The sequence below is a fragment of the Chenopodium quinoa genome, unplaced genomic scaffold (assembly GCF_001683475.1).
Source record: "Chenopodium quinoa cultivar QQ74 unplaced genomic scaffold, ASM168347v1, whole genome shotgun sequence".
Taxonomy (NCBI): domain Eukaryota; kingdom Viridiplantae; phylum Streptophyta; class Magnoliopsida; order Caryophyllales; family Amaranthaceae; genus Chenopodium; species Chenopodium quinoa.
Window position 1 is genome coordinate 1,283,226 of NW_018744469.1, and position 72,089 is coordinate 1,355,314.

At 40.3% G+C, this 72,089-nt stretch overlaps 1 protein-coding gene across 1 annotated transcript; it reads right to left on the minus strand.

Moving 5' to 3' along the window:
• Positions 1-15,818: 15,818 nt before the first annotated feature.
• LOC110697561 (auxin response factor 18-like) lies at positions 15,819-20,380 on the minus strand. The gene is made up of 4 exons (XM_021874932.1): positions 19,673-20,380; positions 18,332-19,525; positions 16,297-17,204; positions 15,819-16,169 (listed from the first exon to the last, which is right to left on the minus strand). The coding sequence occupies exons 2-4, from the start codon at positions 19,439-19,441 to the stop codon at positions 16,100-16,102; spliced, it is 2,088 nt and encodes a 695-aa protein (XP_021730624.1). The 5' UTR covers positions 19,442-19,525; positions 19,673-20,380; the 3' UTR covers positions 15,819-16,099.
• Positions 20,381-72,089: the final 51,709 nt, after the last annotated feature.

Consider the following 72,089-nt stretch of genomic DNA (forward strand, 5'->3'; position numbering starts at 1 on the left):
TTTTTTTCAATTCTGACCTCAAATTGGAGGCAAAGGGACAAAGTGACCCCTTAAAACTCCGGAAAATGTGTTTTTGGCACGAAAATTGAAGTTTTTTAAAAATTCCGTCAGATTTAATAGTTTTTTACCGTAGGTGGTAAAAGCCCATTTTAGATAATTTTTTGGGTGGTAAAATAAAATTTTGAGAAGTTTCGGTAGTAAAAAAACAATTTCGTGATATTTTTTGTGGTAAAAGTCAAAATTTTCTAATAATAATAATAATAATAATAATAATAATAATACTCCCCCGTCCCTTAAAGATTGCCCCTTATTGATAGCTTGCTATTTTATGCGGTTTTAGGGCGTATTTGAACCTAGTTTACCTGAACAAATTTGTGTTTTGGTTCACTTTTACCCTATTATTATGCAATTTTTGTGTATCCTATGCTTCACGGGTTGTTAGTGTTTTTGTTGAGATTTTAGGTCCAAAGACGACCAAATGAAGCCCATGGTTACCAAACCGAGGTTAGAAGCAAGGAAATGATGGAAAGAATCCAAGTACAAGAGCATCGTAGAAGAAAACACAAAGAAAAGGGCCCAGAAGACCCTGCACGGCCGTGCAAGATGTTGCACGTCCGTGCAGGAGTGCAGACCTGAAGCCATCTTTCTGCCAAGGCCTGCACGGACGTGCCAAATATTGCACGTCCGTGCAGATGATGCAGCACGGACGTGTCAAAGGTGCACGCCCGTGCTGCAGCAGGTCGTCTTAAACTGAGTTTCTGCCTTGGTCTGCACGGACGTGCCAACTTCAGCACGTCCGTGCAGACCTACAGTTTACCCGTTTCTTGTTTTCACCGTCCTCTTATTTTAGGGGGTAATATAAATAGCCCCTTTGGACCATTTTAGAGGGGTTCCCAATTTTTCCAGATTTTCATACTCCTCTTAGTTTGAAACACAAAAATCCTCAAATTAGCATAGATTTTAGTTCTTGTTTTGAAGGTTTTTCAATCCAATCATTGTAGAAGACAAGTTCCACCATTGTTAGTCAATTATTGAAGCTTCTAGTAATTTTTTCTTACTCTTTCTTTCTCTCTTCTATCTTTAATTCTTGCTTTTTATTAATTGTTTGGTTGTTCTTTGCATGTTTAATTGTTAGATTCTACTTAATTCTTAGTTTTAATTTGTTCATGAATTCCTTGAAATCTTTAATTGCTTTAACCTCCATGGATTGTGAGTAGTCTAATTTCTAGGGTTTGGGTGAACCCTCAATGTAATCACCAACACTTGTTGCATGAACTAATTTGTTAATTGTGGGGTGTTAATTAGTTGAGTTTAAGAGGTTTCATTGTTAATTCTTGTAATTGGCCATTGCTTGAATTATTTATCTAGCTTCCTCAACGAAGGATCGAGAGATGAACTTGAGGAAGCTCCCTTATGCTTGATTGACTTGATTTGCCATGAGAATAGGAATTTCTAGTCAAGGGAATTTGCATGTTATCGTGAGGATGTTTTAACACTTGTTTCTTGCCCATAATCACGAGAGTAGGTTATGGTTTTGATGTCAAGTAATCCCTCTAGCTTGAGAGAGTAGTTGGGTGCATTTGATAACTTCCCCTAATTTATCCCCTAAATCACCATTTCTATGCATGCTACTTGTGGTCCGTGATGAAGTTTAGTGGTGTAACCCATGCCCTAGGCCTTCTTAATATTGTTAATCACCTCTTAGAATTAGTTGATTTGAATTAGAATAGTGTGACGTAATACCAACTTAAAACCCCCGACTTAATCTAGCTTGTTTAAACAATAACATTTGGTGGTTGATTCAACGCCTCTCATGGGTTCGACCCTTTCTTGCCCTTGCTACTAGTTGAGTAGGATCGAGTTAGGTCTTATTTCTTGATAGGTTGACGACGTCCTATCAAGTTTTGGCGCCGTTGCCGGGGAGGCAAAGTCACATTGAATAAGTTATTGTTGAATGAGTCTAGATTTGTGTATATGTATATAATCTTCTTATTTTGTTTTTGTTTAAGCGTGTTTACTTTGTGATAGTCATTGCTAACGTTTTCCTTAGCTTTGTTTGACTGTGCATGACACGGAGGAGTAAGCAATCACCGCTTATCCCCGTAGATCCGGAGTTAAATAGAACTTTGAGGAACGTAAGAAGGCTCCTACAAGGCACGCCGGAATTTTCTCTAGCTTATACGGATTCCGAGTCGGAGGATAATCTTGACAACGAGTAAGAGATGGCCAACCCACCGCCTCCTCCACTTCTACAAGACTATGACCACCCCGATGCATTCCAACTTCGGAGTGGCATACTTCTTCCCACCACCAATGCAAACAACTATGAGTTCTCTCCTCAACTCATAAGGAAGATCCAAAGTGAACAGTTCGGGGGGAGTGCAAATGAGTGCCCTCTAGCTCATTTAGACAACTTCCTTGAGTTGTGCACTACCATCAAGCAAAACAACCTCACGGAGGAATTCATTTGGATGCATATGTTTCGGTTCTCTCTTAGGGACAAGGCTAAGTGTTGGTTGAGGTCCGTGAAAGAAGGATCCTTAACAACATGGGAAGAGGTTACCAAAGCATTTCTTGGGAAGTTTTGTCCGCCCGAAAAGACCGCGGAATTGAGAAGGAAGATTACAAGCTTCACTCAAGAGGATGATGAAACCTTAGGTGAAGCATGGGAAAGATTCAAGGATCTAAAGAGGAAGTGTCCACACCATGGGTTGCCTTTATGGATGATTATTCAAAGCTTCTACGACGGTCTCACTCCTACCTCAAGGGCCAATCTTGACAACGGAGCCGGTGGTAGTCTTAAAAAGCTACCGGTGCAAGAAGCCGAGAATATGATTGAAGAAGTTGCAAGGCATTACGCCTATAGATATGATAGAAGAGAAAGTCAACCGAAGAAGAAAGGTATGCATGAGTTGAGTGCAATAGATCTCATTGCCTCAAAGTTTGATATGCTAGCTCACAAGCTAGACCAAGCAACCTCCTCAAGCGGTACCTCCTCTTCACAACCACAACCACAAGTCATGTCTTGTGAGACTTGTGGGGGTAATGATCACATGGCTTCATATTGCAATGCTACTAATGAGCAAGTTGCGGCCATGAACCAAAGAAATGAGCAACCTTTCAATCAAGGTTGGAGGCAACAAAACCAAGGGTGGAGACAACCCAATCAAAACCAACAATCCAACTACAACAACCCTCCTCAAAACATCTACAACCAAAATCAACAAAATCACCAAGCCCCATACCGCCATCCAAACCAACAAAGACAGCAATTCAACCAACAACCTCCTCCACCCCAAAAGACTTCCCTTGAGGCCGCTCTTGAGTCTTTCATAAATCAACAAGGGAAGAGCAATGCAGAAATGAGCTCCAACATCCAACAACTTCAAGCGCACAACAAAATAATTGAGAATCAACTAGCTCAAATTGCACAACAAGTTGGGAGTTCTACCTCCAATGCTAGTGGTCAATTTCCAAGCTCAACGGTTGTGAACCCAAAGGAGCATGTCAAGGCTATCACATTGAGGTCCGGGAGAGGGTATGAAGGTCCGGTAATGAGTGAAGATGTGCCACAAAAGAGAGATGAGGGTGTGGAGGTGAGAAGTGAGAATGATGTTGAAAATGAGGTGGTAGAAGTTGAGAGAAAAGAAAAAGAAAAGAGTGTTGAGGGAGACACAAAGAAAGGAGAGGGAGTTGAAGTTGAAGTGGAGAAACCCCCAATGAGAGTCTACAAGCCACCTATTCCTTTCCCTCATAGGTTGGTAGAGAAAAAATTGAATGAGAAGTTTTCAAAGTTCCTTGAGGTCATGAGAGGGCTCCAAGTGAACATTCCCTTTCTTCATGCTATGTCACAAATGCCTACATATGCGAAATTTTTAAAAGATCTCTTGTCCAACAAAAGTAGGCTTGAAGAGAGTGCAACCATCTCCCTTCCAATGGAGGTGAGCGCAATCATTCAAAACAAGCTTCCCCGAAAGCTTGGTGACCCGGGTAGCTATGCAATTCCGGTGAAGATTGGTGATATGGAAGCCATGGATGCTCTTTGTGATCTTGGGGCAAGTGTAAGCTTGATGCCCTTCTCAATTGCGAAAAATTTAAAAGTTGGTGAGATGAAGCCAACAAGAATCTCAATACAATTAGCCGATCGTTCGGTTAGGTTACCAATGGGAATACTTGAAGATGTACCGGTACAAGTGGGAAGAGTTTTTGTACCTTGTGACTTTGTGGTGATGGAAATGGAGGAGGACAACAAGGTTCCTCTCATTTTGGGAAGGCCGTTCTTGAACACGGCGGGAGTGGTAATTGATATGAAACAAGGCAAGCTAACATTGAATGTGGGAGATGAGAAAATTTCTTTCTCATTCTCGCAAGCCATGAGGAAGCCTATGTATGAGGATATCAATAGAATCGATACTCTTGACCGAGAAGTGGAGGAATTGAAGATGATGAACAATAGCAAAGATACTCTACAAGCGATCCTCATGGAAAGTTTGTACAATGATGATGATGAAGCTAAGGGGTACAAGTTGTTGTTAGACCAACCCCTACATGGCAAGGCAAGGGAGTTTGAAGCACTTAAGGTGGAGGTAAAAGAGGAGAGGTCTACGCCTCCTCCTAAGGTTGAACTTAAACCCCTTCCCCCTTCACTTAAATACGTTTTTCTTGATGATAATGAGACTTATCCCGTTATTGTCAATACCAACCTTGATGACACTTCCCTTGAGAAACTCCTAGTTGTGTTGAGGGAGTATAGGAGTGTCATTGGGTATGCCATTGATGACATTAAGGGATAAGTCCCACGATATGCATGCACAAGATTTTGCTTGATAATGATCATGACTCCTCAATTGAGAACCAAAGAAGGCTCAACCCCAACATGAAAGAAGTTGTTAAAAAAGAGGTTTTGAAACTTCTTGAAGCGGGCATAATCTACCCTATCTCCGATAGCAAGTGGGTTAGCCCGGTTCAAGTTGTTCCAAAAAAAGGGGGCATGACCATTATCAAGAACGATAAGGGTGAGACCATTTCTACAAGGTCGGTCACCGGGTGGAGAATGTGCATAGACTATCGAAAATTGAACAAATCCACTCGGAAGGACCAATTCCCTCTCCCCTTTATCGATCAAATCTTGGAAAGGTTGGCATCACATAGTCATTATTGCTTCTTGGATGGGTATTCAGGATTCCTCCAAATCCCTATCCTACCCGAGGATCAAGAGAAGACTACATTCACATGCCCTTTTGGCACCTTTGCTTATCGAAGGATGCCATTTGGATTATGTAATGCACCTTCTACATTTCAAAGGTGTATGATGTCTATCTTTTCCGACATGCTTGAATCATCAATCGAGGTATTTATGGATGACTTTTCTGTTTGCGGTTCATCTTTTGACACTTGCCTAAGTAATTTGATTAAAGTGTTAAAAAGATGTCAAGAGGTGAACCTTGTGCTTAATTGGGAAAAATTTCATTTCATGGTTGAAGAGGGTATTGTGTTGGGACATGTTGTTTCTAGTAGGGGCATTGAGGTTGATCGTGCCAAAATTGAGGTTATTGAGCGCCTCCCTCCCCCCACTAATGTGAAGGGTATAAGGAGTTTTCTTGGACACGCGGGTTTTTATCGCCGGTTCATTAAAGATTTTTCCAAAATCGCTAAGCCGCTCACTCAATTGTTGGTAAAGGATGCCCCTTTTGTGTTTTCTAATGATTGTTTGCTAGCCTTTGATAGGTTGAAGGAAGCTTTGATCACGGCTCCCATCATTCAACCACCGAATTGGGAGCTCCCTTTTGAACTCATGTGTGATGCTTCGGACTATACCGTTGGATCTGTGCTTGGGCAAAGGAAGGATAAAAAGCTTCATGCCATCTATTACACTAGCAAAACTCTTGATGAAGCACAAAGAAACTACACAACGACTGAAAAAGAGCTCCTAGCCATCGTCCATGCTATCGAAAAGTTTAGGTCTTACTTGGTGGGCTCCAAAGTTATAGTCTTCACCGACCATGCGGCTTTGAAGTACTTGCTGTCCAAGAAGGACGCTAAACCAAGGTTGATTAGGTGGGTCTTGCTCTTACAAGACTACGATATAGAAATTCGGGACAAGAAGGGTGCCGAGAATGTAGTAGCCGATCATCTCTCACGGCTACCGATCGTAGAAGGTGAAATTGAAGCTTTGCCAATTGATGATTCATTCCCGGATGATCAATTATTCGCAATCATTCAAGCCCCGGCCCCATGGTTTGCGGATATTGTAAATTACTTGGCTTGCTCCATCCTTCCTCCCGACCTCACCTATCAACTAAAGCGGAAGTTCCTCCATGATGTCCGCCAATACTTTTGGGATGACCCCTTGCTCTTCAAACAAGGTGTTGATGGTCTTTTTAGAAGGTGTGTCCCCGACGATGAAATTCATGAAGTTATCACAATGTGTCACTCCTCACCTTGTGGAGGACATATGAGTGCTAACAAGACATTGGCGAGAATATTGCAATGCGGTTTCTATTGGCCCTCTATGTTCAAGGACGTATGGGGAGTTGGTAAAGCTTGTGACCGGTGTCAAAGGACCGGTAATTTGTCAAGAAAGAACGAAATGCCTTTGAATAACATTTTAGAGCTGGAAATTTTCGATGTGTGGGGAATAGATTTTATGGGACCTTTCCCATCCTCTTTTGGGAACAAATACATTTTGGTGGCCGTCGACTATGTATCAAAGTGGGTTGAAGCGGTTGCATCTCCTACAAATGATGCTAAGGTAGTAGTCAAGTTGTTCAAGAAAGTCATTTTCCCTAGGTTTGGTGTGCCACGTGCCGTAATAAGTGATGGAGGATCGCACTTTGCAAAGCGATCTTTCAAGGCTCTCCTTGAAAAATACGGAGTGAGGCACAAGGTGTCATTGGCTTACCACCCTCAAACAAGTGGTCAAGCTGAAATTTCAAATAGGGAGATTAAGTTGATACTAGAGAAGACGGTGAATAGGTCAAGGAAGGATTGGTCATCAAGGTTGGATGATGCTCTATGGGCCTACCGCACCGCCTTCAAGACTCCTATTGGCACCACCCCTTACAAGCTCGTTTATGGGAAATCATGCCATCTACCGGTGGAACTGGAACATCGTGCGCACTGGGCTATCAAAACCTTGAATTTTGATATCCAATCCGCCGGAGAAAAGAGGATGCTTGACCTCCATGCCTTGGAAGAGTTGAGGTTAGATGCATATGAGAGTGCAAAGATCTACAAGGAGAAGACCAAAGCATGGCACGACAAGCACATCAACAAGAGAGAGTTCAAGGAGGGTGACAAGGTCTTGCTATTTAACTCCCGGTTGAAGTTGTTTCCGGGAAAGCTAAAATCAAGATGGAGTGGCCCTTTCACCATTACAAAGATATTCCCATATGGCGCCATTGAGATTTCCAACGACAAAGGTGAACCATTCAAAGTTAATGGCCAAAGGTTGAAAGCATACTTCGATGGTTTCGTGCAAGAAGAAACAAAGGTAGTTCATTTAGATGAATTTGATATCCCTCGTGATTGAAAACGTAATATGGTCAAGCTAGTGACAATAAAGAAGCGCTTCCGGGAGGCAACCCGAGTATTTTAGTAAATTTACTCAAAAAAAAAAAGGAGAGTAAACGTGCCAAAAGCAGCAAGTATTCTGCCAAGTTAAGCACGTCCGTGCCAAAATCAGCACGTCCGTGCCAAAAGCAGCACGTCCGTGCCGATAATGGAACGTCCGTGCTTTTACAGGCAGAAAGTTGAGAAGTATTCTGCCAAGTTAAGCACGTCCGTGCCAAAATCAGCACGTCCTTGCCAAAAGCAGCACGTCCGTGCCGATAATGGCACGTCCGTGCTTTTACAGGCAGAAAGTTGAGAAGTATTCTGCCAAGTTAAGCACGTCCGTGCCAAAAGCAGCACGTCCGTGCCGATAATGGCACGTCCGTGCTTTTACAGGCAGAAAGTTAAGCACGTTCTGACTTGAGCTGCACGTCCGTGCCAATGCTGCACGTCCGTGCATACCAAGTATTTAAGGCCGAAACTGCTCGAAAAAAAGAAAAAATCCACAATTTTTTGTTCTTCCTCTCAAACCCACAGTTCTCCTCCTTCTCTCTAACCCCTCTTACTCCTCCTCTCAACCCTCAAACACTCAAATTCTCACCCAAAATTCAACATTTCCCACCATAATCAACACTCCTTTTCAACAAAAACGCAAAATACTACTCCTTTCTCCAATCTTCAACCCAAAAATCACCCATTAACCGAAACCCTAAGAAGAAAAAAATCAATTTGGGGGTTTTCTTTTGGATTGAAATTTTAACAATTGGTTGAAGGAAAAGGTTCAAGCAAGGGAAAGGAAGGCTAGGAAGGTTCATTGGCGGGTTTTACACCCACGTTAAGCTCGGTATAATCGTTCCTTCCACTTACTATTTCCATACTTGAAACTTGTTGTTTTGTGCTTATTTTTGCTTGCAATCTTGGTTGAATTGATAGTTGTTGAGTATTTGTGCTTTTATGTAAAGCATTATGGGTTTAATTGAATATTGTGAGGATTAATTGTTTAGGTTTTGTGAGTTTTTGTGATTGTGTGGATTATTCTTTGTGGTGTCCTTTGGTGTGGCTAAGTCTTGGGTTTTTGACCTTAAAATTGCTTGGTGAATTGGTTTAGTGTCTTGATCTCTTTGTGTGGCGGGTTTAGTCATTCTAAATAAAACAAAATAAAATCAACCATGCCAAGAAGAAACCAATCCCGAAACACCTCTTCCCTTAGATTTAGGAACCCATCGCCTCCTCCTCCCGTTGATCCACCGCAAGTGGACACAATGGGAATAGTTTTCGCTGACCAGGCCTTTTCGGCCAATTTCCTTAAAATCAGTAGGAGGCGGGTCAAGCCCACCAAATTCTATGATAGTGAGGTGGCGGACGCCTTAGGGGTAGGAGCTGACATCACAATGTTATTCGAGGGAGCCGACCTAGGTTCTTGGCTAGAGTTACATGCCTTAACCTATAGGAGACTGACCCTAGAATTCCTCTCCTCCCTTTGTGTGCACCGTGACACCACAAGATCCCCCCGTTACATGACCTTCCAGCTCATGAATGCCCAACATAGAATGTCCGTAGCGAGAGTTAACCAAGCTTTCGGGTGGCCTGTTTCTGGAACTATGGGGCCTAAGGATAGGCAACCCCGTAACTATATGGCGGGTGAATTTTGGAGAAGAATCACAGGGCTGTTTGGGTATAACCCTAGAACTGATAAGGCCACAGCCATTATTCACCCTGCCTTTAGGATCGCCCAGCGTACCATAGCGAACACAGTTTTTGCTAGGGGAGACAGTTCAGGGGTCGTGTCTACTCGAGAGCTTTACTTTCTATGGCATCTGAGTGAGGGTAGTACGAGTTTAAATGTGGGGTCTTGGTTTATGGACCACCTAGAAGATGTTGCCACAGGATCAGGCAACATCACCATAGGTGGTATGATTACTATAATTGCTGCTGCTCTTAACCTTGATTTTGCAGAAGAGCAGGTTGTTCCAGGTCCAACACAGTTGGATATGCAGTCGCTGAGAGCCATGAAATGGCTCACGGATGTAGAGGGGAACCACCCCTATTTGTGGTTGGTGAGTAGGCGCCCCTATGCCTACTTACCCGACCCCGAGGCCACCGCCATCTACAACCAGGCGAACTGGATCTTTGAGAGGGACTTCCCTTGGGCTCCCGGTCAAGAGGGAGAGGAACAAGGGCAAGAGCAACAACAACATCATCAACAACAACAATTTCAGCAACAACCAGAATTTCACCAGCAGTACGAGTTCCAACAAGGGTACCAAGAGGGGTACCAAGGTCAGGGCATGGGTGAAGGCAACCCATTCCTCACCTTCGAGCAGCAGATGGCTAATATGAATGCGAACTTCGCCCGCATGAATTCCGAGTTTGAGACCATGAGGAAGTCAAATGAAGACTTGAGGACTTCTTTTGACGGAATGAGGTCAAGCTTTGAAGGTCTTCGATCGGAATTGGGCGACTTCCGCAATGTATATCACCATCTCTACCCCGGGGGTTCGAGCTCCCAAGGGGGCCCGAACCAATGAGTTAGTATCTCCTTCCCCTTCTCTTTGTGCTTATATTGTTTCAACATTGGGGACAATGTTTATGATAGCTTGGGGGGAGTATTTTCTCATTTACCATTGGTTCATGCTGTGTTCTCGTACGTACATGTTGATTTGCATGCCCCTATTCCCATTTCCCTAACATCCAAACCCTTTGAATCCAAATTGCTTCCTTTGAAATCCAAATCCCTTGCATTGTGAATACTTCTCCTATCCCTTATTTAGATGTATAGTTATTTTATGCCTAAAAAAAAAAAAAAAAAAAAAAAAAAAAGAGAGAAAAAAAAGAGAGAAAAAATGAAAAAAAAAATGATGAAAAAGTGCCCAAGGATGAAACTCATATGACGATTATATGTTTTGCTTGCTTGACTCTTGAGTGATGAGTAAAAGTTTTTTTTTTAGAAGAGTGTGTGCACGAGTTGGGGGTCATTTAGAGGTCTATTAATCTTGATTGCATTGGAGTATATGAAATGAAAGCCAATGAATGCTCAATTGCACGCCTAGTATAAGATATTGTCTAATTTGCTCAAGTAGGATATGTTTGAATAAATTTGTGGTCCCTTGTGCCCTTGATGTGTCCCCTTTCCTCCCCGAAATGAAACTCTATTAGGGAATTGGTTCTACTTGTATCATGTGTAATAAGTGGCGTAATAAGCCACACGTTCTCAATAAAGAAAGAGCCGCTCACAGTTAAAAGAGGCGAGGGCATTGAAAATTGAAAAAAAAAGAAGAGCATAAAAAAAAGGGGAGAACAAAAACTACCCCAAAACTTCTAAAAAAAAAAAAATTCTCTTCTTTAGAGGTCAACTCGTGGATGCCTCCCACACCTTGTTTGCATTGTTGTTTCTTATGAAATTCCCGAGTTAGAGTGTAGTTAAGGGGCCTTGGGTGTGCATTTTGGGAGGTGGACTAGCATTTTGAGATTTTATAACCGAAAGAGGGCTTGTTACAACTTTGGAATATCTAGGTGTGCTCTAATGAAATAGTAAAAGGCCAAAGGAAGTATCCTAGTGCAACCTTGTTTAGTTCTCCTCTCTACCCCCAACTCATGTGTACATTTGTATGATTGGTAATTCTTGAAAGTTGTTCACTTGTCTTGCTTTTGAATCACATCCCGATGAGTTGACTTGGGCTATAAAAAAAAAATAAATAAAAAAATAAAAAAAAAAATCGTGTGTTGTGTTTGTTGGAGTTGTGGGTGATTCTCTTTGGAAACCCTCACGAGAGATGGACTCGTCCTACTAGGCGACTTGTAGGTTTAAACGGCTTCTCACTTTTGCTAAAAGTGATCGTTCGGTTTATTGTGTATGCCTACCCTTTCTTGGTTTAACTTTTGCTTCAACCTTCTATAACAAGTTAGTTCCCTCTATTTGTTTTGTCATGACTAGTTTGCTCGAGGACGAGCAAAAGCTTAGCTTGGGGGGATTTGATAGCTTGCTATTTTATGCGGTTTTAGGGCGTATTTGAACCTAGTTTACCTGAACAAATTTGTGTTTTGGTTCACTTTTACCCTATTATTATGCAATTTTTGTGTATCCTATGTTTCACGGGTTGTTAGTGTTTTTGTTGAGATTTTAGGTCCAAAGACGACCAAATGAAGCCCATGGTTACCAAACCGAGGTTAGAAGCAAGGAAATGATGGAAAGAATCCAAGTACAAGAGCATCGTAGAAGAAAACACGAAGAAAAGGGCCCAGAAGACCCTGCACGGCCGTGCAAGATGTTGCACGTCCGTGCAGGAGTGCAGACCTGAAGCCATCTTTCTGCCAAGGCCTGCACGGACGTGCCAAATATTGCACGTCCGTGCAGATGATGCAGCACGGACGTGTCAAAGGTGCACGCCCGTGCTGCAGCAGGTCGTCTTAAACTGAGTTTCTGCCTTGGTCTGCACGGACGTGCCAACTTCAGCACGTCCGTGCAGACCTACAGTTTACCCGTTTCTTGTTTTCACCGTCCTCTTATTTTAGGGGGTAATATAAATAGCCCCTTTGGACCATTTTAGAGGGGTTCCCAATTTTTCCAGATTTTCATACTCCTCTTAGTTTGAAACACAAAAATCCTCAAATTAGCATAGATTTTAGTTCTTGTTTTGAAGGTTTTTCAATCCAATCATTGTAGAAGACAAGTTCCACCATTGTTAGTCAATTATTGAAGCTTCTAGTAATTTTTTCTTACTCTTTCTTTCTCTCTTCTATCTTTAATTCTTGCTTTTTATTAATTGTTTGGTTGTTCTTTGCATGTTTAATTGTTAGATTCTACTTAATTCTTAGTTTTAATTTGTTCATGAATTCCTTGAAATCTTTAATTGCTTTAACCTCCATGGATTGTGAGTAGTCTAATTTCTAGGGTTTGGGTGAACCCTCAATGTAATCACCAACACTTGTTGCATGAACTAATTTGTTAATTGTGGGGTGTTAATTAGTTGAGTTTTAGAGGTTTCATTGTTAATTCTTGTAATTGGCCATTGCTTGAATTATTTATCTAGCTTCCTCAACGAAGGATCGAGAGATGAACTTGAGGAAGCTCCCTTATGCTTGATTGACTTGATTTGCCATGAGAATAGGAATTTCTAGTCAAGGGAATTTGCATGTTATCGTGAGGATGTTTTAACACTTGTTTCTTGCCCATAATCACGAGAGTAGGTTATGGTTTTGATGTCAAGTAATCCCTCTAGCTTGAGAGAGTAGTTGGGTGCATTTGATAACTTCCCCTAATTTATCCCCTAAATCACCATTTCTATGCATGCTACTTGTGGTCCGTGATGAAGTTTAGTGGTGTAACCCATGCCCTAGGCCTTCTTAATATTGTTAATCACCTCTTAGAATTAGTTGATTTGAATTAGAATAGTGTGACGTAATACCAACTTAAAACCCCCGACTTAATCTAGCTTGTTTAAACAATAACATTTGGTGGTTGATTCAACGCCTCTCATGGGTTCGACCCTTTCTTGCCCTTGCTACTAGTTGAGTAGGATCGAGTTAGGTCTTATTTCTTGATAGGTTGACGACGTCCTATCACTTATGGGCAATTTTCACGGGAATTAATAACATAAAAAGAAGTAGTAAAAGTACATTGAAAATGTAAATTTACATGAATATTAAAAAAAGTAGAGAAATAAAGTAATAAAAGTACATAGAAAAACAAAATTTACATGAGGAAAGTTAAATTTGCACAAATATTGTTGCAAATTGGAGGGAATTTTGGTAAAAAAAAATTAATATTAATGATTGTTGGAAAAAGCAAATGAGGTGAACATTTTGGTACTAAAATTAACCAAAGGGGACTATCATTAAGGGACGGAGGGAATAATAATAACTTAATAAGTGCTCTGCACTACTGATATTTGCTATGCTTGTTGAGCCCTTCTTTGCTTTGTTTTGTTCTGAAACTCAAACGAACAAGGCTTAAACATGTAAATAGTACATCATATACTACTCCCAAAAAATGCCATTAAAATCTAATGTTTCACATAAAATAACCATTGTCTTGGTTTATTTTCATACTCCCTCATCCACAAATGAATCACCCTTTTGAGAAAATTTAATGGGAATTAAGAAAGTGAAAGTAAAAGTAGTAAAACTACATTGGAAAGTCAAATTCACATAGAGTTTACAAAAAAGGTAGAGAGATAAAGTAATAAAAATACATGGAAAAACATAATTTATATGGAAAAGATAACTTTGCATAAATATCATTGCAAATTGGAGAGTATTTTAATACAAATGAAATGATCATTTTAAGATTAAATTTTGACTAAAAAGTTATTCATTTGGAAAGGGAGGAAGTAGGATATATCATCTATATATATCCGATAAATGAGACAAAGTTTAAATAACGGAAGCGGCAATAATAATTATGAGGAGAAAGGTTAAACATAATAGCGAGGAACGTGGGTAACAAACGAAAGACATGATGTTGAAATCGCAACTTCCAATGTGTCAGCAAATGTTAGGCTCGTCACGGTCTTTCTGTGAATATAAGTTTTGCCTTACCACACCACGCTTTTTTCTCTCTCTCTTTTTTACCCCTGTAGTTCTAGTTGAAGTAGTAGAGAGTCCCACTCTTCTATCCTTTTGTCCTTTTTGTACACTACAATCTGTCCACTCCACGACATTTTCCTCTCCTAGCAGTCAGAAAATAAATTTTTCCAATTGTTTTACACTAAAGCATTTTTGTTCTTCCTCTTACACATTTTCAATTTATTTCAAATCCCACCATTATCTGCTTTTAAGCACAGAATTACATATATACCATCATCTAACTAATTTTAAATATAAAATTATATTTGTTCCTAGGAGTGATAATAATTTATTAAATATATATTTTTGATACTTTAACAAAGTTTTCATATATAGCTGGTCACATCATGTAATCAGGGTTAGTTTACCGATTGAGTAACCCCTGACTTAGTAATCCTTAAATAAGTAACTCCTGATCGATTAATTAACCCCTGAATAACTAACCCGGCCGCACAGAAAACGCGTTGTACATCTTTTATTAGTGGAGTACATTAATTACTTTATGTTTTATTTATTTATTACTTTATTTTTATATTGTTCGAATTTTGGTACTATTTACAATTTTATGGAATAATTAAAATTATTTTCAATAGTAAGTATATATAAAAAAATATGATCATGTAAGATCACGTTTTTTTTTTTGTTTTTTTTTTTTTTTTTTTTTTTAATAAACCAATTAATTCTTTCATTATATTCAATTTTGATATTTTTTTTTTTGTCAATATGTAAATAGAAATAATGATAGTTAAAGAAGTGCAGTGTCAAACATACACGGACAAAACAAAGTCATTTTAAAGAATTAGAGAAAGTATAAATTAAGATTTATAGGAAAATTACATGACAACGAATCACAAATGTTTTATTTTAATTTCAACATCTATTTAGCTTTTATGGCTATTTATATCATTATATTTTAATATAGGATTTCTATTTCTTGCAAATTGGACATACAGAGGAATAAGCTTTTTCTGACCTGTCAATTTTTTCAGCAGTAATGAGATAAGCATCTTGCATCATTGATATATCTGATATCATATACTACTTGGGTTCCTCGTTACCACAGCAAAATTGTACCAACAACTGAATGTCATGAAGACATTTGTCTTCATGTCTTGACAGAAGTTTTAATATATTTTGACTTATTATACTTCGTATTAACTAGGAGCCGAGTGACTAATTCTGGTTTAAGTTCCCTAAGAACAAACCATGTCCGTTATAAGTTCAAATAAATGTCAATGATTCGTAAAAGGATGAATAAATTTATCACGACTAACCAAAGTTACAACAGAAATTTAAAGACAAGATTTATCCGTATAATTTTAATGTGTATTTTTCGAATATAAAGATCGATTCTACCAAATTTTTCAAGAAGAGAAAAAGATTGCAGGAGAAAAGGAAAATAATGTTGCTAGGAAAAAGCCTTGGGACAAAAGAGATTAAAAAGGTCTAAAAACTTGTCGTTCCTGAAAATCGTCAATCCCCAAATAATGGGAACTCTACCAAGTAACAACTTTTGGTCCTGGTAAATCTGAGACATTCCATGTGATGCTGTAACTGTCTATTTTAGAGGAGTACTAAGAAAAAGTGCATCTGCAATATCATTTCTATAATAGCAACTAGCCAAACCAGAGACTAATGAAGATTTTATGATTCATCTGAAAGCATCTATGTTAGTAGAAAATAGTTCAGAAGTGCGAAGTTAATGCGCGAAAAGAAACAGATACTAGATAGATATAGCAACAAATTTTCCAACTAAACCATTAAATGTATCAGGAATTTGCATAATCCTTGGAGAAAATTTATTGGTAAGAAAATAGTGGTATGTGAAGATCTGACACTAAGAGGACCAAAATTTGGCTCAAATGTGCTCGTCCCACATCTGCCTCAATCACATAAGGGGGTCGGGTCACCTAGGAACAACAATAAGATCTACTACCTGTACAATTGCACTCGTATTTATTATTGCATCACCTCTATGATGCTTCTACGCTCCTACGTTATCGCTGCTGGAATCCATCAAGATTGTCAACCTCTTTGCTCGTTTTGCAAATTCACTGCACCATCATAAACAGGTTGGCACCATAACAAGTTAGTATTCTGTATTAACAATAGTGTTTTATGTTGGACATAAAGCCTAGGTTATGATCAATGAAAAAATCAACGAGAAGCAATTCCTCCCACCTGAATGGTTCATCTCCAACTTGCTTTGAAGAACCTGCACCATCTCTGTAGACTACACGGTTAAGCATATCAGAACTCTCAATACAAAACATGTTTGCCAGCCTGCTGCAAAGTTCTTCAAATGATTTCAGCAATGTTAGCTCAAGAGTACGGCCAACATCCTCCGACTCCATGAAAACCTTACAGTGACCAGTCTCCAGTTCTGAGTCCATTTCTGGGCGGTTGTCCTTGATCCATGGAAGTTGTTCCATAGAAGAGCGATCCTGGTTGTGTCCTGACCCTGAACCATCAGAGACATTACCTGCCTTGTCCACATTTCCTTCTGATGAGCCATTACCTGTAGGAACTGGTGAAACTGTGTCACCTGAACGACTTAGAGACATTTGCTGCTCTGTCAGTATTGGTTTTCCAAAGAGCACAAAATGATGTGGCTTTGTCACATCAGATTTCTTTATTGATTGGTTTGAGTTTCCCATAGTGAGCAAGCAAGAAATGTTCTCGTTGCTGCCGGGTTTTTGATAAGTTAATGAACTAGAGGGTCTATTGGGTAGAGTAGTAGTGGGATCAAGTGCTGGGAAGCCACCTGGAAAGAGACCCGACTGTAATTTACTCATGTGAAGATCGGACAGTGAAAGACCGAATTGAGCATGCCTGGCTCCCTGCATGCCAGCAGGAGAATTGTCGGGTAAACATCCGAAAGGGTTATTTGGCCCTAGGAAGTTTCCGGGAAATGAGGGGACCGGAAGTTGGCCATCCATGGGAAAATCTGGATGGTGAGGAAGTCTGAATTTCTTCCTTGGAGGGGAGAAGGGGGACAGATGAATGGCTGGCATATTAGATACTAATTCCACCAGCCACGGACTAACGCGTTTCACATTTTGCAGCAAATCTGGTTCATCCCATGTTACCTAAAACGGGTAGATCTAATTTGTCAGAGAATACTATAGAACATAACACAAACCAGAACTGAATTAGAAAAAATTGAAAACAGGGATTCGAGCAAAATGAGCTCTTTCAAAAGTCATTTCATGATAAAATGAAGAGTAGAAATCTTTGTTTTTTTTTTTACATAGTGAAGTGAACCCTGATGGCCATATCATAGCAAAATAGTAGATTACAGGAAAGCATATGAGCTATGGCTGGATAAAATGCATAAATTGAAGTCAAACACTAGAACACATAGATGATGTACATGCTTAGATAAAGTGATAAAGATTATCTAAATCCATAAGGCAACTTCAGTTTATCCAGCATTGTTCATATATATCTGTTTGCGTGGCTGTTTTAGTGAGGTTTTCAGTTTAATATTAATTCCCAATAACAACAAACTACCTGCCTGGGTACTAAACTAAGAGCTGGTTGTTGGCTAAGTCAGTTATTGTAAAGTCAACAAAACATATACATCATTGATAAAAAAAAATAACAAAGAAGATTTGCAAAATAAAACAAAGACTTCCAGCTCAAAGATAATGTTTTAAGGAATAATTTGTCCAATAGGATTTTAATTTCAATTATTACGGAAGACATTTGTTGGGCTGTAGACGTCCAACCAGGATAGGTTCATGAAGCCAGATTCTATCCTGAATTATCCTAAGACAAGGAATTGTTTATATTCAACGATTATATTCTTTTTCAAGTCAACTCACAACCAAGACATCAGTCATGATGTGTTGTTGAAAACTAAGCTATTGGTCTCTCTCAAAAGTCCCCTAACAATGGATTATTTGCAATGCAGTCGAAAAAGAATGTTGCTTGAGCATAAATTATAAACAAATCAAATTTAAGTCTGAGCAGATAATAGATGAAGAGAAAGATAAGCTGTGGAAGTAGAATTAGACCAACTTTTTAAATAAACAGGTTACAAGATTCAATTCTCTAAAAGGAATATGAACTGCAGTGATTTTTCCTAATAACACATATTTATGTAAGCACATATCATTAACACGTGTTTTACATATAAAACTTGGCTTTTAGGTCCAAGAGCATGGTAATAGCAAGGATAACAGTCACATACACAAAAAAGAAATACGCGTACCTGAAGAAGCCTCCAAGGTGAGTCAGACCAGTGCATAGGATCAGCAACCTGAACTGAGGATATGGTGCCCATGAACCAACTTATCCGGGAAGAGTCTTCAGTTTCAAAGGGCATCTTGAACCTCATTCCTGAACACCAACGAACTTGAAGTGCTGCCTTTACATGTCCAGCCTTCACGACAAACTCAGGGGTACCAGCTCTAGGGTAGTAAACAACTTCAAAGGGCTGCCCTTTAGCAGCATAGGTTGCAGCTTCAATAACGGACTCCATCATCACTTTCCCCTTCCCCGAAGCATTACCACCTGAGTTCAAACCAACACCATTACCATTTCTTGAGATCCTGTTTTCATCCTCTCTAAGAAAAGCTGAGAAAGCACCATAGTTCAAAACAGTGGATCCTGGGTTCCATCCAGAAGTCGAATCAAGTCCACCCCCGAGTCCCCTCTTTGCTCTCCGAATCCCAACACACAAGTCCCCATTTTCAGCTCTTAAAAACACAATCGAGTCCCCAGCAATAAGCTTCTTAGCATTCACAAATGTACTCCACCCTGTAGTTAATAAGTGACGCCTAGGGGTTCCTCGATATATATGCCTAAATTTCCAGGGCTCGCCATGTACATCCTTTGCAAGAATGTTCTGAACAGGTGGATCTGCTGAGTAATCTAATCGCGGAAAGATTGTTTCTGCACAATAGCGAGGGACTGAAAACCCGCCTCCGTTATTGGCATCAGACTGAGTCAAAGTCTTAGCAAACGAAGCAGGCTTATTTTCTTGCACTTCAGCACCATGAACTCCAACATCTTCATCACTATAATCAACCTCATTAGTGACAGGATTCAATCGAATCTTCGCATAAACCTCATCCGTCTCCTGGTCAGCTAAGTACCGTATATCCTCGACTCTACACAGAACATACGACGGAATTCGTGGGAAACTCCTAAAATCCACATTACCATTAGCATGTTCAATATGCCCTTGTACAAAGTAATAAATCTTAGCATTCACTGGTGGCATTTGTACCATTCCTCCAGCACAAGCATGCCATAATTGCGAATCTAAACAATTATCAGCCTCTTTTATTTTCTCCTTTGGATCCATAAACGTAATCATGGCAGAATATTAAGCACAAAAACAACACTTAATCAACCTAACTCCAACACCACCTTACAACACACTTCTTAATCAATGCTTTTTCTGTCAACACAAAAACAAAATATTCAACAAAACTTCATACATCTGATCACCAATATATATACCATAAAAAGTGAAAAAAAAAAATAAATAAAAAATTATTCTGAAATTATTTTTAAAAAAAATATCACAAACAATTAATTTTCTTACCTCGATAGGCAGGTCATCTATGAAAAATTCAATTAGCGGTAATATTTCTTCTCTTGGCTCGCGAAAAAAGGTAAAATCGGACAATAACACACGAACTTCATTAGGGAAATTAAAATTAATCAATTAATCCCAAATACACCTCCAGTTTGACTCAAAATTTGAGCATTGCCGACAAATTCCACCATTAATTAACTGGAAATACATAACAAAGAGTTGTATATATTTTGCAGTATTAAAGTTATACCACCTACAAAACTATCTATGAAATCTTCTCCTTAAAATCGGAATTCGAGCACAAAAGCCTCGAATTCCATTTATACAAGATTGATTTGAAGAAATTGTTTCGGCTTGGAAGTCGAAAGAAGAGCAAGATCTGCACATAATTTGTTGTTAATTTTTGGTGGGTATCTCGACTTCATTCGAGAATTTGTTAGAGCTTGAGTTCTGGGTACTTAGTAGCAGCAAATGAAACAGAGAAACTCCATTGAAAAGCAAAGATGAATTTTGTTTTTCTGAAGAAAACCTCAGTTGTTTTTTCTACTGAGTTTCTCTCTCTACCGACACGGCCGTAACTGGGAGTGCTAATTTCTCTCTCCTCTGTTGTCACTTTCTCTCTCTAAAAGTGAGTTTCTCTCTCTAGAAGTTGGGAAGATTCATTCAAATGGAAGCTTTGGATCATGGAAAAAGGAAGACAGGAACAAAAGAGTCCAAATAGCTGCAGCAACACTCAGCACAGTTGTAAAAAATGCCTTCTTTTTTTCTTTTTTCTAATAATTATTATAATTACAATTAATTAATTTTTTTTATGAAGTTTAAGTAAGTACGAAGTATACTACTTGTATCAATTTTTTTTTTTTAACAATACTACTTGTATGTTGTATCCATAAAAATATAATAAATTAATAAAAACTTGTAAATTGCTCATACACTAGATTATTTCCGTGCGATGCACAATTAGAATTAATTTTTCTTGTAATTTATGTTTTGTTTCATTACATTGTATATGAATATTAGAATTAAATATAAAAATAATTTACATTTAAGGAAATTAAAAAAAAAATTAAAATGCACAACCAAACATCAAACAAATTAGGTATGTAAAAGTGTGAAACTATAATTTAAGAGAGAAATTTGGTTAATTGAATTTTATATAGACATTTATGTATTGAAGTCAAAGTGTAAATCAATAATAAAAATAAAAAATATTAATAATTAATCTGATGACATCACACAAAGAAATTGGAGGGAAAATTTTTAATGTAGGAATGACATGTAGGATAATTTGAGGGTTGATGATATTAGCAATGTTTTATTTTAGTAATAGTTAATAGATTATTCAATATAAAAAATCAAGGTTGTCTTAGTTAGTGGAGATTTTTAACCCAGTTAACTTCGTGATAGGGTTTGATTCTCATTTCTAACAAAAGGAGTATCTTGAAAGGAGAGGGTAGGTTTTTCAATCTCTTGTCTTTATCTATTTATTCATATTTTTATGGAGTGGATAGAATACTGTGATTTAGGATTATTAGGGATATATGTAACTGAGTATAAAATTGAATTCCTCTCTTTATTTGATGGATAAGGTTTTTAAAATGAAAAGATATTAGAGGTTTATCATGTTTTATGTTGTCTATCAGCATCACAAATATTTTATTACAATAAAATTATAGGAACAAATTAAAGTGAAAATAAAAAGTAAATATAGCTTAATTGTATGAAGGTAAGATATATTTCCTATGTCGTAATATATTTTTCATTTCTGTATGTATAATTTTAAGACATACCTTTATCCATCAATATCTTTAATTATATATTTATAAAAATTATTACAAAAAAAAAATAAAGTGATATTACAACTCAATAAATATGACGGTCAATTTAAGGGTAACTTTAACAATTGTTGTGGTAACTTTAACACCTTTAAGAATAACTTTTAATTTGTAATGAGTTTGATTGTATTTTAATGTGTAATTTTCTATGGATACATTCTAAGAAGGCTAATATGATTAATCTAATACATTATAAGTATTTCTTAAGGATAAAATTTATGCTTGGAATATGGTAACTTTTAAATACTTTTAGGGTACAGTAAATTTAATTCGTTTTATAGTACAATAACTTAATGAAAATCTGCCTTAATCAAGAATTTGTGTTTTCAAATTACACATTACATAATTTTTGTATATATTGATGAGAATAATTGGTCAAAATTTCACAAACAAATGAGAACTATATTATGGGATAGAGAGAGTACTAATATTATCCGAGTATTACATTATTTATTATTTATATCTTTTCTTAGCACTCTACTCTAGTCCAATCTTTTTGTTCTACTCTTTTTTTTTTGGTGTTTAGAGAGTCATAAGGGCGGGTGATGAGAATCGATCTCAAGATTTTTTAGAACTGGGAGGAGAGCTCTAACCACTTGAGCTATCCCTCACTCTCACTCAAATTTTATTTTGGTATAACATTATACCATATACCCTACCATATATACTAGCTACTTCGTATATCATATTACCCTTCTAATTAGACTTACAATAATAACACTTTTTTCATATACATCCTCTCTTCATTTTATTAAAACAAGCTAAGAAACACAAGGCAATGCGTGTGTGAGAAAAATAAGAAACCTTTTAGGCTCTATACTCTTCTTTATTCTACTTAACAAAAAAAAAATTAAATAAATAGTTGGTGCAAATTTAAAAACTGTTGATAAAAAAATAATTATTAGTTAAAAAAAATGATATTAAAAAAGGGAATTTTGATTTTTACCAAAAAAAAAAAAATAAAAAAAAAAAAAATTACCCGATATTAGCTTTTACCACCTACTATTTTTGTTTATTTCATTATACCACCACAAAAAACAATTTTGGTTTTTTACCATCTACCGTCAAGAACCTTCCGTTAAATATAACAAAATTAAAAATATTCTTTGATTTTCGTGTCAAAAACATGCTTTCTACAGGTTTTAGGGGTCATTTTGGTGCTTAAAGAATTGATTTTAGGTCCAAATTGACAAAAAATTGTCGAAAGTGCATCGTTTTGCATGTTTCACGCAAACCGATGTATTTTTAAGTAAGTAAAATGAGGCACTTTTGATTTTTTTTTTTGTCGATTCGACCTCAAATCAAGTCCTTTAGAGCCAAATGACCCCCAAAAACCTCTAGATACCATGTGTTTGGCACGAAAATCAAAAAATAAAAATCAAACCATTACATTTAACAGCTTTTCTGACGGCTGGTAGTGAAAACCAATTTTTAGATTTATTTTGTGATGGTAAAAAAAATGAAAAAAAAAAATTAGAGTAGGTGGTTAAAGCTAATATCGAGGGGGTTTTTTTTTCTGGTAATTTCAAAATAAACTTTTTATTTTTTTGAAGAAAATTTCAAATAAACTATAAAAAAATAACAATTAATGTTATGATGGTAGCTAAAAAAAATTAAAAAAATTAAAAATTTAAAAAAAGGGGTAATTTGGAAAAATAAAATTTATCATCCAAAACCCCTCTTAACTTTATATATTAAATTATTATTATGTTTTTTTACAATATATTAGATTATTCTTATTTACCCACTTTTTTTTACATTTTTTCTTGCTTTAATTTTATCTTACACATACTTACATTTTTTTAAATTTTTTTTTTAAATTGCGTATTTATGATAAGTAAGTATTAGATTATAGAACAAAGGGAGTACATAGTACTATATTTCAAAATACCGTCTTTTTTAAAAAAAAAATTGTTTTTTTAAAAGTTTAATAATTGTAGTAGATAAAATTACGTATCAGAAAAATATACAAATTACATATTTGAAAACAGAAAATCAAGACAAATTTAACAAATTTTTTTGGATGACCATGTTTTATTTGAAGTATATATAAATATATATAATAATTCGTTCAAAAGTTTTGTGTACACCCGATTTATAATAATATTAGTAGTAATATACATCGAACAATTTTAGGGTGACTTTATTTTAGCCAATATACGGTAAAAGATACTATCAATGTTACCGTCCTCTCTAGCAACCTAGGACGAAACATGCAGATGGATTTTTATTACGTTTATTTTACTCGGATTGTGATATGCAAAAGGATAGAAAAATTCAATTTGATAATATTTTGAAAATATATTGTACTTTCTTTTGGATAACTTTAAACATGGTACCTCCTCCATTTCGTAATAATCACAACGATAGGTGTTTCGGGGTTTTCCGATGTCCTGCGGGAGAGTTACAACTCCGAGACTGGAACCGTGCGTCTGTACCTGCAAAACAACGGAGACTCCGGGTGTTGGGAGCTCCGCCTCCGACGATCAAGTTAGTACTTGCTTTAGGAGTAATAAATGCAGAAAAAAGGTTAAGAGTTTTCTCTAGGTGAGAGTAATTAATTGACGTGATCCCCTTTAATGAGGATTAGTAAATGTATTTATAGTCTTGGGATGCATGCTTGTCTTAGGTTTAGGTCAACCTAGAGCTTCTTGGGCTTCCACAAGACTTTGGGCCTAGGTGGCCGGTTCCTCCATTTGGCATGGGGGAGGACACGTGTCGTGTCGTGATTGGTCCATGGTGGACTGATCAGTACCTAACACGTGGCAGGCTCCTGTTGGCCCACGTGGCGAACACATGGCAGAACCTGATTGGTTCACTTGTCAGGTGGTGACTGGTAGGGAAAAATCCCCTAATCATTTGCCCCTCACAGGTGGCATGTGACTGTTTATATGTCACCTGTGACAGGTGTCGGCTTGTAACAGGCGACGACCTGCTACAGGTGTCGCTTGGTGAATGGCCGAAGGTTTTTCCCGCTCATTTTTGAATTTTTGGAAGTGACCCTTCGACTTCTCATCTTGCCTATATAAGGGCGTGTTGACTTCAGATTTATTTTCACACTTGAAAACTTTTTGAAAGAGAACACTCGGATCCCTGATCTTGCTCTGACACTTTGGATATTAATAGCCTACCGCCTGATTTGTCAAGCCGGCTGATTTTTCATATCTCTGCTATTTACAACGTCACTTTTTCAATTATTCAGGTAACCGTCTGTTCTCTTACTTCTCTTTTTTATTTATTTTGAACTATGGTACCTCGAAAGCACCCGGCACGACCTAGGGTAGTGATCAGTCGGTCACTAGGGACGGCTGAATCTAGGACTAGGAGTGTCGCCTGCCCCTTTTCGGACCAAACTTTGCCCTTTATACATAGCCCGACTGTCTCTGTGTCTGTGCAGAACACGATGGCTCGAACTAAGAGAACTGTCAGGATCACCAACTCTGATGGCTCCTCCTTCTATGTGCCGGTCAGCGAGACATCTTACTAGGCGCCTGATGCTGAAATCAACCAAAGCGGCTCTGTCGCTGAAAGCTCAGAGGAGGGAGCCAAGGTATTCCCTACCCATTTCACTGTTGACTTAGCCAGTCGACAGTTGACCCCTACAGAAGGAGAGGGGTCGGTCCCTTCTATGAGAAACGAGGAGTCGGACTCTTCTAATAGTGAGTCCAGCACTAGTTCCTCAAGCCATCATTCCCTGAACTCAAAGGAGAGGCACTCCCAACTACACGAGTTAAGACTCTCTCATGCGGTTGAAAAGGGGGACGAATGGTCAGAACCATCCGCCTCTAATAGGGAGTTAAACACTGCTAATTTATGCCATGTCCCAAAGGGCCACATCAAGGTAATGAAAGAAAAACTGGACTCCTTCTTATCGGACCATGTGATGGGTCCAGATTTTGATTTATTTGTGCCGGATGTTGAAGATGCGGTAGTCTGGACTGAAACGATCAGTTATGGGGACACCTGTTTTGGTTGCTATGAGGCGGCCATTAAGGCGGGGCTTCGATTTCCCCTGCATCCAGATGTTCAGAAAATCCTCGATGGGTACGAGGTGGGGTTATGGCAGCTAGCCCCTAACTCTTGGTTTAACATACTTGGCTATGTGGCCGGATGTGAAATTCACGGGGTGGAGCCAAATTTTGAGGCGTTCACCCATATGAACTACTTGAGTCGGACCCCCAAAGCAAGCGGTACCGGCTGGTACCAGCTATCAAGCCACAAGGGCTTTTTGATGACGAGAGGGAAAGAAAATAAGTGGAAGGACTGGAGGAACACCTTCTACCTTATCCAAACCTCTGATCCTCTGTTGAACAAGCGGTACAACAGATGGAATAGGAATCCGCCCCTCCTTGCGGGCGGTGCTGCCATGCCGCCTGTTCCTCGCAAAGCGAGGGAAGAGATCCTGGACCGAGGACTCTTCAAGGTGAAAACACAACTCAACCCTGCTAGTGGGGAACGACAGAAGGTGCCCCTACACTGTATCCCTAAATTCAAGTGGGTGTATGACGAATACTTCCTAGCCGCCTGTGGCCTGAGTAGTCGGGTCTCGAGAGGTAGTCGGCACCTTGCTCTTTTTAAGCAGATGTGGTTTTATTCTTCTTAACTTTTCTAACTCTCGGTTTTATTTTTCAGCGAAAGCTATGGACAGTATAATTGCTTCTAGGAAGGCGACATCCATGCTAAGAGCCGCAGTAATGGGCAGTCCAAAGCCCTCCACCGAGCCTTCTTCAAAGGGGTCGCCCCAAGTGAGTTCAGACTTCTTCAAGTCTGTCTTCTTTAAACTTTGTGTTTATTAACATTCGGCACCCATTTTTTGCAAGCGGGCGCTTCTAAACCTTCCTCCTCCCACCAACCGGACTCAAAGGTTCGGAAACTGACAGGTGGGAGTACGCCTGGTTCAACCAGGAAACAGGCGGCTGACAAACAGCCGGCCAACCCCCAATCTGGGGGTAAAACTACTCAAGTCCCTAGCCGGCCCCTAAGAGGTACCATCCGGCTTCCTAATTCATTGATTCATCTCTTTGTTTCCTTTCATCGTGCTGATGCTTTACCGTTTGATACAGGCGGTCATCAGGGACCGGACTTGGTCGAAATGGCCAAGTCCATGGTGAGAGTCGTTCCTCTTGAGGAGAGGGACGCGGTCCGGGGAGTCGGTAACCTGGACCTTGATGGTATAATGGGTCTCCTCTCTGAGGTATACTTCGTATTTTTGTCGTTGCTTTCCAGGACGCCTGTTTTTTATCTTAGTATCTGACGCCTGTTTTTGTTTTATAGTTCCTGCTCCGAGTAAACGGCCTTCGCAAACCAATTAGTGCGAAGAACAAAGAGGTAAAGGCTGCTAAAGCCATGGCCGCCTCTGACTGTGACAAGGCAATGTTTCAAATTGCCCAAAATGAAATTTTGACAACTGATATTATTTATTATCAGGCGCAGGCCACTGCGGCGGTCCGCACTGAGTTGGAGGCGGCCAAGAAGAAAAATACGGAGCTGGAGGCCACCATCAAGACCCTCCGAGAGCAGCTGGAGCCTCTCAAGCATACTGCGCACCTAAATGAGTCTTTGCTGAAATCAGTAAACAATCTCAAAAGCCAGTTGAAGGTCTAGGAGGCGGCCCTCACCAAAGAGTTGACGGCCAAGGCCAAAACTGAAAAGATGGATATGGTTAGGTCTATGATGGAGGACCTAGGCAAAATCCAGAAAATGACCTGGTCCCGCCTCTTCCCAAAGGCCAATTATGCCTCATAGGAGAAGAAATTCAAAGCTTGTACTGAAGAGTACAATCGAAGAATTATGGAGGCGGTGGCTGCGGCGGATGAAGCGTAGGCGGTCAGCGAGGAGGAAGAGGTGGTGGTCGCCCTTGACCCATTGGAGGTGGAAGTAAACAAGGATCCGGCCCTTGAAGGCGAATCAACTAGGAAGGATTCTTCGAAGGACCAAGCGCCCATAGTTGACGTCGATCAGGCGACCGTTAATACCGATGCCCCTCCAAATGCTTAAGCTTTTATTTTTTTCAACTTTTTCTTCAGCCTGCGTGCCGTTTATTTTTGTCTCTTTATCCGGCCAGGGGGCCGGGGTACTGAATATTTTGCCGGTCTTTATGGCCGGCTGTTTATATGATTTCGGCGACCATCTTTTTGGTCGTCTTTGCTCTCCAAATTTTGCTCTATGCTTTATTTTGCATAATTTGCTAAGTGTCGTACCGACTGTTTTGGCTAAATTTATAAGCCGAAAGTTGCGAACATGTACAATGTAAGGACTACCTATGCCCTTGGACGACTGGTTGTCTTAGTTTCAGGTTAGGCGATCAGTCGGCCATTTACTCAGTCGGTCCCTAACATATTTTAGTGAATACGTTAGGTTTTCTTAACTTGAAACAAGTTAGAAAGGAAAATAGAAATAGTTCTTGAGTCCTTGCTTGCCAAAAAGCAGTCGACCTGTGAACCAACTTTTCAAACATGTTTGGTTTAAAGAGAAATCATCTTAGTAGGGTTTGGGTACGAGAGCTCTGGTTCGCCTTTAGGCAGGCGAACTTTTCATACCTTTTGAATCCTGACTAAGTATGAGAGAGTGATTATGGGTAATCTTTGAGGTTACTCACTCGTCATGTTTATGCTTGAGTAGTAGAGGCACTAAGCGGCGTGGGCCGGCTAGTCCCCTTGATTCACCAATTTTGTTGGTTATTTACTCAAGATGCGATAACCTAGTAAGAATAGGGGTTTGAATGCTCCTGTTTAAGAAATAGGCAGTCTATTCAAAAAACCTGTTAGATTTCGAACCAAGTTTTAGGGAGTGACTATAAGTTAACATTGATGTTACTTAGTCGTCGTCACTTCTGTTTGAGTAGTGGAGGTACCAGGCGGCGGAGGCCGGCTGGACCCCTTGATTCGCCAATGTTTGTTGCCTATTAACTCAAGAGGTACCGGCTGTACTTATCCCAAGTAATATAGTTGGTTATCCGACGCGGATGTTAACTGCTAACACTCATTGGATCAGTGAGAGTTATCCTTGTCTCAAAAACGGCCACGCGATTGTCTTTGTGGACAGTCGTATAGGTGCCGTGTAATTAGTTTATAGAACAATGTTCCACCCAAAAGGGAGCTGATCTCTGCGACGAATTTCATCCAGATGGATGCCGCCGGACGCCTGCTATGATGTTGGGACAGGTCGGATTAGTTTTTAAAAGTTGGATCAGTTGGCTGGGCGCCTGGTCTGATCATTTCGGCCATAGGCCTTAGGTAGTTCTTGGTGAACTAAGTATGGGAGATTAACCGGTTGTATAGATACAGGCGGCATGCCCCTCTTTATTTAATGCGTATTTAAAAAGTATGGAGAGTAGCCGACTGTTTCACCAGTAGGCATGCCCCTCTTAGTACAAAATAAATGAAGTGAAATAGCAAACTTTTATTAGTAGCTCTCGGCTATTTACATCATTCAAAAATAATACTTTTTGAGATTATCTACATTCCAGGTTCGAGGCAAAGGTTGGCCATCTGGTGTTTCCAGGCAGTAGGTACCGTCCCGAACCTCTTCATAAATTCGGTAGGGTCCTTCCTAGTTGGGAGTTAGCTTGCCCGACTCATTAGCCCTACCGACTGCTTCCATTTTCCTTAGTACAAAGTCACCCACTTTGAGTGGACGCCTATGCACCCTTTTATTGTATGACCTTGTCATTCTCAGGGGATAGATTTCATGGCGCAGGGCTGCATTGCCCCTTTTTTTTGGAAGTGAGTCCAATGTCAGGCGCATGGATTCCCAGTTAGACTCTTCATCATACATCATTACTCGAAGAGTCGACTCATAATGTTCAATTGGAAGAACAACATCTGCACCATAAGTTAGGAGGAATGGAGTTTCTCCAGTTGACCCTTTTTCAGTCGTCCTAATGGCCCAGAGAACATGTGGTAGCTCATCTGCCCATAGGCCGCCTGCTCGTTCAATATTCTTCTTAAGACCGTCTGAGATGATTTTGTTGAAGGCTTCTACTTGACCGTTTGCTTGAGGACGACCGACTGATGCAAAGCAGTGCGAGATGCCTTGGTTTCCTAGCCAATTTTTCAGAACAGGCGTCTCAAATTGGGGACCATTATCAAAAACCATAGACATGGGTACCCCAAACCGAGTGATGACATTTTTCCAGATGAATGAAATCACATCCTTCGTCTTGATTCCTTTAACAGCCTCTGCCTCTACCCATTTAGTAAAGTACTCGACTGCAACAAGTATGTACTTCCTGCCGCCTGTAGCAGGCGTATAGGGACCCAGGATATCCATGCCCCACTTAGCAAACGGTAGTGGGCTATGGATGGCAGTGAGGTCAGTAGCCGGACGGTGAATTAATTTGCCAAACCTTTGACACTTGTCACATTTTTTCACCAATTCCATGGCGTCTGCTTCTAAGGTAGGCCAAAAGTAACCCTGCCGCCTTGCTCGTTGAGCAAGTGACCTGCCGCCTATATTGGAGGCGCATTATCTAGAGTGAAGTTCTTCTAAGACCTCTCGTCCTTTTTCTGGAGTAACACATTTCAAGAAGGGTTGAAGGTACCCTCTCTTGTGAAGTTCTCCCTTTATTATTTCAAAACTGGACGCTCGCTTTTTCAGTGAGGCCGCTTGGTGATGATTATCCGGCAAGGTGTCGTCTGTTAGATATGCTTTGATTGGGTTCATCCAGGTGGAACTTCGATCTAGAACCCCAATAGGGTCTTCTTCAATACTTCTTCTCTCCATAACCTCCCAGAAAACAATTCTTGGGGTATCACAGGAGGCCGAGGATGCCAACTTTGAAAGAGCATCAGCCTGGTTGTTTTTAGATCTTGGTACTTGAGTCAGATGAAAATCTTTAAGGGATCCGACTGCTTGTCGTACCGCCTGTAAATACTTGATCATGGTCGGATGAGTTGCTTCGTATTCGCCATTGTACTGACTCACTATCAATTGTGAATAAGAACATGCGTTTATCTTTCTTGCCCCAGCCGCCTTGCACATGCGGATACCGGCTAGTAAAGCTTCATTTTTTGCCTCATTGTTTGAGGCTTGAAAGTTGAAACGTAGAGCATACTCATACCTGTCGCCCTCTGGCGACTGACATATGACGCCTGCTCCATAACCATTTGAAGTGGAACTCCCGTCCACATAAACCTTCCAGACTTGGTCTGGAATTTGAGAATCAGAGGGCCGAGTCATTTCCACAATAAAGTCAGCAAAAGCTTGCCCCTTTACTGCTTTCCTGGGCTCGAATGTGATTTCCAGGCTCTGAATCTCTATTGCCCATTTGATCATTCGGCCTGACGACTCCATGGTTGTCAGTGGCAGCTTGATCGGTTGATATGTGTACACGACGACTGAATGCGCCAAGAAGTAAGGCTTCAATTTTTTAACGGCCATGAAGAGAGCAAGACCGAATTTCTCCACTAAAGGATACCTCAACTCGGCATTTTTCAACACATGGCTGACAAAGTAGACCGGGAGCTGGCAACCGTCTCTTTCAGCAAGGAGGACGACACTTAGAGCATGGTCAGATACTGCCAGATACATGTAGAGCACTTCTTTGGGCAAGGGACTAACCAGCCTTGGCAAGGAATGCAAGTGAACTTTCAGTTTTTGGAAGGCCGCTTCAGCATCCGGCCCCCATTCAAACCTTGCCTTCTTCTTTATTGCCTGAAAAAAGTAAAGGCACTTGTCGCCTGACCGGCTGAGAAATCTCCCTAAGGCCGCCAGACAACCTGTTAACTTTTTAACCTCTCGGACGGTGCGAGGGGACTGCATGTCGATGACCGCCTGCACTTTCTCAGGGTTTGCCTCTATACCTCTCTAATTGATGAGGAATCTGAGAAACTTCCCAGACTCAACCCCAAAATCACATTTCTTGGGATTGAGCATGACATGGTGCCGCCTGAGTGTGGTGAATGTTTCTCAGAGGTCCACCAGATGGTCTGTCTGAAGCTTAGACTTAACAATCATATCATCTATGTATGCCTCAACATTCCTCCCAATTTGGTCAAAGAAGACCGTGTTTATCATTCTTTGGAAGGTAGCCGGGGCATTTTTCAAACCAAACGGCATGACCGTGTAACAATATAGCCCCTGATCAATGACGAAAGCCGTCTTCTCCTGATCTTTCTTCCACAAAGAAATCTGATGGAAGCCAGAGTAGGCGTCCATGAAGCTCATTAAAGCATGGCCGGCTGTTGAGTCGACCAGACTGTCAATTTTGGGCAGAGGATAGCTGTCTTTGGGGCACGCCTTGTTCAAGTCAGTGTAATATACACACATTCGCCAGGTACCATTCGGCTTCTTTACTAGTACCACATTTGCAACCCAGTCCGGGAAGTAACATTTCCGAATGAACCCTACATCAAGCAACTTTTTAACCTCGGCGGCTGCCGCCTGACTTCTTTCTTCACCATGGTTCCGCTTCTTTTGTCTGACCGGCTTCTTTTTCGGATCCACAACCAATTTATGTATCGCCAGGTTAGGACTGATGCCTGGCATTTCATGAACTTCGAATGCAAAGATGTCTTTGAATTCCTTCAAAAGTTGGTGAAAATCTTCACCCAAAATTTGAAGAGCAGTCGTCCCAACCTTGACTGTTAGGTCAGGACGTGAGCCGTCCAGCATGACATCCATATGCTCACCAGCCGGCTGAGGGCGGAATTCATCTGACCGCTCCTTTGCCAGTGATTTCTATCTTTTTTCTCTTCTCTCGGTCCCCAATTGGGCAGCCTTTCTTTTCTTGCCGCCTGCTTTTTGAGCAGGCGCATCCTCCTTGACAGGTTCAAGGTCAGTTTTTCACCACTTGGGCCAGCAGTTGCCACAGTGGGTTTGATATCCGGATGTATGCAATCAGTTTTGTACTTGAGCTTTGCCAAGCACTTGCTACTGATGAGATTAGAGGAACTACTGGTATCTATGAGGATCTGGCCAACTCTTTGGTTGGCCACCTTGCACTCAATGATAATGGGGTCATCATGCGGCCCCTTAACTCCTCCCAGGTCTTCTTCTGTGATGACAATCTCTGGGAACGAACTTTTGGCAGTCCGTTCTTGGTGAACAGAATTAAAATCTAGCCGCCTGATATTGTCTTTATTGCCCCTGATAGTGGGGCCGCCTCCTGAGAAGCCGCCTGCTATGGTGTAGATGACTGCGTCATCAGTATCAGAACTGTCGGTCGACTGATGATTCTTTTTAGTCGACTGCTTGTTCTTTGAGGAAGTGTTCCCCTTTGACTTCTTGACATAGGAGTCAAGGTCGCCTTGCTTAGCCAGGCAGTTCAGGTAGCGCATAAGGCTGATACATTCGTTGGTTTCATGACCAACGTCTTCATGATAATGACAAAATTTATCCTGGTTCCGATTGCTTGCAGAACCCTTCATGGGGGCCGACTTCTCGATTGAGATCCGACTCTTGATTTCTTTTAGGATAGCTTGGCTATCCTTGTTGAACGCATACTTCGGAGAGTATGATTTGAACTCTTTCTTCTTTTTCTAGGCCGGCTGTTTAGAGGAGTCGGCCGCCCAGACTTCTTTCCTCTTTTTCTCATCTTTATTGGCCGACTTCTTTGGTCGACTTTCTTTTTTTTTGGACCTCCGTCCATCCGACTGTTTTCCAGTATCATAGAGATCAGTCGCCTATATATAGGCTTCAGTTTCAATCAAAGCTTCCTGGAGAGTCGCAACCCTCTTTCGAACCATGTCAAACTTGAAGGTCGACCCATCCTTAAGACCTTTGAAAAACTCAGTGTAGGCTACCTCATCCGGCAGCCCTTGAATTTGAATCCTCATCAGGTTGAACCGCCTGATGTATAAACGGAGCCCCTCCTTTTCATCCTGCTGAATTGTCCCTAAATCAAGGGTCGTCTTCTTTGTAGGAATGTTCATAGCAAAGTTGGAGGTGAACAAATAAGCAAGCGTCCGGAAATTGTTCACACAACCATTGTTGTTGCCGAACCATTGTTGTGCGATTCCTTTGAGAGTTGCTGGGAAACACTTGCACCAGGTGGGATCATCCAACCCTTGAAGGTACATTAGGTTGGTGAACGCCATTAAGTGGTCTTCAGGGTTAGTAGTGCCATCATAGGCGCCTACTAGCACATTCTTAACTTTGGCCGGCTGGGCGGCCTCTGTAATTTCTTTGGAGAAGGCGGACGTCTATTCTCCAAGTCTTAGCAACCGTAGTTGCCAGTCCAAAGGTTGGACATTTTTTGCCGCCTGTCCTCCGAACAGAGGTGGCTGCAAGAAATATTGTTGTTGCAGTACGTATGACATGTTTGGTACCGCCTGCTCTTTATGAAATACAGACCGACGTGAGGTACCGCCTGTCTGACTCTCATAATTTGATTGAGTATACCTCATAGAGGTATTGTGCAGACTATCTTGGAAATTTGAAGTGGAGGCCGACTCTAACAGTCGGTCATTCTTCTTTTGCTCTAGCAGCAGCCGAGCATCTAAGTATGTTTTCTTTGACCCATCTGCTTGTACATGACGAATGGGCTTCCTTTTCCCTGGAGAGGGAAAACGATACTTTGTTAAGTCGATCACAGGCGGCTCCCACTTCCTAGAATTAGGGTGCGGGGTCGCCTCTCGACCCTGTACAGGCTTCCTTCTACCAGACTGAGAAGGTTTCCTAGCCGACTGCTCCTTGGAGGGAGCAGGCGTCTTCTTATTGATTAATTCTTGGATCTCTCCTTTGAACCCCCTCATGAAGGTCATGAGTTCGTTTCTTGTAATAGGAGCGGATCCTTCAACCGCCTGTTGCTGATCAGGCGGTGAGCCGCCTGGATTGCTGGGTCCAACTTGGTAATCTACCCGTTCTTTCCTTTCGGTGTGATGGGTGCGTCGGGCCTTTAGGGTCCCGTCTGAGGCTGTGTGTGCTTCAACCTCGACATCATTCTCAGTGTCTTGGTCTGAGTAGACTTGAGGGTCGTCCACTAGACGCCTCTCTTCTAGAGTCGGTACAGACGTTGATGCCATCTCAAAAGTACTCTCCCTACAGACGACACCAAAATGTTTCGGGGTTTTCTGATGTATTGCGGGAGAGTTACAACTTCGAGACTGGAACCGTGCGTCTGTACCTGCAAAACAACGAAGACTCCGGGTGTTGGGAGCTCCGCCTCCGACGATCAAGTTAGTACTTGCTTTAGGAGTAATAAATGCAGAAAAAAAGGTTAAGAGTTTTCTCTAGGTGAGAGTAATTAATTGACGTGATCCCCTTTAATGAGGATTAGTAAATGTATTTATAGTCTTAGGATGCGTGCCTGTCTTAGGTTTAGGTCAACCTAGAGCTTCTTGGGCTTCCACAAGACTTTGGGCCTAGGTGGCCGGTTCCTCCATTTGGCATGGGGGAGGACACGTGTCGTGTCGTAATTGGTCCATGGTGGACTGATCAGTACCTAACACGTGGCAGGCTCTTGTTGGCCCACGTGGCGGACACATGGCAGAACCTGATTGGTTCATTTGTTAGGTGGTGATTGGTAGGGAAAAATCCCCTAATCATTAGGGAGTGCACATAGTTTATTTAAGGAAAACATAGAGTAGACTTGTAGGCTTTAATAAGATAATGCAAGTAGACAATTTTTTATTTTTTTTTGATAAAGTATAGTTTGCATGAGAGAGAAATAATAATAATAATAATAATAATAATAATAATAATAATAATAGTAATAATAATAATAATAATAATAATAATAATAATAATAATAATAATAATAATAATAATAATAATAATAATTAAGTATAGTTAGTATGAGAGAGAAATGATAATAATGTTTGTTATTGATTTGGGATTTTAGTTAGAAAGGAGGTTGACATTGGGTTTCAAATGTGTTACTTTATTCTTGGGATCGTGGTCAAGATATCTGTGTTGACTTGACAGGGTTTTCTCCTTTGACACAATCTGGGTTATCTGACTTTGTTCCTGGACGGGTTGTGGCTGATGCAGCTCATTGGAAGCGGGTCAAGTACGAATCCAATTGTCAGGCAATTGGGTATGGTTTCCTTCCTTTCTTTTTCTCTACACTTGGGGAATTAGAGAAAGAGGCGGTTCCATTGTTGAGGCGCATCCAGAAGTTCTCGAAGACTCAAGACATTGGGGGATGTGTTGTTGCTCATATCTTCACTAGAATAGGATTTGCTATAGCTAGAGGAGTGGGGCCCCATATTGTATCTCGGCTTCCCACTAATTTTTTGTAGATTGTATGACTTTGTCTTTTTTGAGATGATAATAATAATAATAATAATAATAATAATAATAATAATAATAATAATAATAATAATAATAATAATAATAGTGGGGTTGGTAGGACAGAGAAAAAGTAAGATATTAGGTTAATCCCGTGCATGCACGGTTTTAACATAAAAAATGAATTAGAGCTTTTTAGCTTATATTGAAAGAAGACAACTACTTCCTGAAAGAAATGGTGTCCTTCCAACAAGTGTATTATTCTGATAGAGGGTTCAGAATTATTACAGAGCTAATTCTTCAGTAAGGTCAAGTGATCGGAATGCCTAGGTGGAGGCTGCTTCCGATCAGTAATATTAAGGTATAATTAATATTACTGCTTAATCTTAACTGAACCCTTCGGGTCGAACCCAATCGAACAACCGATCTGAAACGACGAATTAATCCAAAGGATTTAATGAGTCGACGAAGTCTTACGAATATAGACGTCGGATATCGAGCCTAGGGCGTCGAGACCGAGCGTCGCAAAATCACAAGCAACAAGTACGAGCATAGCCGTAGCTAGGCTAGGCTAGATCATCGCAAGCCTAGGCGCACCATGTGTGTGCTAGGAACACCATGGTGTGCTAGGCGCGCCATGCGTGCTAGGTGCACAAGGCAGCCCATCGCAGCCTTCGCATGGCATGGCAGCACCATCGCAGGCCACACGCACCATGCACAGCACTATCGCATGGCTAGGCCTATGCGTGTGTGCGTGTGCATGTGCCTAGGGGCCATCGCAGGCCATTCGCACCAAGCACAGCCATCGTAGTGTTAGGCACTTGCGTATGTGCGTGTGCGTGTGTGCCTTGCACCATCGCAGCAGCAACACGAGCCTCGCTCTGTGCGTGTGCGTGTGCACCATCGCCCAACACCAAGCCTAGCATGCGTGGCTCGCTAGCAGCACGCATGCCAGGCCTTGCGTGCGTGAGGGGCTAGCTGGCCTGGGTGTGCTGGCTGTGCGAGAGGGCCTGTGCATGTGCGTGGGACTGGGAGTGCGAGAGGCTATGAGTGCGATTGCCCTGCGTGTGCGATGGCGAGAGAGACAAGGGCCAGCGCTAGCAGCTAGCAGCGCCTAGCACTAGCACTAGCATGCAGCAGCAGCACAAGCATCGCCCAGCACAGCACATATATGCTGGCTGGGGTGATGCGGGGCTTGCTGGCTGGTGCTAGCTGGCGTGCCTAGCTGGCTGCCAGCCCAGCATCCCTCCTATGCCGGTTTTGAATGAGGGGACCATTGCTTGGAGCAATGGCTTGGGGATCAAGGCAATGGTCCCCCCCAAGCCTTTGGTCCTCACCTAACTCTCTCTCTCTCCTTGACACTTGTTGCATTGTGATTGATTTGATTATTAATTTATTTTGGAATTGAATTAATTATCAAAATTATTCATTCTCCCACATTGGTTGGGAAATTAAGTTCAAGGGTTCATTTCCCTATAAATATCAAAGTTTGGGTTTTTGGGAAAGAACAACCTTGAGTGGAATTAAAAGGCAACTCTTGATTTAAGTAAACCTTGATTCGTAAAACTCATAGTTTTATTTGTCCGGGTCTCGACTAACCTTCGAGACTTAGGATGCTCGGGTCGGGTTCGAGGGTACGATCCCGTTGGAGACCTCGTATTTTCGGGGTTCAAGTAAGAGCTCATTGTTGAGCGAAGCACGCGTCAAAGGTATAATCTTTTATCCTTTCTTGTGTTTAATTATGTTTTGCTTGTTAATTGCATTTATTATGGGGGCGGGTCTTGGCGGGTTTCTTTCCGCGTAGTGTGGGTCACTACGAAACCCAACACTTCCTCCATTTTCCTAATTACTTAATATTAAATATAAAAACAAATTTCCAGAATCCATCAGTTTCTTATTTAATTAGGAAAAATCAATGAAAATATATCTATAACTATTACTAAAATAACAATCGTTGACATCATCCCTTCTCCTAACTGTACACATGTCAAGCTGTGGTAGAAAATTTTTCCGCCTAAAATATATATGTGAGCTCATCACTTTATTTTATATTTTTTAGTTAAAATTTTTGGTAATCTATTTCAATGTTTGAAAATTTAGTTGATTAAGTAATATCCAAATTTAGTCTAATAACTTTGTAAGTGTAACATTATAACAAATTTAATTGTCAAAATCATGCATCGCACAAGATTAATCTAGTTATTAACTATTTTTAACAACTACTCGCAAAAATTATAATATGCATAGAAAACCCAATATTTAAAACCTTATTAAAATAGGAAAAATCAAATAAATTCCCACAAAATTAAGCAATCAATTTACAAACAATCAAATTACATTAAAACACTTTTCTAAGAAAATTCATGAAAATACAATCAAATTACCACATCATACTCGATCGACGATCGTACAGTGAAGTAAAAAAAAGTCGTGTAACATTTTTCAAATAGTATAAGAAGAAAAAAAAAGATCTAGAAAAGAAGAAAAAACCATCTTTCAGTAAAAAAAAAAAAAAGACAAAACCGATAAAAAAAAATGGAGAGATAAAATCAAATCAAATTTTAACACACTTGATTAAAGGGGGAAAAAAACCAACAAATTTCACACACAAAACCCAAATAATCGAAAACCATTGTTACATTTTATTCTAAAATGACAGCACAATAAACAATCTAAGATTAATTATAAAGATGATAAAACAAGAAGAAGATATACCAGTGCAAGAGAAATATTAAACAATTAAAACTTAAATTGTAAAATCATAATCAAAATACAGTACGTTAAAGGAAAATGAAAAAACAAAATTATGGCTAAGAATTGAGTAAATTGAGTAGATTTGAAATACAGAGTTAAATCCCGTCAAAAAAATAAAAATAAAAATAAAAATAAAAAAATACAGAGTAAAATTAAAGAGATGGGAGGTAGGAGGTCATTTATTCATGTGACAGTCAAAATTGTTTAAATTTCCTAGGATAAGATGATAAGTTGTATTCGTACTATATAAGCTTGGAATATAATTTTCAAAGCAATGTTAAATAGAGTAGCTCAAAAAAGGGGGGAAAAATTACATTATCTTTGCATTTAGGCGGGAAAATATTTAATAATAAAGTGACACGGAGACAATGACGACATCAGCGCTTGTTACTTTAGTATTATTTATTTATAGATTTGTGAAAGTGAGGTTAGAAAAAGAGATAATTAATATAATAATAGTGACTCTTTACCAAATAAGGAAGTGTTGCAATTATTATGAAACGGAGGGGTATGCTTTTAATGTAGACATTCGCTGAGATAGGTTTTATAAGGATAATATAGTTACTTTCACTTACTTAAATTTGATTTTTACTCATTTAAAGAGAACAACTTTATCAATAAATTATATGATTTTTGTTTATATCAGGGTATTTTTATCTGTATTAGGTAACATTTATTAATTTAAGTTAACTTTTGATCATTTTACGGAAATTTTACAACGGATGTACAATACTTGTTGTACACCTGATTTTTTTTATTTTTTTTATAAAAAGGATTAAATGGTTATATCCTACTTCCTCCGTTTTTTTAGTTGACACCGTTTGACTTTTACACTATTCACAAACTTTGCTTTGACTAGCTTTTGTGATTTATAGCTACGATAAAACATAGTCAAGTGAGATCTTGTTTGAATCGTCTCAATATTTATTTATTAATATCCACTTTTTATAATTTTTCAATGAGAATTAGAGATATTAATCTTTAAAATAGTGCATTGGCGAGCGTGATAAAATTAAAGAAAGGTGTCAACTAAATAAAAACGGAGGTAATATTTGTCAAAAAAAATTAAAATTGGACAAACATTAAAGAACGGAGGGAGTAAATCTTTAATACAAGTATATTTCATACTTTTCAGTATGTTGTTCTTTGATTTAATTTATGCCCAATATTCATTGCAAATATTTAACTTTTAAATCGGACAATGAGAGGAATCAAACAGTATTCACATGTCTATATATATATATATATGTATATATATATTTTGATAAACTACTATAAATCCAAACTGAAACAACAAAAGGATTTGGGATATGGAATACGATACATATATCAAACTAAAGTAAACATAATTCAATTTTTTTCAAGATTATCTGTCTTAAAATTTTCATGTCATATATTAGCAAGAAAAAAAAAATCATGTTATGTGTTATATATTAATTTCGACCATATTTTTTTTGGCCCTATGTCAATAAGATAAGGAGGCACATTTTAGGTAGCTCATGTAATTATGTAAGTTTATAGTATATACATCTGTCGTGTTAAAATTACGTACCAACAATAATTAAAGGCGTGGGTAATCCTCATATTCATATCATACACAAAGAGAAAGAAAAGACGGTTCATACATTGAATATTCTTCTGATCAGTGATTAAAATTCCTTAGTCTTCTAATGGAAGAGAAAAATGGTAGATTAATTAAAAAAAGAAAAATGTTTTAAACATTTTATTTGTTTACCTATGTTGATTACAATGTTGAATTGAGTGTTAATTAAGAGAGTTTGTTGTGTTTCAAAAATTGGAGAAATTACGACATGACCATAAAAAAGGATTATTGATCAAGGGATCATGCATTAATTTGGATGAATTTTATAAGAATTATAGTACTCCCTTCTTTCCCGAAAGAACGACCCTTTTGGGCTGATTTTGCAGGTATTAAGAAACTTAATTTACAAGTACAAATGTATGGAAAAGCACAATTGAACAATCATTTGCAATTAATACCTAGAGAGAGAAAGTCCTATTTTTTGGGGCTTAATCGGTTTTCTAAGAGAAAATCTTTGGGTTTTTTTTTATCTTTATTCTATGCCCAATAAAATTGCAGTAATAATGCACTAATCCAAGTGATACTTTGTTAATCAATTAGATTAGAGGTTTTGTTTTACAATAACCAATAAAATTAAAGTACACAGGATTGCCAAGCTGGCAAATGTAAAGGGAAGGGAAGGGAAGGGAAATGAAATTAGAATTCCCTCCTTTGCTGTATAAAATGAAAATTTCATTCCCATTAAAAATATTTTTAAACATTTCTGAACACGCTAAAAAAAATCCGCTTCAAAGTTAATCCACTATCATCATTGCCTGCTTTATCATGGCTTCAGACATAATTTTCGATTTGAATGTTGCCTGCTTTACCATATGGAGTTAGTAATCTCATGGATTATGAATGAGGTGTAACCTTCACGGGTCAATCGTTATTGCCTTTCGTTTTACCTTATCGTGGTTGTCTTATAATGATCCGTGAATGGTTACAAGTTCATTTAAAACTTGTTGGCGGCTTCCTACTTTGCTTTGTCCCTAATCGTTGTCCCTAATCGTATAATGTCAATTCCCACTTCTAGAAGAGTGCTAAGCATATTCACTACATGCTTATTAGGGGCGCTTCGAACGATGCCTACAATTTGGCGACTTCACCGGGGAGGATTTTTTGGTTATTTATCGATTTGAGTGATCGGTATTTAATGGAGATGAGTGGATGAGACTTGAAAGATTCTTGAATCGTGTTTCTGTGATTAATTTGGCATTGTTGCATATGCATTGACGTTTTAACGTCGTATTTAGGTTCGACTCGTAGGAATAATCGAATAACCTAATCGCGATCGAAAATAAAGCACTTCTGCATTTTTATTTCTGCTGCAGAACGACAAAATTGCCATGACACGACACATAGTACTGTGACGTGTCACTCTGTACCGTGGCACGACAATTCTTGCCGTGGCACGGCAGGCCTAAAAACGTCCCAGTGGTTTTTTTTTCTTTTTGTCGTAATCAGCTTCGTTCGATTTTTCTGAAAAACTGTATGTGTTCTACGTACATTTTAGCCCCGGGGGATTTAAGCTCTATCAACCTGAAAACGTTCATGACAATAAGGGTTCATCCGAGTTATTAAATCCACCCAAACCATGGAGTTGAGTTCGATTTCATCACGAACTTACAGAGTTGCCCATTGGCATACACCCTCAAGGGAGGCTGCCTTACTAACGCGTCCAAACTCTTAACTATGGTACCCTTTTGACACCCAAATAATTTTGACCATAATCAAACATAGAACTTGACCTTAGGTTGCGAACTTCATTGCATCATTGTGACTACGTGCCCTATGTATGCATCGTTGATTGTTTAATCCTAACTTTAATGATCGTTCTTTGCCTATGGTGTTGGTTTATTTTGTTTAATATTTTTTTTAATTTACGACTAATGAATGCCAATGGACCGTACTCACTTAATAATTAGCGCAAACTCTAAAATTGAAAAAAGAAACTAGAAAAAACGCATAAAACAGAGCCTGGAACCGCTTACCGTGTCACTGCAAAGTTGTCGTGTCACGGCAAGCATTGCCGTGTCACGACAGTCTGTACCGCACCACGGTATAGTCTGCCATGCCACGACAGTTGTACCATGGCGCGGTACCTAGGGAATAGTCCAGTCAGCTCATCTTTAGTCTACCGTGCTATTTTGGTCCTCGCGTTAGTCGTTTTGTTATTGTTTACATGTCTAGCCATGCGATCATACCGCGAGTCATATAATATCACCTAATCACTCACAAGTCAAGTATAGTCCACACACTTTATTTTGCGACTTGAGCTGTGCACCATGTCGTTTATGATCGTATATTAGGTTCATGCATGCGTCCCTTTTTTCCATCATAATAAAAATGAGTGGAGTTTTTCTCACCTATTTTCAAATGTCTATCTATCCTCCTTTCTTTCCTATTTTAAGCAGTGAGTCAAACCATTAAGTGAATTTGTTTTATTTCACAGTACTTGGTCAAGGAGCAGGGGTAGATTGGTGCGGTTCGAGTCACTACCCATAGACACCTAAAAAAGTATTCCCAAACCAAACCCGATGATGAACAACCTCTCACTGGCATTATTGGTCGGGTAGAGTATTTAATCTCGGGAGTTCTTAAAACCCATATTTAGTCAAACATATTCAGTTAATAAATCAATCAAACCATTCATTCAAACTCAGTCCAACTGATATCCTAGCCCAAACCCTTTTAATTCATTTCGTGTTATTTATTAATTAAGCCCGATTAATAAATAATAAAAACACTAGGCCTGAAATTAATCCGGAATATTTGAAACGACGCATAAAATATTATGTTCTTAGTCATTAAGCAATGAATAAAATGAATTTGGACTGTTTTTCAGGAAAATATGTGCACCGTGTCATGGCAGACACACCGCGTCACGGTATTCCGCGCCGTGTCACGGTATTTTGCACCATGTTACGGTATCTTGCGCCGTGTCGCGGCACACATGCCGTGATGCGGCATTTTTCTTGGGTTTCTTTGCAGCCTCTTTTCATTTCTAGGGTTTCGTGCTTCACCCCTCACATTTTACTTATATATACGAGCCTGATTTCTCCAGTTTCGGGGCACCAAAAAATCATTCTCTTTCTCTCGGCATCAACAATCATTCTCTTTCTCCCTGCACCAACAATCATTCTCTTCTCTCTTTAGCCTAAACACTAACAACCCTATTCTCTCATAATACTTCCTCTAAGCACTCCAAGGAGTCCATACTTGACTTGAAGTTCTATACTTAAACCAAGGCGTGAAAGGTAGAATTCACTAAGGGTTTGGACCAAATCAACTCTACTTTTCATTTATTTTAGTTCAATTTGATTTATTATTTATTGAAGTTACTAACAATTTATTCATGATGTAGCAATTCAAGGAGACGCAGAACGTGAGTAGTTAATTTACTTAATTACTCTTTTTATTCTTGTTGCTAGTATCATGATTAGGTTTATCATTATTTAATTTGGCTAACGTTATTATGGTTAAATTGCTTCCAATGTTAATGTTTATTTTCAATATATTTTTGATCACCATATTGCATGTTTAATGGGGATATGTAATTGAATATCACGCCTAATAAGATAATTTAGACGACTTGTTTAGATTCCTTTTTAATCTTGTTGTTTAATCGAAGTGATCACAATATTCTAGAATTATATGTTGCATTAACATTAAACCAATTTAGCTTAATATTAGTTTGGAGCAAATTGAATCTTTGTTTGCATGCCTTTGAGATTGCATGAATCACTTTTCAAAAAAAAAGAATCGAGTTGAGGCCAATACTGGCGAATGTGACTCCATGACTCACTTCGTACCATCGTCCTTGATCCTCCTTTCGTGGTTTCGAACCATATGGAGTTAGTAATATCATGGATTATGAATGGGGTGTAACCTTCACGGGTCAATCGTTGTTGCCTATTGTTGTCCCTTATCGTGGTTACCTTAAATGATCCGTGAAAGGTTTACAAGTTCCTTAAAAACTTGTTGGCAGCTCCCTACTTTCCTTGTCCCTAATCGTTGTCTCTAATCGTATTATGTTAATTCTCACTTACTATGAGTTCCATGCATATTCACAACAAGCTTAATGTAGGCGTGCTTCGAATGACGCCTACACTACCACAACAACCTCTTAGACCTAAGAGGCGTTCAAAGAAAACTTCACCATCTACACATCAGCTATCACCTTCAAACTACTTTCAATACATTCCAATGGCCACTAAAGAAGATATTGAGGGCATTCATAAATCCATCGAGACACTTTCTACCATGATGCAAACCCTTACCACCAAGGTCAATACCATGGAACAAACCAAAGTCACTGTTGCTACAGTTAACAAGATCAAAGAACAAGTGAGCAAAATTTCTGAAGATTTCACCTATGTGGAACAACCCTCCGCTACTTTGGTTGAGAAGGACAAGCTTCTTGAAAAGTTCTACACTTCTGACATACCCAAGTTCAAACCTACTAACAATCTAATATACCATTTGAAGGCCTTTTCTGCAACCATGGCTCTCAAGGGTCAGGACGTAGCACTTTTCCCTACATTGTTCCCTCTCTCCTTAGAGCATGCTTGCCAACAATGGTTTTATTCTCTAGATGCCAAGCACACTGCAACTTGGTAAGATGTCATTGAAAGTTTTATAAATTGTTACAAGTGTAACATTTAAGATAGAACTTCTGAACGTGAACTCTCCATTCTCAAACAAAAAGAGAATGAAGGCTTCACCGCTTACCTCAACAGGTGGAGGGAAACAACTGCACTCTTGATGGATCCTCCTAAAGAAAAGGAGATGGTTCGTCTCTTTATACAAAATCTGACTCACAAGTACAGGCAACATCTCAAGTTCTTTCCATTGAACATTTTTGAAGCTGTATACGATATTGGAATCAATATTGAGGATGAGCTAATAAAGATTCCTGGTAGTAATAACAATAATAACACTTGGAAAAATAAGAAGAACGACCTTCCTTCTTCTTCATCTTCTAAGCCCAAAAATACTACCAACAATGTAAGCCAGGTTAATCTTAATGAAGTATTGGTTCTTAATGCTCCATTACCGAAGAAAAGGAGAACTTACATTCCTTTGGGAATGACATATGATGTTGTTTTTGATCACCTCTACGGTCAAGGCTTGATTACACCTATTGGACCATTCTTAGAGCCAAAACCTGAATAAAGGAATGCCAAGTGGAATCCTAATGCCCATTGCAAGTTCCATCAAGGAAGAGGCCACACTATTGAACAATGTTGGAATTTGAAGGACGCTATTCAAGATCTAGTGGATGCCAACATACTTCCTGTCCCTCCAGGCGGCAAGAAGTAATAAAAGCAATGAAGACAAGGCGCACGACGAATCCTTCGTTCAAGATTTCATGATTTCTTTTTCTTATTATTCATTTTCATTTCCCTCTTTATGTCTAGCATAAGTTTTTTCTTTTAATTCCCAGACTCTATTGTGTTCATGTGTTCTGTTTATCCACCTTTTCATTAATAAAATGAGCATTTTTCCTTTACATCTCAATCATGTCAATTTAGTATATATAAAAAAAGAAATCAATTGCCGAACCAAACACAAGGTATACCAATGATTTGAGGCACCCTTTGCAACCCTGTCATTCCCCTTAAACCATTTTCAAACACTTATTCCATTTCTTCATTAACCACTTTGAGCCTCGTCAAACGTTTGGCCTCATTTATCCAACCCACATTCACCTAACCCTGGGATGGGAAGGTATGTAATTTGTGTAACATTCAAAAGCAAGTTAAAAAAAAAATTGTCTAAGGGCAATCGTTCTAATGTCTTTGATATGACACGTCTCGAATTACGTCTCTCATCGAGTGCTTGGTACCGTGCCCGAGAAACATGAATACTAAGAGAGTGATAGACCGCATGATCCAAAATTTCCCACATTGATTCAAAAGAATAAAAAGAACAAAAATTCAAAGCGAAAAAGAATGTGAAAAATAAAAATTACAAAGTCCAAATTTCAAATACACAATTACACATCTTGGGGGGCTTATCTCGAGTCTTTAATAACCTTTTACCTCTTTCTTCTTTAAACCATCAGCCTTAACCACATTACAAACCTTGAAAGACCTATTTGAGGCGTACATACACTTGTTCAAAGTTCGGCTAGAGCTACATTCGGCCTGATTCCTAACGGATACGTAGGCAACCTCACATTGAGGTGTGACCACATTCATTTATATATGATCGAGTCAAAATATTTCCAATTCTCATCCCTATATCAATCTAGAGCTAGACTTGGGGGCTTGAACCAACATCAGTTTACCTAGCCTAAAGAGTCATCATCTTTGACTCTTCTAACATCTATTTCTGTCACCATAGTCTTTGCAGCATCACTTTCACACACTTCATTCACATATCCATGGCCATATCCTCCTTCCCTTAGGAACCCCTTAAAATGAAATCTTTTTCCCACACCATGCATGCTTCACGATAATATTTATCAAACGTCATCATCGTTCAAAAGCATCAATGAATACTTGCTTAGCTTCCTGACCTAATCAATATTCACTATTGCATACATTACATATTGTTCTTAGCTCCCTGACCTAAGCAACATTCATCAAGATTCGTTGTTACACTTGCTTAGCTCCCTGACCTAAGCAATACTCGACAATCACCACTGTATACATGCTTAGCTTCTAGACTTAAGCAATGTTCATCAAAATTGTTTTTCATACATTATATGATGCTTAGCTTCCTGACCTAAGAAACATACATTGACAACAAACTACTGTGCTTAGCTTTATGACCTAAGTGCATTCATTGATCGTGTCACATGATGTATTGTCCTTAGCCTCATGGCCTAAAAACATTCATCATGCATACATTATTTTCAAGACAAGCAATTCAATTTGATAAGAAGGAAATCCATGTGATTTATCTCGCTTTGCTCAATGAGGAAGTTCAAAACTTCTTCTTTTTTTCATCTTTTTTTTAGGGAATTTCAAAAACTTTTTCATAATTTTTATCAAGGGAAGTTCGAAAACTCTTACTTCATTTTTTACGTCTTTCTTTTTCGGGAGAAAGTCAGTACCTCTACTCATGACAAAAGATGACGGAAATTTTTTCATTTTCAGTTGTTTTTGTTTGTGCACACACTCAAACTATACATATATACACATAGTTACAGGTCATACACATGTTATGTCGTGTCAAGTCAAGCTCGGTCAAGTCAGTTGGTCAAGTCAATCATTGTCTATATGAGTCCTTTGGCAAATTCTTTTTTGCAAGTCTTAGGTACAATCGAACAATCATCATTAGACATTTATCAAATAGCTATGATCATCTCCTGAGGAGTGGATGATTCACATTTCAAGTTTCTCGAGGCGTAGAGAATTGTAATTTTTTAATATCAAACAAGTTTTTCCCGAGGCGTGGAAAATTGTCGATCGTTGCACACTTCTCAAGGCGTAGAAATTGGCGATTATGTCCCGAGGCGTGGACACTTAGGCCCTGTTCTTTTGAGCTTCTGGGCAGAGCTAATTAGAGCAAATTTCAGCAGAGCAAAGAGAAGCAGATTTCAGCATTATTATTATTATTATTGTTATTAAAATTATTATTATTATTATTATTATTATTATTATTACTATTATTACTATTATTATTATTATTATTATTACTATTACTATTACTATTATTACTATTATTATTATTACTACTTCTATTATTATTATTATTATTATTATTATTATTATTATTATTATTATTATTATTATTATTTTTATTATTATTATTATTATTATTATTATCATCATCATCATCATCATCATCATTGTGGTTTTGATGTGGCTCTCCTTGATTGTTTGTTCTCCAAGGGGTTTTGTACTATGAAATCTATACCTCCCAAGTGTCGTTTTGGGTTTTCTCTGGTTCTGAAAGGTGTCCTTGATAAGGTGATCTCTAGGGCTGATGACATTTCTAGTTAGGTCTCTTTGTCTGTGTTACCTCTTTGAACCCTTAAAACCTTTTGTCCGCGGAGTAGCTCTGAGTCTAGGTCTTTGGTAAAACGTCAGCATCAAGAAGAGAGTATTTCCTGTGCTATTTGTTCTTGGAGTGCACCAGGTGGTAATTTGCAGCTTGTGAGGGATACTTTGGCAGAGGATTCTCCTACTTCATCAGTAGTTGGTGATGAGGACCTTGATTTGAAGGAGCGTAATATCAAGCAATGTCGTAGGAAGATTTGTGATGGCCATTACACTGCTGTAGTTCGGGTTCTTTCTTCTTCAGGTGTTGCTCCTTATAATGACGCCACTCTCGCGGATTTACAGTCTAAACACCCTACTTCTCCAGCTCCATCCTTGCCTGATATACATGTTGATGGCCTTTATCTCGTTACTACTTCTGATGTTGTTTTTGATCGGATTAAGAGTTTTCCAAGTGGCACATCATGTGGTAGGGACGGTTTACGTGCTCAGCACCTTATGGATTGCTTGAGTGGTGCTTCTATGGCTGTATCAGATGAGTTAGTTGACTCTATTTCTGGGGTGGCTAATCTCTTTCTAGCTGCAAAGTGTCCTATGGAGCTAGGAGGGTATATTTCTAGTGCTCCTCTTACACCACTTGTTAAGCCTGGTGGTGGTATTTGTCCGATAGCTGTGGGTAATGTTTGGCGGCGTCTGGTTTCAAAGGTCGATGCTGTTATGGTTTGTTAGTCTTTAGGAAGCTACTTTGATGGTCTCCAATTTGGTGTTGGAGTTTCTTCGGGAGGTGAGGCGATTCTTCATGCTGTGAATCGGTTGATTGAGGATCGTGGTTCCGATGTTGGTTTTTCTATGTTATTGGTGGATTTTCAAAATGCCTTCAATCTAGTTGATCGTGCGGTCATGTTACGTGAAGTTCGTCGTCGTTGTCCGGGCCTTTCGCGATGGGTTGAATTCTGCTACTCCAATCCAGCTAGATTGTATTACGGGACCACACCTTATGGTCGTCTCAGGGGGTGCAGCAGGGTGATCCTCTTGGTCCCCTGCTTTTTGCTTTGGTTTTACATCCCCTGGTGTGTAAAATTAGAGACACTTTTGATGTATATCTTCAGGCTTAGTATTTGGATGATGGTACTGTTACTGGTGACACGTTGGTGGTGGGGAAGGTTCTGAAGTTGATTATGGAGGAAGGGCCTCGTTTTGGGTTACATCTTAACGTGGAAAAATTGAAGTTTTCTAGCCTATAGAAGACCCTCGACGCAGGCTTGTGGGTGTCTTTCCACCTAATATTGCTCGACCCTTGCATGGTGTTAAGTTGCTTAGTTTGTCCTGCTAGTTCCGATTCCGGTTTTGGAGGTGAGCTTGTGATGCAGAGGGTGACCAAGACCATTGCGCTTATGGATATGGTTTCTAAGCTTGATGATCCTCAGTGCGAGCTGTTGTTGCTTAGGGCTTGTACCGGAGTTTCTAAGCTCTACTTTGCATTGCGTACTTGTCCTCCTAGTACTTTTGAGACAGCTCAGCGCACATTCGATGGGGCTCTTAGATCTTCCTTGGAGCGTATTGTTACTGCTTCAGGGCCTGGGTTTGGAGATTGGCAGTGGCGGCTTGCCACCTTGCCTTTTGCGTATGGCGGGCTTTGTGTTTATTCCGCAGGTGATGTTCGCCATTATGCTTTTCTTGCTTCTCGGTTACAGTCAGCTGGGTTGCAGACAAGGCTTCTACGGCATGCTGGCGTTGTTGGCCTTGGTCGAGCCTTTGAGGATGCGTTGAGCTTATTTAATAGAACGGTGGAGTCTGACATTATGTGTAATCCTAGTGAGGTCGCTGCCCCAAAAGTCATGAAGAGATTGGCAGATATATATTTCACAAAGGTTACCGCTTCTGCAGAATCCGCCTTTTATTTGTCTCCTCGGCAATCGGAATTTTGGAAATCGCAGCAGGGAGATCACTCCTCCTCTTGGCTTTGGGCAGTCCCTATTTCCGGGTTGGGTCAGACGATGAACATAAAGACCTACCGATGTGTGTTGTGCTATCGGATGGGTGTTCCATTGTTCTCTATCTCAGCGCCGTGCTCTCCTTGTTCTCGGGTTTTTATTGGGGATATTTTCGGTGATCATGCGGATCGTGTGCTGGTATTGTGGGTATTAAACATCGGCATAATGTTGTCCGGGATACCCTTGTTGATATTTGCTACAGATCTGGGATTTCGGCAAGAAAGGAGGTTGACATAGGGTTGTCTGGAGGAAATGACGGGGCCCTAAGACCTGCAGATGTGTTACTTTATTCCTGGGATCGTGGTCGCGATGTATGTGTGGACTTAACAGGGTCTTCTCCTTTGACACAGACAGGGCTATCTGACTTCGTTCCTAGACGGGTTGTGGCTGATGCGGCTCATCGAAAGTGGATGAATTATGAAGCTAGTTGTCGGCTGATTAGATATGGTTTCATTCCCTTTCCTTTTTCTTCGCTTGGGGAATTAGAGAAGGAGGCTATTGCGTTGCTAAAGCGGGTACAGAGGTTCTCGGCGACGCAAGACATTGGGGCTCGTGTTGTAGCTCATATCTTTACTAGGGTAAGCTTTGCAATAGCTAGAGGAGTGGGGGCCCAGATTGTATCTCGGCTTCTCACTAATTTATAAATAGGTTGTATGACTTTGTCTGTTATTATTATTATTATTATTATTATTATTATTATTGTTATTATTATTATTATTATTATTTGATTTTTTTATTTGATTTTTTACTATTTTTATAACATTAGAAATTGTGTTAAATAATATAAAATATTAATTATTATCATTAAATAATAGTTATTATTATTATGAATTAATTAATTATTATTATTATTATTATAAAATATTAATTATTATTATCTATAAATATTAGTTATTATTATTAAATATTAATAATTATTATTGTTATTTTTATTAAATATTTATTATTATTATTATTATATTTAATATTATTATTATTAATTATTATTTTTAATCAGAGTAGAGCAGGGCAGAGCAGAGCAGAGCAGATTTCAGCAGAGTAGAGCAGGGCAGAGCATAGCTGAACAACTTAAAAGAACAAGGCCTTAGCGTTATTTCTGGAGTATGGAATTTCACTTGTGAGTGTCTCAAGGCGAGGAGCTCACGATAAGGTTCTCGAGGCGTAGAAACTATCTCATATTAGTCTTCCCGAGGCATGGAAGATTATCATTCAGTAGGCAGCTCGAGGCGTAGGAGTCTACGACATGTTTCCCGAGGCGTCGAAACTTGTCACCTTTCACTTGTGAGTGCTCAAGGCATGGGACCTCACGTTAGGGTTCCTAAGACGCGGAAACTATCTCATATTAGTCTTCCCGAGGTGTGGAAGATCATCATTCAGTAGGCTGCTTGAGGCGTAGGAGTCTACGACATGTTTCTCGAGGCGTGGAAGTTTGTCACCTTTTATCTAGTGGATCGATCGAGGCGTAGTGCTTTACATAGAATTCCCGAGGCGTGGAAAATTATCATCCGGTGGATTTCTCGAGGCAAACAAAACTACCAAAACGTGTTTATTGCCATGTACTGGTGTCAGATACATATTCTATCCCTTTACTCTCTTATTTGTGGAACTAATGTTTTTTTTTTCTACATGTATCAGCGTATACAGAGTGATTAGGATCGCAGAACGTCTTAAGTCATTCTCCGTCCCTATCGACTACTTTGACTATCGTTTTCGAAATTCACGTTTCTACAAACTCAGTCAAAGTGGGGGCTTCTATAGACATCTAAAAATGTTTCCCTAAAACCAAACCCGATGATGAACAACTTTTCATCGCCATTATTGGTTGAAATTGATTATTTAATCTTTGGAGTGCTTAAAGTCCATATTTAGTTAAACATATTCAGTCCACAAATCAGTCCAAGCATTTATTCAAACTTAGTCCAACTCACATTTCAACCTAAACCCTTTTCAATTCATTTCGTTTTATTTATTAATTAAGCCCGATTAATAAATATTAAACCTTAGTCCAGAACTCTGAAACGACACCTAATTATCACATGCTTAAATGTTAAGTAAAAGGTTAAAATGAATTTTGACGCAATTTTAGAAAACAGAGTTGCCGTGTCATGGCAGAAATTCCGTGCCACGGCAATCTCTGTCGTGTTACGACAAATTGCACTGTGTCACGGTAGTTTCTGCTGTGATGCGGCAATTTTCTAGGGTTTCTCCGCGGCGCATTTCATTTCTAGGGTTTCGTGAATCACCCTGCTCATTTCCTCTATTAATACGAGGCTGATTTCTCAGTTTCAGGGCACCAAATCATTCTCTCTTTCTCTCTTGTGCTCTAGCCTAAACACTATCCTTCCCTATTCTTTCACAATACATTCCTTAAGCACTCCAAGAGTCCGTACTTTACCCGCAGCTTTACGCTTAAACCAAGGTGTGAAAGTTGCAAGCAAACGCAATGAAAGGAATATGTAATTGAAATTCACGACTAATAAGATAATTTGGACGACTAGTTTAAGGTCCTTTTTAATTTTATTGTTTAATCAAGTAATCACGATATTATAGGATTATATGTTGTGTTAACATTCAACCAATTTAGCCTAATATTAGTTTGGAGCAAATTGAATCTTTTTTTGTATGCCTCTGAGATCGCAAGAATCTTTTTTCACAATAAGAATCGAGTAGAGGTAGTACGGGTGAATATGACTCCATGACTCACTTTGTACCATTATCCCCGATCCTCTTATCGTGGTTTTGAACAATATGGAGTTAGTAATCTCATGGATTATGAATGGGGTGTAACCTTCACGGGTTAATCGTTGTTGCCTTTCGTTGTCCCTTATCGTGGTTTCCTTATAATGATCTGTGAATGGTTTACAAGTTCCTTAAAAACTTGTTGGCTGCTCCCTACTTTGCTTTGTCCCTAATCGTTGTCCCTAATTGTATAGTGTCAACTCCCACTTCCTAAGAGTTCTAAGCATATTGATCACCACATGCTTAGTAGGTGCGCTTTGAACGACGCCTACAGGAAGCAAGCCTAAAAACCTCTCCTTAGCTCTATATGGCTTGCCACCTAGAAGGGGCCCAATATGGGCCTTTCCTCTAATGTTCTATCTAGACCACATAGTGTGACGTTATAGGATTCGTTCTAATGGGCTTTGGCCTATTTCACTAGCCCATAGATCGTTAATACCTCTAGTTATGATATAACAATGACCCAAAAGAACGCACTTAATTATCTCCATTATTCGATCCAATATAAACTAGTAATTGCACTTAATGGAGACATAATTCCTTCAATCTTCACTTTTTTGAGACAATTATGCAATCATCAAATTCTTTAAGTCAGATATTTCCTAATTTGATGATATGATTGCATCACATATCAAGATCATATTAATCTTTAATTCATTTCTTGAAATCTGAGCTCGAATTATCAAACAAATGATTAGTATATAATCCATTTGATCATGGCCATGAATTATTACAATTATTACTCTTCAAGGTTTCATGACACTTATCCTATTATATAGGTTGACTTTATCTAGTTTTGTGGCAACAAAAACTCCCACTCAACTACTTTTAGAGAAACCAAAAAAACACCTTTTATGGCATTTACGTTGGAGTTTCCTCACATCCAAACCAATCATTGAGTGAAGATATCATTGTTCCACTGAAGTATAAGGAATCCACTAATATATTTGAAATCTATTTATTTCAACTTCAAAGTAGGACAAATTTCGATATGCATCATATCACACATATCCATGTGATTGACTTAACATCTCTATGTCCCCATAGCCTATGAAACTGTTGGGTTTTGCGGTGGCCGACACCACGCGGAAATAAAACCCGATAGCCGAATCGTATGTATAATAATTATAACATAAACAAAAGAATGTAAAATAAACATAAACATAAGAGAAGAGAGAGAATGCTCACCCTTGTAGCATGCTTCGCTCAACCTCTAGCTCGGACTTGAAAGCTTCAAGTTTTGCAAGTGCGAGAACCTCCAATGGCTCACACCCTCGCTACCGAACCGCACCGGTCCCTACCCCAAAGCTTAGTCGGGGCTAGACCAAAAATAACTTAGAGTTATTAGAACAAATGTTTTCTCTTCTTGGAGATCCCTTAAAGTTCACCAATTCAAGTGCTTTTTCCCAATGCCAAATGATTGGTATTTATAGGGAATATAGCCCTTGAAATCCCATCATCTTTCAATATGGGATAGTTGGTAAAAAGGCAAAATTGAATTTAATTTAATTCCAAATTAAATTAAATAGCCATGAAACAATAATCAAAGTACAAGTGTCATCACACAAAGAGGGAGTAGGTGGGAAGACCACCTTGACATTGGAGAGCAAGGTAAGGCTTGCCTCCACCTACTCGGTCAGCCCGAGCAGCTGCCCGACCTTGTGCAGCAAGGCCAGCCTTACTAGCAGCCTTGCGCCACAAGGCTAGGCACGCTAGCCCATGACCACAAGCCTACGCGCACACGCAGGCCCAGCAGAGGCACCCGCAAGTGAGCAGCAGCAACGCAGGCCCAGCAGCAGCCTCGCAAGCTCGGATTTCTTGCTGGCAGCCCGACTTGGGGTGCTGTGGCGTGCAGGCCCACGGAGCAGCCTCAACAAGCCCCGCACGCCACAGCCAGCCTAGCTAGGCCTTACGATGGCTGCGATGTCTTGGTGCCTTGTTTCTTGCGGCCCCTAGCTGCTTGCCTTCTATCCGAGGCGTGCCTAGGGCTTGTGCTATCCTTGTAATTTTTAGCACGATATATTATTTGATTATTTTTCTCGTCTTCGTCGATTCTAAAATCGACTCGATGCACGACGCTCGGTTTCGACGCTCTAAGCTCATAATCCGATGTCTTTGTTCGTAAAACTCTATTGACTCATTTAATCTTTTGGATTAATTCATCGCTTTGGTTCGGTTACACGATAGGGCGTGACCCGAAGAGTTCAGTCAAGATTGAGCTGTAATATTAATTATTCATTAATATTACTCATCGGAAGCGGCTTCCAGCTAGGCATTCAGATCACTTGACCTCACTGAATAATTAGCTTTCTAATTAATTCCGAACCCTCTATGGGAATAATACACTTGTTCGAAGGACACCATTCCTTTAAGAAACTACGCTATCAATAAATCTTACATGGTAGTCCTTTATTGTAATCATTTATGTCCAATTTAATGATTTCAAAGTAGGAACTTATAAATAAATTATGAATTCAGTTCACTATGGGGTTCCACTTGTTACCAAATCATCGTATTTGATAATCCCATTGAAATTCACAATTATTTTGGATATTTTAATAAATATCAAACCACAATTAAATAAGAGAAATTAAATTTTTATTAAACATAAATTTGCAAGTTAATGTATTACAATTGTAATAAGTTTCTCAAAAATATTCATTTCGCAGAGGAAGCCATAGACAAGCTATATTCGACACAAAGGGTGAATTAGACATGGCCACACTAGACCAGGGGTATTCAAGCTCCGTCGTTCTCAATACAAGGTCGTGACGGTATGCGTATCTATTTTTGAATTTCACACATATTTTTGTCTGACCTAGCTGCTATGTTTTAGAGGGTATCCTTCTCACTTTTATTCGGTCCTAGTAATGCAAAACTCACTGCAAAACATGTGGCACTCTTCACAGAAAGAAATACCATATGTCGATATGGAATCTCACATGAAATGATAAGTGACAATGGTACTACCTTTCAAGCACAGTGTGAAGACCTACTTAAAAGGTATGGTATTCAACACCATCACTCTTCTCCATATAGACCTCAAGTAAATGGCGTAGTAGAGGCAGCCAATAAAAATCCGAAGACAACCATCGAAAAGATTACAATGAACTATAAAGATTGGCCTGATAAATTCCGTTTTGCTTTTTGGGGTTATGACACATCAATTCACTCATCCACAAGAACTAATCCGTTCTCCCTGGTCTATAGAATGGACGCCGTACAACCTGTAGAGCTAGAAATATCTTCCTTGTGCATAACATTGGAAAGTAAACTTGACGAGGTTGAATGGACAAAGGCACGATATGAAGAACTAGTTCTACTCGATGAAAAACAACTAGAAGCCTTACATCATGTCCAATGCTACCAAAATCACATGGCTAGGCACTTTAATAAAAAGGTCAAGACAAGAAACATCAAGGAAGGAGACTTGGTGTTGAAAGCTCTTAGAAAGAATTTTCTTGACCTAAGAGGCAAGTTAAGGCCTAATTAGTCTGGACCATACATCGTGAAAGTTATTTTATCTGGAGGCGTAGCTAAGTTAACAGATATGGACGGCAACGAATTCTGAAGTATGACAAACCTTGACCAACTAAAGAAGTTCTACCCATGATCTAATGAATCTTTTACTCAAGAGAGCTACGTTTGGCCTGATTCCTTAACACTAAGGATACATAGGCAACCCTTCCGTAGGGTGCGGCCACTTTAAACAGTTAAAATCTTGCCTTTGGAAACATTGAATCGATACAGAAATTGCAATTAGGAAGAATAAAAATCAACGTCTCAATATCGCGCCGCGTCAGGTCCCAGCGTAATAAGATCGTCGGGTCGCGCTGGCCAATGCACCACGTTGAGAGTATCTTCGGGCGATGAAAACATTCGATTTTGTCGATAAACGACGAATACTTGTAACCTCTTTTGCATTTGAACTGGTTTTAAAATAAATTACATGACTACATAATGATTCACAAATTACATAAAGGTGTAAATTAATTTTTGAGAAGCTTCGAAGATGAAAACAAACAATTGTACTCATATTTCGGATCTGTAATGAGAGTAGTTCAATTTTAAAATCGTTAAAAATTTTTGGATCCCAAATATGAGTGTTGATAGAAATTTTAAAATTGTTTGAAATTGTCTCATCACTCTAGAAGGGAAATAAAAATTCGCCTTTGATAAGCTTGGGATGCAACAGAAAGGTTGAGTGTTGACTCCATTCATCTTCTTAATCTTCCACCACGGAACAACCCACTTGATGGAGAAATTACGAGTTTGGAATATTTTTCTCCACTCCCGACAGCCCATCTTTATAGAAAAGCGTTTCTTCCTTCTCACAAGACAATTTGGAGTGTACTTTCAACATCATCAGGAGAATTGATTAATCCTAGTCGCTCCATTAGCCAAATATACAAGCATAGAAATTAAATGTTGTTACAATACAAATTAAATATTTTTTATTTCTATAATTAAAAGTATTGATTTTCTACATGTAATAATAAAGGAGATCCTCGAATTGGTTCTTTAGGATCGTTCTTCAATTCATCCATACTCATCATTGTTTCTCCGACGATTGTAGGCATGGGATTTCTCCTGGCATCAACTTGTTCCATAATTGTTGCTAGCCTGGATTGACCCATGTGGCTACTACCATTAGTGAATAAGAGTTGACTAAACATGAAAAATAAAAAGGCTCTTCTTCTATATATGTGAAAAGAACTAGACTTAGGTCTTTAAAAGTAAAAAGATGCCATTTTTCTTAGATCTACTTCTTTTCCATGAACTATAGAATTTAAATCGACTTCCCTAAGATTATAAAAGCGCTCAAAATCCTTATAATAATACTCACATATTGTAGAGATTATGGCAAGAAGCCTAGAAGGAAAGCCAAAGATAGCAAATTCCTCTACAGGGGGCTAATTTCATCATTTCCTAGCCTAAAGCAATGTGTGCTTGGATCCCAATATTCTACTGCAGCATGAATAAAATTAATATCAAATTCTACATTCATAAGACCCAATAGGCTATTCATGTTGAAATATTCAAGCTCTTTTCGCTCACTATTAGTCAAAGACTGACACCGCTCACGAGTAATCTCACTGAAATTTTTAGCCAAGATTACTCGAATATGAAAGCTAGAGAATTGAATTATGCTGAATATGACATATTCAGGGGCTATTTGTGACCGAAAATTAGCACATAAGCTGAAATTTATTCATAGTCGGATTTTTCGAAACCAGCGCACCGCGTCAGGCCTTGACGCGCCGCCATGATTCCTGTTGTCTGTGATATAACGCCTGTATAATTGTTTTGCGATTTAATTTCTAATAAAACTCGTACTTTTATTATCCGATTTTTATCCAAATTAATCTTATTCCAATAATATTTACCTATGACAATTCAAACTCTTTGATTTAATTCTTTGATAATTTGGAATTTCTTTTCTAGGAATTTCAACTTAATTATTTACACACTTATTATTTTCCCTCATTTCCATTTTTCATTTTTCTTTTCTTGGGGATAAAGTTGGATACCCTCCAATGATAATAAAAATGACGGAATTTTTTCGCAAAATTTGTCACAGAATTACACACTCTCACAAGGCACATAGCACACACTCATACGCACATAAAGCAAATGTAAAAGTAAATATAGTCAATAGATATATACATAAGATTCTGAATGAATGTATATAAATTTCATAAGGGTCAATAAAGTGTACAAACATCAAGCAAAGTCCAAGTAGTCCGAAGAGATAAAATGCAGGTACAGCTAAGACTCTAACGGATGAGGATCCCGAAAAATAAGACCCATGAACTCGTTAAACTCCCAAGTCCGAGGAGTCACCTCTTGACTGGAGCTGGCAACACCTGTCGTAGGGATCATGATCGTGGGACTGCGCCATTATGTTAACTAGAAGCCGTACTGGTGGAAGTTACCGCCAGCGAAAGAAGGAGGTACAGGTTGCTGCGACTGAAAGGAATGGTGTCTTTCCAACAAGTGTATTATTCCGGTAGAGGGTTCGAAATTATTAGAAAGCTAATTCTTCAGTAAGGTCAAGTGATCGGAATGCCTAGGTAAAGGCCGCTTCCGATAAGTAATATTAATGCATAATTAATATTACGGCTTAATCTTGACTAAACCTTCAGGTTGCACCCCAATCGAATTACCGATCCGAGATGACGAATCAATCCGAAGGATTAGATGAGTCATTAGAGTATTACGAACAAAGACGTTGGATATCGAGCTTAGAGCGTCAAAACCGAGCGTCGCAAGTCAAGTCGAGTTTAGATTTCGACGAGACGAGAAATCAAACAAGCAAACAGTTCGATTTAGGCCGTAGCCTCGCATTGGCCTACCCATACGTGTGCTAGGCTAGCTTAAGCTTCCATGCGCACTACAAGCCTAGCATACATTGCGTGCTAGGCCAAGCATGCTAGCAAGGCTGGTGCACAAGGCCGCAAGCATGCTAGCAGCTAGTGCATACTAGCGTGCTAGTGTGCTTGGCCACACACCCAGCCGCAAGCATGCAACGCATAGCACTCGCACAGCAGCACGCTATGCGTGCTTGTGCTATGGGCTATGCATGCGTGCTTGCTAGCGAGCAACACCAAGAAGGAGCATCGTAGTAGCATGCTATGCGTGCTGGGCTGTGCATGCGTGCTTGCTAGCATAGCAGCACCAAGCAGCAGCACGCACCAAGCAGCAGCATCACATGCGCTTGCTGGCTGTGCATGTGCTGCGTGTTGGCTGGCTGGGCTGCCCAACCTTGTGTTATGCGCCAGCTGGCAGCCAAGGCAGGCTGTCAGCAAGCCAAGTGGCGTGGTCAAGATTGGTCAAGGGAGGGACCAATTGCTTGGTGTTTGGCTTGGGGAGCAAGGTGGTTTGGTCCCCCCCTTGGTGGTCCTCACCAACCCTCTCCCTCCATTTGACACATAGAGCTTGTTGATTGCCTTGCATTTTATTTTGTTTTTGATTAAAATAAAATTGAGGAAAAATGCAAATCTCCCACATTGATGGGAGAAGGGAGATCAAGAATCCATTCCCTATATATACCCATGTTTTGGGTTCGGAAAAAATCACTTGAGTTGAACTCAATAAGGCATCTCATCATTAGTAAAAAACCCTTTAAGTTTGTAATACTCTAGTTTTGTTTGGTTAAGTCCCGAATAACCTTCGGGATTAAGACCGTTCGGGTCGCGTCGAGGGTGCGAGCCGTTGGAGGCCTACTTACTTGCGTGGCTCGAGCTTTGAAGTAAGAGCTCGTGAATCGAGCGAAGCACGAGTCGAGGGTAAGAATGTCTTTTCTCTTTTTCTCTCTTATGTTGTTAATTATGTGATTGCATGTTTAGTTGCTTTAATTAATGGGCGGGTCTTGGGTGGGTTTCTCTTCCGCGTAGTGTCGGACACTACGAAACCCAACAGCGGTATCGGAGCTGCTCTCATTTTAATTATTGTAACTAATAATTAATTGAGGTGATTTAAAATGGATTTAAATTCTGGTTTTGCTTTCTAATTAGATTAGAAGCTCGTTTTAATTAGTTTTAATCTCGTATTTTTACTAATTTTGGCCACCGAACCCAGATTTCGACTCAAAAATAGTGATTTTTGGGTGGAATTGATTTTCTAAATCGTTTTTGACTCTCTTTGAGAACTGTCTAGAAGCCAAAATCCACCTAGAAACATGTTTTTCGAGGGGTTTTTCGTTTTTGACGAAAAACTTTAAATCTTTAAACCTTGATTAATTATGGCATGTTAAAGGTAGATTAAATGTATGGTTGCATCACTAATCTACTTTAATTATAAACCTTATTAAGCATGTTTATGAATTCATAATTGGTGCTTAATTTGGTGAGTTCATTTCTCACGGGAACTTGAAATTTTCACATTTTTGCAAATAAATTTCTTCAAGTATGAATGTTTATGGTGAACTTGTAATTTTGAAGTCCCTAATATGTTAAAGATCGAATCTTTAATTGTTTATTTGGTTGGAACTTTGATTGCTAAATTACATGTTGAACTAATTTTTGGATTTAATCTTTTTTGGGATGATTAAAGTATTAAAAGTTAAAAACTTGTGATTGAAATCTGATTAATCTTCTTATTGGAAGATGTAATTTTTCAATTATACACAAGTTAGTGTTGGAAATTTTTCAATAGAAGAATGGGTTTATTTTTGCAACCTCTTTAATTTTGTTTAATCTCATTATTAATTTATCTATGGTTAAATTAATTATGAGTATAGCCCTTCAATTTTGTTCAATTATGGCTAAATTGATTTAAAAAATGGTTTTTGAATAATTTAGGCTTGTGCACTATTAAAATTGAATTTAATTAAGTTTGACTTGTTTTATTTTGATTTTTGCTCTAAATCGATTCTAAAATAAATTTAGAATTAATTTTTATCAAACATAAATCGGGAATTAAAATCCCAAGACAAGTGTCGAGGCAAGGATCGCTCAAAACACACCCTTGGGCTAGCCCGGCTGCTCACGCAACCCACATGTGGCTGCCAAGGTGCGTGTGTGAGCTGCCTTGCCCCCTTTGGTGCACTAGTGTGTGGCGTGTGCAAGCTAGTGCGAACTTGTTGCTGCGATTTGGTTGCTATGTGTTGCGTTTTGAGTAGTTTGATGCGAATTTGTGCAGCACAAAGGGGCAGTAAGCCTACCATGCGAGTAGGCCACCCAGAAGTTGCTAGCGCTATTCAAGCATGTGTAGCATGCTGCGAGGCTGCTGGTGCCGGCACTAGTGGGGTGCACTGCTCGCTGGGCAGGCCAGCACCCTAGGCAAGCAAGCCATGGCCCTAGGTGCCTAGCAAACCTAGCCCCGTGTCTTTGATGCTAGGCACTTGGGCATGTTGTGGGCTATTGTTTTGCGTAATTGGGCCGTTTTAATTATTTATTTAATTATTTTAATGAGGCTAGGCCTCGGTTCCTCCGGCATTTGCAAAATAATTTTGCAAAATATGGGTTTACCGGCTTAATTAATAGGATTAATTAAGTTTTGGATGCGAAATTTAGTGGGAGCTTCGTTAATTACTTGAAATAATTGTGTTTTAATCACATAAAATGTTAAATAACTTTGACTAGTTTTAATTAGGCGCGTTAATCAGATTAACCACGTAAGTTAGTTACAAGTTTGCGCGTGTTATGCATTGTTACTTGTTTTTCGTTGTAAAAAGCATGGGCCATTCACAAATAGTGAATGGATGAATGGAATGTATATTGTTTCACAGGTTTTGTGAAAATGGCAACTAGTGGGGCCCAATTAGGATAGTAAATGCGGACTGCGGTCCGTTATGTATTTTTGTAAATCTAAATACGGTTTGCATACCGTTGCATATTTTTGTACCTTAATATTTAGATTAATCCTAGTCGTAGTAACTAGTAATTGCATATTTGGTGGAGATGTCTCGAAGACGGCGTTTCTAAGAAGATGAGCCAAGAGGATGCATCGAAGACCCTTGAAGATTTGGAGACTTAAGGGGTCATGCTAGTTTCCAACTGCATCTTTTACTGATGTTTTCTGTATATAATTGTGTTTATATATGATTGAATGGTATGATAGATGCATGTTTAGGATTTCAAATGTTGCGATGATTAATTAAGTTCACTAAAATCAACTAACATAGAAACCCTAGGTCCCTATAATATTGAGCCAAATTTTCCATTCCTAGAACGACACTTACCAAACTAATGCGCGTGGTGATGGGCTACGCCAAAGCGAGGCATCACCGCTTCCCAAGGAACGTAAGGTATACTAGGTATACAAGTCGTCTTGGTTAAGCCCAATGATATCAGTAAGGAGTCTCTAGATGTCGTGGAAATGAGATAAAATGTCATGGAAGCATTAGATGCGACGTTTTATCAAACCAAGAGTAGCTTAGAGCTATTAGCAATTGGATTGCTTACCCTAAAATATTAAGTATTAAGACAACCCAAAGCATGCTTAATACTTTTTAATTTTTGGGATCTTGGAATCATTTTATTCTCGCCTAAAAGGGACTAATGTTAATGTATGGATAAAATGCTCAATAAGATTGAAAATTTGCATGAACGCTTTAAATTAAAACTTTTTGGTTTTATGAATGGTTTTTTTATTTCAAATTCTTTCAACTGTAGAAACATGTCTACAAGTAACTCAATCAATAACAACTCTATGTACCCGGAAATCCCTGACAAGTTGGCTTTTAGCCTTAACTTGGTTAATTTCAAGGAATGAGAGGAGGAACTCAGGAAAACTTTTCGGAATTGTTCCTTGAAGTACACTCTTGATACTCCCATTCCAAGCTTTTTCTCTACGGGAATCATGAGCGATGAGGCTCATAATGCATGGTCTTCCGATTGCAAGGGAGTCTCAAGACTAATGGCTAATTCCATCCCGGAATATTGGAAGGAAAAGCTCTCCTTCTATTTTCCGGACATGTTCCTCAAAGCACTTGAGGACATTGTCAATGTGAGAGTCACAAAGAGTGGCAATGACAACTATGATGGACTCGTGTTTGATGTCACTAGGTCACTCTCGAACATGAACAATACCAGAGAGTCACAAAGAGTAGGTTGTCTTGCTAAGGAGAGGCGCCAACTTTGGTCAAGGGTCTACAATACCAGATTGAGACCCGGTATGCCCCTCCGACCTCATGTGCTTGGAATGAATAGGCTCTTCAAGCACATGGAGCTTCTCAGAATCTCATTGGAGGATGAGACGGCGGGTCATATCTTTCTTGCTTTACTCCACTCGGGCTATGATGCACTTAGAGTGCATATAGCTGCGGGAAAGGAGACACGCTCTTTAAGAGAGGTGGTGCAACTGCTTCACCGAGCCACCTCCTATGGAGCAATCGAAAGTGCCTTAAGATCAAGAAAGAGGGAGTTCAAGAACAAAGCGAAGATGTGATGCTTCTATTGTGGTACCTGATTAGGGGGATTTTCCCTTATTCACCTCTCGCCATGTGGACCAATCAGGCCCTGACAAGTGTCACCCAGTTGGACTTATCAGGACCTGCCACGTGGCGCGCTCCAGCTAGTCCACCATGGACTCCCTATGCTATGCCATGGGGCCCTTTCAGCCTTGCCTAAATAGGTAGTAGATTAGGCCCAAATCACAAGAAAGCCTAGTTAGTTCTAGGGTTGGCCAAAAACCCTAGAACCTGGCACGCTTCCCAAGGCTATAAATACGGTCATAAATGCTCATTTATGACAGAGACTGTTCACAAGAAACACACGGGTTGCACAAATCCCAAGACAATCACACACCACTCGATACCGCCTGCTAGACCCGTCCTAGCATCCGGCACCTATTTACATTCCGCATTATAACTCCTTCATTCACTAACCTGATCGTTGGAGGCGGAGATCCCTACCCAAGGAGTCTCCGTTATCTTGTAGGTACAGGAGCGTGGTTCCAGCCTTGAAGTTGTAACTCTCCCAAGGGACACAGAAAACCCAGGAACATTTTGGCATCATCTGTGGGGAGAATACCTTTGAGATGACATCACAATCTGTACTGACTAATAGTGACAGGCGTCCCGAGGACGACTACCAAGAAGACGAGCCTCATGTTTCTTCTGATTAGGACACTGAGCTTGAAGTTGAGACTCGCACGGCCCCAAACGGGTCCTTGAGGGCTCGACGCACTACCCCTCGTGAAAGGAAGGAACGACAAGACTAAGCTGGTCCATGCCAAACAGTCGGACCTTCGGCCGACTCTCGTCAAGCGGTCGACTGGATAGCTCCTGTCTCAAGGAATGATCTTATGACCATCATGAGAAGTTTCAAGGGTGAGATTAAAGATCTCATCAACAAAAAGGCGGCTTTCTCCCAAAGAGGGCAGTCGAGCAAAAAGCCTTCCTATTCTGGAAAGAAGAAGTCATTAAAGGACCGTAAGGCAACCCCCCACCCTCTCCAAGAGGAGAGGCGGGTACCTCTGGTCGATTTGTCCAAGCACCGTATCCCTGCCTCATTGGGAAGGAAACCAATCCGCCTGGTTCAACCAGACATTTCAAAGAAATCCTACTCAGACGCCCGACTGCTGATCCAGCAGAAAAGGAGCCAACAGCAGTCTGAGTCGGCCTCCACTTTTGATTTTCTTGACAGTATACAAAACACTTCTATGAATCATTCAAGGTCAAACTATGAGATCCGGACAGGCAGTACACACTCCGATTCTAGCTCTCATCAACAACAGTCGGCACCATATGTCACTCAGCCGCCATATGTGCCGCAAGCTCACTACTTTTTGGCACCTCCTCCTTTTGGAGGTCAGATGGCTTAGAATGTCCAGCCTTTGGACTGGCTGTTACGGTTGCTCCAACTGGGAGAACAGCCAACCGCCTTCTCCGAGGAAATTTTACAAGCCGCCCAGCCGACTAAAGTGAAAAATGTGTTAATAGGCGCCTATGATGGCACTACTAACCCAGAGGATCACCTAATGGCATTCACAAATCTAATGTACCTTCAAGGATTGGACGATGCCACATGGTGTAGGTGTTTTCCTGCCACTCTGAAAGGAGTCGCCAAGTAGTGGTTCGGCAACCTACCGGCCGGCTGTGTTAACAACTTCAGAACGTTGGCTTATTTGTTTGCATCAAACTTTTCCATGAACATACCTGCCAGGAAGACGACTCTTGATTTAGGAGCCGTCCAGCAGGGAGAAAAGGAGGGATTACGCTCCTACATAAAATGATTCAATTTGATGAGGATACAAATACCCAACCTGCCGGATGAAGTAGCCTATACTGATTTCTTCAAGGGATTGAAGGACGGGTCGAACTTCAAATTTGATTTTGTTATAAAAAGAGTGGCTACTCTCAAAGAGGCAATGATGGAGGCCGAGACCTACATACAGGCAGTCGACCTCTGTCACATGGGGAAGCAAGGGGACCAAAAAAGGTCCGAGAAAAAGGAGGGTCGTTCACAGAAAGCGGCCTCCAAGGAAGAGAAAAAGAGAAAAGATGTTTGGATGGCCGACTCTGATAGCCAGCCGTCCAGTAAGAAGAGAAAAGAATTCACCCCATACTCTCCCAAGTATGAATTCAACAAAGATAATCATACCATTTTCAAAGAAGTTAAGGGCCGACTCTCACTTGAGAAGCCGGCACCTATGAAGGGTGATCCTAGCAAGCGCAACCAAGGCAAGCACTGCCATTTTCATGATGACGTTGGGCATGAGACCAACGAATGCATTAGCCTCAAGCGTCTGCTGGATCAGTTGGCTGAAAAGGGTGATCTGGACTCTTATGTCAAGAAACCAAAAGGAAAATAGCCCCCCAAACAAAATCAGTCGGCTAGGCAAAAAAGGCAGAAGCCGGCCGACAGCTATGACACTGACGAAGCTGCAATCTATACAATAGCAGGCGACTATGTAGGGGGAGGCTCGACTGTTCGGGGAAACAAGGATAACATCAGGCAATTGGATGTTAACTCTGTAAATCGGGGTGAGACTTCTAGTACCTCGTTTTCTGAGGTTGTTATTTCTGAGAAAGATTCTAGTGGCGTCCGACGGCCGCATGACAACCCATTGTCATCGAGTGTAAAGTGGCCAACCAAAGAGTCGGCAGGATACTTATTGATACAGGGAGTTCGTCGGACCTCATCAGCCATAAGTGCTTGACCAAGCTCAAGTACAGGCCTGAGAGTATGCAGCCTGTCTCCCATCCTCTCGTAGGATTTAGAGGGGGAGTCGTCCATCCAATTAGTCAAGTTAACTTGCCCGTTCGTCTGGTTGAGAGAGGCGAGGGCCACCACATGGTCATTCGTTTCCTGGTGGTGGAAGAACTTACTGCCTACAACATGATCCTTGGGCGCCCCACCCTTAATGACTCTAAATCAGTTATCATTCAATCCCTTATGTTGCTTAAGTTTGAGAGGGATGACAAAACCGTCGGCTCCATAAGGGGGGACCAGAGAATGGCCAGAGAATGTTACCTCACTGACATCAAAACAACGGTAACTTCAGACGGCCCAACTGGAAAAGCCATAGAAGACACGTCTGCCCAAGAGGCAGGCGGCAGGAAGAGGAAAGCCTCCGAAGCGGAGGTCTAGAAAAAGCATAAGTAATAGCAATCACTGGCTGAGGAGTTGCCGGATAAATTCCGCCCTCAGCCAGCTGGGGAGCACGTAGATGTCGCCCTCGATGACAGTCGGCCAGACCGAACTATTAAGGTGGGGACGACTACTCTGACTGAACTTGGCAATGGTCTTCGCCAACTGCTGAAAGAGTTCCAAGATTTTTTTGCATTTGAGGTGCATGAGATGCCAGGTGTTAGTCCAGACCTGGCGGTACACAAGCTAGCTGTCGACCCAAAAAAGAAACCGGTACGACAGAAGAAAAGGCATCATGGTGAAGAAAGAAACCAGGCGGCCACCGCCGAGGTAAAGAAATTACTTGATGCGGGATACATTTGACAGTGTTTCTACCCAGAATAGGTCGCAAATGTTGTGCTAGTCAAGAAGCCGAATGGTTCTTGGCGCATGTGTGTGGACTACACTAATTTAAACAAGGCATGTCCGAAAGACAACTATCCTTTGCCAAAGATCGATAGCTTGGTCGACTCAACTGGCCGTGAAACAGGCGGCAAGCTCGCTTGAAGATTTCCAGTTAACTTAGGTCCCAAGGTCCGAGAATAACCAGGCGGACGCCTTGTCCAAACTGGCATCCTCGGCTTCATGCGACACCCCTAGAACTGTATTTTGGGAGGTAATGGAAAAACGGAGTATTGAGGAAAACAACATTGCAGTCCTTGATAGAAGCTCAACATGGATGGACCCAATCAGGGCATACCTAACAGACGGCACTTTGCCGAATGATCATCATCAGGGGGCCTCACTAAAGAAGAGAGCGTCCAGTTTTGAAATGATAAAGGGAGAACTCTATAAGAGAGGGTACTTTCAACCCTTCTTGAAATGTGTTACCCCAGAAAAAGGGCGAGAGGTCCTAGAAGACCTACACCTTGGATATTGCGCCTCTCATATAGGCGGTAGGTCGCTTGCTCAGAGAGTGAGGCGGCAAGGGTACTTCTGGCCGACTCTGGAGGCAGACGCCATGGATCTGGTTAAAAAGTGTGACAAGTGCCAGAGTTTTGGCAGATTGATTCATCGTCCAGCTACTGATCTAACGGCTATCTACAGCCCAGTACCATTTTCTAAGTGGGGCATGGATATTCTAGGACCCTATACGCCTGCATCAGGCGGAAGGAGATACATCCTGGTAGCAGTCGACTACTTCACCAAATGGGTGGAGGCCGAAGCAGTCAGGGGCATCAAGACCAAGGATGTCATCTTCTTCATTTGGAGGAATGTGATCACTCGTTTTGGGGATCCTATGTCTATGGTTTTTGACAACGGTCCCCAGTTTGAGACGCCCGTTCTCAAAACTTGGTTGAGTGATCAAGGCATTGCCTATTTCTTTGCATCAATCGGACGGCCGCAAGCAAATGGCCAGGTCGAAGCATTTAACAAAATCATCTCAGACGGTATAAAGAAGAAGATTGAGAAAGCAGGCGGCCTATGGGCTGACGAACTACCACATGTTCTCTGGTCCATAAGGACGACTGAAAAAGGAGCGACTGGAGAATCACCTTTCCTCCTAACATATGGGGCAGAAGTTGTCCTACCCATTGAGCACTATGAGCAGACTCTCCGAGTTATGCTGTATGATGAAGATGCAAATTGGGAAGCAATGCGCCTAGCATTGGATTCCCTTCCAGAACGTAGGGGCAATGCTTCCCTACGCCATGAAATATACCGCCTGAGAATGACTCGAATCTACAACAGAAGAGTACACAAGCGCCCACTCAAAGTACGAAACTTTGTACTAAGGAAGATGGAATCAGTCGGCAGGGCCAACGAGTTGGGAAAGCTAACTCCTAACTGGGAAGGACCCTACCGAATCTATAAGGAAGTCAGGAACGGCACCTACCGTCTGGAAACTCTAGAGGGCCGACCCCTACCTAGGACTTGGAATGTAGACAATCTGAAAAAAATATTTCTTTTGATGTAATTATTTAAAGTTTATTAATGAAAGTTCCAAGTTTACCCTCTTTTCATATGTTTCAAAAAGGAGTACACTCCGTCTGTCCCAAGACAGGCAGATACCCTCCAACACATATTTACTAAAGGGCACGCTTGTTTGCCCACCATACGGCTAATCAACCTAGGCACCGAGCCGCTTGATTACGCTTAATTTTTAAATTAATACGACCTGTCCCAATAAATAGCAGGCGTCCGACGACATGCCATTTGGATGGGATTCGCCGTAGAGAGAAGCTCCCATTTGGGTGGAATAATGCTCTATAAACTACTTACACGGCCCCTATACGGCTGTCCTCAAGGACAACGTATCCGTTTTGAGACAAGGATAACTCAACACTTTCATAAGTGTCAGCAGTTGACATCTGCGTCGGATAGCCGCCTGTATTACTTGGGATAAATACAGGAGGTGCCCTCTGAGTTAATAGTCAACAAAAATTGACGAATCAAGGGGATTAGTCGGCCATTGACGACTGATACCTCTACTACTCAGGATTAGGAGGAGCCACAATTGGTGAACACAATCGTTAAACCATAGTTGTTCTCCCATACTTGGTCCGGAATCCTAAAAAGTTTGAGCAGTCTGTCTGGTCTTTGGCAAAAAGGCACTCAAACAAACATTCCTACTAAGAAATACTAAATGAATCTGAGCAATTTGGAAGGACCTCTCGGTGTCCTACTGGATGTGATAACGACTGATACACACATCTGAATTGACAGTCGTCCAAACAACAAGCACCCTATTATGTTTCTTGTAATCATACCAAGGAACTTACGACAATCGATAAAACAACGACTAGCCGACTGTTCTAAGAACTAGGCGACCCCTGTGTCTTGAAATACACTATAAGTTGACTAATTCAGTCGGTACCTTACAATTGTGACTAAGTGCATTTCACTTAAGACTGGTTATATTTGCTAACTGAGGTCCGACTGTCTATGGCCGACTAGTTACTCTCTTCTCAAAAAGTAACCTAGTCGTCTAGGGGCAAGGGCAGTCGGCATCAAGATTCAACAATTTAGCTAAGGTGTTTAACATGGATACGCCATACAAGCGGCTATTAAGTTTTGACATGAAAAATGTTTGGAAAATTTAACAAAAGGAAAAAGACAGCAGCATATGCAACAGCAAAAGACGACTAAAAAGTCGCCAATTCATATCAGATTAAAGTCAGACAAGCTGGCAAGGTTAAGTTAAAACCAGACAAGCTGGAAAAATATTCAGAAGCCTCGGACCCCTGGCCGGGTAAAGATATACAAATACACGGCACGCAGGCCGGATCAAGTTTGAATACATAAAAGCTTAAACAGTTGGAGGGACCTCGCCTTCAGCAGCCGCCTTCGCTTGATGGGGAAGGGACACTTGATTGCTCTGAACAGTCTCCTGTTCAGGCGCCTTCTTTGAAGATTCCCCCTTCAGCCCCAACAACCGCCACTTCCTCTTCAGAAGAAGAAGAAGACTCGGACTCCTCCTGGCCGTCGCCTCCTCCCATGACCTCCTCGTCATGCTCTCGAGTGTAGGCGACAAACTGGCTCTCCCATGTTGAGTAGTCGGTGTCTTAGTAGAGGCGGTCCCAGGTCATTTTCATGATGGCGCTACAGTCTTCTATCATGTTAGCGACCAGGGCCTTCTTCTCCTCTTCAAACCTCGACTTATACTTTTGGGCTAGCTGCCTTTCCTGGTTAGCAAGGCGCTGCTTCAGGCGGGCATTGCTGCTTTTCAGGCCCTCTGCCGTCTTCACAGCCTCGTCATGGGCGTCGGCCTTCCCCAGGTTCTCGGAGACTTTGAGCTTGAGCTCCTTTATTTTTTCTTTAGCCGCCTCCAGGTCGTCCTTGACTTGCTGATTCGCAGCCGCCTGTGCAAGAAATATGTCATTCGTCAAGACTTCATTTTGAATAATAGAAAACATGGCCTTGTCCATGGTGGAGGGGGCGTGCTCTTTGGAAAACTTTACCTCTTTGTTCTTTTCTTGGACGGGCCGACGGAGACCGTGCACCCGCAACATCGACTAATCAAAAACAAAAGAACAGTCGGTCAGCTAAAGGTTCATCTCTCAAAAATGAAGCAGAGTTTGTGAGGGCTTAAAGATACCTCGGCCAACAAGGCGAAAATGTCATCTCGTTTAAGGGTGCTGAACCCTCTAACCGTTTCCTTCTCTTTAGAAGGTACCACCTACAGCATAGTCTTTGCTATGGCAGCAAGGTCAGGCCGAGGAGGATGAGCGCATGCAAAAAGGGGTGGATGGTTAGTATCCGACTGAGAAAGTTAAAGAAGTTCTCAAAGAATTTGTGAAAACAAAGTTACCATCAGACACCTTCTCCTTGTTTTTCTCTGTAGGACGCTTGTCCTTTTCCTGTTGCCTACTCTTCTTTAAAGGGGAGTTGGCAGGAGGGGACGACCCAGGTTTGGTCGCCACATGTTTTCGAGGATGAAGAGGGGTGCTCGTGTCCCCTTCTGCCTGCTTCCTGGCCTTCTCAAGAGGCGGTTGAGGGGTCGACTGGCCCTATAAGCAAGCATCACAGTCAGCCAGTAGGGTTTTGCTAAAAAACAAGAGATAAGGAGATTCGATTCAATCATGAAGTCTTATCCCAGCCGACTGGTTGGCAGGCGACTCCGCGGTTAGGCGCTTGCCCAAAACCGTCGAGCAGTACTGTGCTGCCGCCTTTTTTGAAGCGGAAACTTTCTCCATTGCTTCAGCTGCATCAAGAAATCACGAGTTAAAAAAATCAACAAGTGACAAAGTCAGTACGAAAAACAAGCGGACAGCTACCTTCAGGCATTTCGGTACATAGCCCAGAGGCGGCCAAGTACGTCCCATCATATAGCCAATTATATTTTGGAACATATTGTTGGGGAACAAAAACCTTCTTCCCAGATTCAGGGTCCGCCTAAATGTCAACCTTATACAAGCCAGCGTCTAAAATCTCGCACTTGGCCTTGGAAGGATCAGGCAGTAGGTCTTTGCCGGCTAGGAAGGGTGGATCCCTATTCAACCTGTTGAATTTGGCATTCCTGGCCTTGTCAGGGCAAGTGATAATGTAGAAGGTGGTCCGCCAGTCCTTCCACTTGTTTTCCTTACCTTGTGCCATGGCATATCCCCTATGGGATGTCAGCTGATACCAACCGGACCCCGTTGCTTTTGGAGTCCGACTGAGGTAATTCATTTGAGCAAACGCCTCGAAACTGGCGTCTACTCCATGCATTTTTCACCCGTCCACATAGCCGTGTATGTTGAACCAAGAATTGGGGGCTAACTGTCACAGCCCAATCCAGTATCCGTCTAAAATGGCCTCAACGGCCGGGTGAAGAGGAAATCGAAGGCCGACCTTAATAGTTGCCTCATAAGAACCAAAGCACTGGTCCCCA

What these genes read in the sequence shown, in the direction of transcription:
- LOC110697561 (XM_021874932.1), bottom strand. Translation starts at nt 19,441, where the DNA reads ATGATTACGTTTATGGATCCAAAGGAGAAAATAAAAGAGGCTGATAAT. An exon ending in CACCTTGGAGGCTTCTTCAG is followed by an intron (nt 17,205 to 18,331) that starts GTACGCGTATTT and finishes TACCCGTTTTAG; the next exon opens with GTAACATGGGATGAACCAGA. An exon ending in GTTGGAGATGAACCATTCAG is followed by an intron (nt 16,170 to 16,296) that starts GTGGGAGGAATT and finishes ATGATGGTGCAG; the next exon opens with TGAATTTGCAAAACGAGCAA.